This window comes from Cyprinodon variegatus, unplaced genomic scaffold, assembly GCF_000732505.1.
Source record: "Cyprinodon variegatus isolate N-32 unplaced genomic scaffold, C_variegatus-1.0 Scaffold1045, whole genome shotgun sequence".
In the NCBI taxonomy this organism is placed as follows: Eukaryota; Metazoa; Chordata; class Actinopteri; order Cyprinodontiformes; family Cyprinodontidae; genus Cyprinodon; species Cyprinodon variegatus.
In genome coordinates, this window is record NW_015151498.1 from 204,171 (window position 1) to 274,346 (window position 70,176).

The window sequence follows — 70,176 nt, forward strand, 5'->3', positions numbered from 1 at the left end:
GTTCATGTTGCTACGGTCTGCAGTCTGGACGTTAGATTTCGCTGAAAATTACACACTGTAGCTTTAAGTAATAAGTAAAATATATAACCACAATAAAATAAAACCAAAAACGCAAAAGAAACGAAAGAAGCTATCCCCACATAATAGGTGACCCGCAATCATCTTCCAAGACAAAATGTGTCGCTGTGATAAAATGTAATACTTTAAAAATAACCCAAACAGTGCTGCACCACCATGGTTGTTTCAAGAAACAAAAGTTAACTTGAAAATAAATGAAATGAAAAGAGAATGGAAACATAATGAAGTTGGGGTTAAAACTAGCATATGTATTAAACAATTGTATTATAGTTATTTAAAAATTTACACAGATAGTTCAAAATATTCAAAGTGAAATGTGGGAATAGGGATATTCATTCAAGAGTTTAATATATGTATATGTAAAAGATTAACAGACCTTTTTTCTATATACACAACAGAAATGTTAGCAATTATTATTAGTTGACAGTGGGTGGAGGAGGTTAGACCGGACAGGGTGGTGATTTGCACATTCTAAAGCTGCAATAGAAAGCATTCATTCAGGAGGAAATAATAGGAAAGACCTTGTACTAGAAATTCATCAGAGTTTTTAGATTATTTAGGTATGAAATAGATGTTCAGTTCTGTTGAGTTCCAGCACACAAAGGGGTGAGAGGAAATTAAATAGCAGACAAGTTAGCTAAAAGGCTTTAGGAAAGCAGAATATACATCAGATTCCATTTGGGAAAGGGGAAGGTAAATCAGTAATCAAAAAGAAAGAAAGAGAATTATGGCAAAAAACATGGGATGAAGATTATATAGGGTTCAACAATCTGCAATTGTTAAAAATTATGGAGAAAGAAGCAATAATTTATACTAGATTAAGAACTGGACTTACTTACTTGAATGAGTTTTTGTTTGGACTAGGGAAGAGAAATAATAATATATGTGAGGGTTGTGAAAGAAAAGAAAATTTGGATCATGTTTTGATGGATTGCATTAAATATGCAACTGAAAGAGAGAGGATGAGGAAAATAATTATGGAAAAAGGGAGAGAATGGAGTATTAAAGGAATTTCAGGGACAGGTGGAGACAGGGAGGAAAATTTGGTTATTTATAAAGCATTGTTTTTATTTTTACATAACACAAAAATAAAAAATATAATATATAGTAGGTGGAACTATGTATTTTGTTTTCAAAACGAAAGAGAAGGAGGAAGTAAAAAGAAAGATTTTTTTTTAGTTTCATGGTTGAAGTGATCAATTGTAGTGCAGAGACGACAAGAAAAGCCAAAATCAAAGTAATAGTGAAAGCTGCAGAAAAGTATCTTGAAGTTAAAGATTTAAATTAGGAAATGGTTGAAAGCATGATAGGAAAACCAATAAGACCATCAGAAACTGGCAGAGTGACGATAACTTAAAGATAAATGAGAAATTATGAGGGCAAATGTGACTGCTGGAGATAGGCACCAGCACCCCTCGCGACCCCAATTGGGACAAGCGTGTAAGATAATGGATGGATGGATGGATGGATGGAGGGCAAATGTGATTAAGTATTTATTATGTTTGGTTAGTGAGTCGTTTCCTGTTTCCTAGCTTAACTCCTTATCAGTTATTTTTTAACAAAAAAAATATTTACATTTTCAAGTAGGAATCACCGCATTTGTTTCTTACATAAAAAAAGAAGACAAGATATATTATAAACTTAAATATTGCCAAGCAACTCCTTATCAGTTGGTGGCGGAAAAGCGCTTTTCAACAGTTTGCCAACCGCCATAAAAGCTCACAAGAAGAAGAAGAAGAAGGAGGAGCGTGGCTACTTTACTGTGAGCAGGAGGAGGGATCGTTTATTGCAACCCGATTAAGTGAGGGAGAACTCAGCAATAACCATGCCGATGTTCGTGGTGAACACCAATGTGGCCAAGAGCGACGTCCCTGCGGCGCTGCTGTCTGAGGCCACGGAGGAGCTGGCTAAAGCGATGGGGAAACCAGTGCAGGTAGGCCCGGCTGGGGGTCACCGGTGCTGCAGGGTCCCAGTGAGCCCGCATGATATGTAAACGCTTCCGTTTTCTACGTTGATTAAACTTACTTTTGATGCCATGTGATTTGCAGAAGTCATATTTCATACTAACATGTGCAGTTATTTTCCTGTGTGAAACTATGCAAACATGGCCGGAACCGATGAATGATTAACCAAAGAGGGCACTTTATTTAAAGCAATGCTGATATGATTAAATCAAAATCTTTGTTTTTAAGGTCTCAATTGCTGAGATTTAAGTACAAAAGAAAAAAAAAAAAAAAAAAGAAATTATTACATTATTGGCTCATGCTACAACTGCAAGTCAGCAGCCAACACCAATATCCCGAGTTATTTGTTCCCATTTACTTATTAAAATGTTGAATAATGGAATATTTTAGACTTTATTTTGGAAAAACTATTTTCATCGCTTTAAATGTCCTTTATTTTTCTTTAGTTTCTATATCCATTGTTTTTCTACATCATTTTCTATGTATTTTGTATATTTTGAACGATCTACACCTGGGTGAAGTCTAAACAATTGGCAACAATATTCACCCATATTAATTATATCTGTAGGTATAAGAGGTTAGTATGTTTATATATTTATTTGTTTGTTTTTTGTTCACTTTCATATTCTTTTGAACAATTTCTGTGAGTTTTAGCATAGAAATCATAAAGTTTTATTGGCTCATAGACTGTCACAGCACTTAACTTGAATTGCATGAATTTTAGGCCCTTCAGTTTCACAATTATTTATATTGTGAAGATTGTTGCATTTTGTGATCATTGTGCAGCCTTATCTGAAATGTCTAGAAGACATAAAAAAATAAATAAATAAATAAAAAGTCGTAAGAAACCATTAACCAATGTCAACAGAAATTTGAATAAAACCTGCAATGCGACTTCTCTATCTAACACTAATCAATTTGATCTGACTGTTATTTTTTTGCCAATGTATTGTTTACACCAGTATATTGCTGTGCACATCAACCCAGACCAAATGATGATGTTTGGAGGAAAGGGAGACCCCTGTGCACTCTGCTCCCTCCACAGCATCGGCAAGATCAGTGGCGCTCACAACAAGCAGTACTCTAAACTCCTGTGTGGACTGCTCAACAAACACCTGGGTGTCTCTCCTGACAGGTAACAAAAGCATTGAGTTATTTGACATTAAACATTAAAGTCAGTTCCCTTTGACCCGTTTTCCCATTTTTGTCATTTCAGGATTTACATAAATTTTGTGGACATGGATGCAGCCAATGTGGCCTGGAACAGCACCACGTTTGGCTGAGTTTGAAATCAACGCTCTCAAACAAACTACCATTCCAACATTCTCCTTCGTTACAAACCTAGTCAAGTGATGAAATAAAGAACAGAGACCCTCAGAAACACATTAGTACTTTCAGAATATAATAGGCTTGCCTAAAAATTACTTAACTGGACCCCTTTCCTTTGCACTAAGTCTTTACCATTCGGTTAAATAAATAAAATCCTGTAAATCATAAATGAGATTGTGTTTGCTTTGATTGTCTCTACATTTCAGAAGAAAAACACGAGAGATAACTGCAGAAAGAAGGCTCCATGTTCGATTACCAGCCCGGAGTCTTTCTGCATGGAGTTTGCATGTTCTCCCTGAGCATGCATGGGTTCTCTCTGGGTACTCCGGCTTCCTCCCACAGTCCAAAATATAACTTAGTTTAATTAGCTTCTTTAAATTCTCCTTGGAGTGAGTGCGTGCATGACTGGTTGTTTGTCTATGTTGCCCTGCAATGGACTGGCGACCTGTCCAGGGTGTACCCCACCTCTCGCCTGTAGTCAGCTGGAGATAGGCACCAGCAGCCTTCGCGACCCTCCAAGTAAGCATTGACAATGTGTCAAACACAACTACGCATTGATTTTGTGTGAATATAAGCCATTCAGCCACTTGTCCAATTTGAGCTGGTGCTCATCGCTTATTTCCCATTTGCTGAGAAGCAGTCAAGTATGGCAGGCTGTATTGACATTTATTAGCTAGACTGAATATGTAATCCAGATGTTTCAAATGATTTTCTTCCTTGTCAAAATTAACATTTTAGATATCTGAAATGTAATTCTTACTAGTAAAAATTACACATGAATACACAGATAAGCCCAATTAACATTATTCCTATCTAAAACCTTCTTCCTATCTAAAAATGAATTCTTGTGAGGCTGAAATCTAATTTCAAATCTCCATATTAGAGCATTCAAATTGATTCAAAAGATTTCTATCTTAGGAAAACCAGTGGATGACTTATTGACTCAAAAGCAATTCCTCACACCAAACTTGCTTATAGCGACAGTGGAGAGGAAAAACACCCTTTTAACAGGAAGAAACCTCCAGCAGAACCAGGCAAGGTGTAAGCGGCCATCTGCCGAGACCGACTGGGGTTCAAGTAGACAGACGCAGACATACAGAAAAAAGCAGAGATACAAAGTGCTGATGAAGATTCTCAGTCATCCAGGTCATAGTCATTCCGTAAAAATTAAAAAAATATCCACTGGACTTGGTTTCCAAGATTTGAAGACGCTTCACCACCTCTCCTGGGAGCTTTCTCAATTCAAATGTCTTGCGAGCATGTTTCCAAGTGATACAAGGCTGTGTCTATATAAGACTCAAACTCACTGCAGATCCAGACATTGGAATTGAGAAAGCTCCCTGGATAGGTGGCGAAACGTCTTCAAATCTTGGAAACCAGTGGATATTTTTAGAATTTTTATGGAACAGAGATACAAACCGACATCTCCCATGTCAGAGGACGGACAGAGCACATCCAGCCGAGCATATCCAGCCAGACACAGTCAGGGAGACGGGAGTTCACTTAACAATGGGCAGAGGTCAAACATCTATAAACAAAGGTGTTGATGGGAGCAGCACAGCTGATATTTCTCTCCAGGATGGAGTCACAGCCAAACTGGACCAGACGAGATGAAGCTACTATGAGAAAAAGCAGAGAGAATTATTTTCAGATATTGAACTAACAGGTTCTGCCGAGTGGGAGAATAGAGATAGAATGATGAAAAGGGGTCCCTATGTCCTAAAGGAGTCTAAGCCTATTGCAGCATAACTATAGAGATAGCTCAGGATAACCTGAGCTACTCTAACTTTACACCTTATCAAAAAGGAAAGTTTTAAGCCTAACCTTAAAAATAGACAGAAAAAAGACAAAAACTATAACTAAAAGATCTGCAATCACCTCCCACTCTACTTTTAGAAATTCTAGGAACCACTAGTAAACCTGCAGATTGAGAACGAAGTGCTCTGTTAGGAAAATAAGAAACAATTAGATATCTGATGTAAGACGTACCTCGGCCTTTTGAAGGATTTATATGTGAGAAGGAGGATTTAAAATTCTATTCTGGCTTTAACAGAGAGCCAATGAAGAAAAGCTAGGATAGGGGAGATGTAATCTCTTTTTAATTTTCATCAGAACACTGGCTGCAGGCTTTTAACTACAGTTTCTTAACATAAAAAATCTGAATCATTGCAAGAGGAGCTGAAAAGTTTTTGGGACTCGTAGAAGTTAGTTGGGAAAGCCATGCTACATGGTTGGAGATGGAGGAAAGAACAGGAGCATCTGGATCTTAAAAGTTTAGGATATTAAGAATCAAGAATCAAGTTTAGTTTATTGCCAAGTAGGTTTGCATTTACAAGGAATTTGACTTGGTGTTGTTAGTGCAGACAAAAAACAAAAAAACAAATAAAAAAAACAAACCAACAACAACAAAACAAAATAAGATAGAAGATAAAGATACAAATGATAAATAGTGATTATATTAGATAAAGATGTAGGATATTGATTTCTTATATTATAGATGTAAAGTATATACATTTATTGGTTAATATGCTGTCATTTTCCCCCCCACAATCTATACCAGTAGATGGCGTTAATACATACTCAAATTGTTTGAACGAAGAAGAAGAAGAAGAAGCTCCAGAGACGTCATTGCGATAGTCGGCGGGAAAAAGTCAGTTTGGGCCATCGTTCCATCTACTTCGACTTGTTTACCTTACTTTCACTGACACAAAAAAAAACCCTCCCATCCCGTAGGTGAGCCAAGGCTAGCTTCAAACGCATCCTGTCTCCCGGTGAATTCTTGAACGACTATTACCGGTTGCTTTGGTAACCACGGTGCTGCCCACTGATCTCTATGATGGCTGGATTATGCTAATGCTAGTTTATCCGAATGCTAGGCCGTAGCTATCACATTGATAGTATATTTAACTTGCATCTTAGATTCTGAATAATATTGATATGAGGCTTCAATGTGTTGGAGTGGATTACGAAACGCGGTATGTTGTGTATATCTTCGTCGGTTTTAGACAGAAATATGGCGGACGATGATCATGTTTCCTCGTTTAGGTTATCAAAGTAACTAGAGGCTGATGTTGTGAAAGTTGCCTATGAGGCAAAGTTTAGTAAATCATATTTTTGGTCAAAACTAACAGCATCTGTCCCCCCTTCTTTGTAACGTTTGCTTCTTTTGATGCTTCTAGTTAAGTATCTTTATTTTAAAAAGGAAGTCATGTCTGTTTCCAGTTACAACAAACCCAGCCTACTTTAGAGACGGATAAAAAATAATCAAATCTCTGGGTATAGTTCTTTACCTAATTAGGTAAAAAAGTATTTTCTAACTTTAACATGTGGTATCAGTATTGCTTGTACAGTTGGAAGTTGCTTTATGATAAATAATGCAGAATCATAATAAAACAAAGAAAATATAATTTGCTGTGTTTTCTGTTACTCTTCAAGTCCAGCTCTACAGGTTCTGTAGGATTAAACAAACTAACTGATGGCATTAACTTACATACAATATATTATTATTATATGTACTGGCATTACTTAACACACTTGGGGATATTATAAAGGGATTATTAAGACAAATTGGTTTCTGTTTATCGAAGGCTAATCTTCCACAATCATTTGCAGAAATCCTTGGTAGTATAGTGGAATGATTGTTTATTTTAAATCTGTCAGATTTTTTTAGCATTAAAATTCCAACACCTGAGTTGCACAAGTTCACGTTATTGTGCATGGAAGGAAAACTGTTACTTATTCTTGAATTTTGGTTAAATAGAGGTGTTTGGACTCACCAAATTTGAAAGGATGCAATCAAGAGCTATCTAAATAATTTTGCATAAGCTGTTTATTTTGTTGTTCCCATGATAGCGAGTTTCTTATTCTGTTTTATTGCACTGTTGTGTGCTCTGAACAGGTTGTTTCAACATGCTGGTGAAATAACAGCATTGTGCATCATTTACTGTACATGGCATGATTGATATTACAAAATTAAACCATAGAAAATCCATTTTTGTTTTGAAGACAACCTTAACCTGATTATGTGTTCTTGTGTTTAACCAATCAGGACTCCCACAACCTCTCACTGTAATTAAAGGTTGATCATCTCCAATCATGTCCGACCATCTGATGCGAGGTGTCCAGGTCCAGCTGACCACAGCGATGGACAATGTCTTGAGGACGACCGTGTTTGAAGTCATGAGGATTTTTGAAAGCGCGTTCCATGACCATAAAATGGAGTTGGTGCAGAAGGGAGAAGAGATTGCTCAGCTCAAAGTAAAGCTACAAACTGCAGAGCTTAGGATAAAAGACTTTGAGGTGCACAATAAAAGAGGAGCAGAGAAAAGTAAAACTCAGACGGAGCCAGAAGTTGTTTCAGATTTCCCAGAGCAGTTTACAGTTGTCCCTGAGGTTGATGCTGAAGGTATATAAAGTTTTTTTTTTTTTTTTTTTTACCTCAAGTAATCTAAATATTTACTACAGTGGAGGTTGAACATGCTTTCTATGTTTGTTTTTGCACAGTGCCTGATGACTGGTGTGCTCCACTTTGCGATGATACAGCGACCAAGCCAGAGGAGGGTTTTTGTCCCAGCGTAAGGCTGCGACAGTTTTCCATTCCTCTGTACCCTGTCCCACTTCTTAAGTACGAGGTGTGTAGATGAATGGGGAAGTTTTTGTTCACTGAAGTCTGCTAGTTTCATCTTTACTCTTTTTGCATGTGAGGCTGGGTTGGTTGGTTCAAAGAAGTTACCAGTTGGAAAATTTTAAGATTTGTCTAAGAATTTGGAGAGTGTAACCTCTGGCAAAAATTGTGGAATCTCCAGCCTCAGAGGATGTTCATTCAGTTGTTTAATTTTGTAGAAAAAAAGCAGATCACAGACATGATGCAAATATAAAGACATTTCAAATAGCAACTGTCTAGCTTTAAGAAACACTAAAAGAAATCAGGAAAAAAAATATGGTCGTCAGTAACGGTTACTTTTTTAGACCAAGCAGAGGGAAAAAAATTATGGAATCGCTCAATTCAGGGGAGAAAAAAATGAAATCATAAAAAACAAAAGAACACGTCAAGACATCACTCGTATTTTTTTGTACCACCTCTGGCTTTTATAACATTGCAGTCTCTGAGGAATGGACTTAATGAGTCACAAACAGTACTCTTCATCAGTCTGTTTGATTGCTGTTCATAGATCAGCTTTGCAGTTTGGAGCCTTGTCATGGACCATTATCTTCATTCTATTCCTGTCATGTCTATGATCTGCTTTTTTTCTACAAAATTGAACAAATGAATGAACATCCTCTGAGGCTGCTGATTCCATCATTTTTGTGGAGGCTGATATACTGATGGACATGGTGCCTATAGTAGAGAAGCCTGGCTTCCTTCGCATCATAAAAGTGTGTGATCCAAAATGTGGCCCGCTGAGTCGTAAACACTTTGCGGATGTTGCGCTACCAAAACTTCACAATGAAACACGACAAGCGCTCTGTGAAAAATTGGAATCTGCTTTGTTATTTACAACTACTGCAAATCTTAAGTCCACTCGATCTCTTCAGCCGTCATGAGAATCAGACTTTTTTCTTGCACCTGTGTTGAATATATTGGTGTACATTTTTAACTGATAAAAAATCAGTACAATTATTGTTGGGTGAACATTTATGTTACTTGCACAAGATTTATGTTAAGAATATGGATGTTTAATTTTTTTTTAACCAATCATTTATTGTTGACTAAATATTTGTTACTTTGCCCAATATATTTCTGAATAATATTTTAAAATCGATTTTAAAATCGTAATTGTCCAAGATGACAAAAAAAAAATCGAGATTTTATTTTTTAGCAATATCGCCCAGCCCTAGGCAGACATTAGGTAAAAATATCCCAAGTTACTGTCAGATCTACTCTTTTATTTATTTTGTTCCTTTTAGCTCCAAATTAAATTGCTTTGAGTGAATAACACTGGATCCATTTAACGTAGCAAAAAGTGTTGTTATCTGAATGCTTGATTGTAATGCAAAACAATTGACTTTTAATTTTTTCTCCTTAGCATTTATACTCTGTCAGACATGGAGCCAGAGTCAACCTTGGCAAACAGGTAAAACATGACATTAACCCAGTTTCTAACCTGAACTATTTGTGCAGTGTGAACGCTGCTTCTAAATATGGGTGACAACACTGAGAAAACTAATGGAGAAAGTTGCCGAATTCCTCACATATTCACAAAGTGTATAAATCCATCCTTCTCAGACCTGCAACTGACATCAGTCCAAGTTTGGTCCAACAATAATTTACAGCTGACATTAAGTATACAGATCAGCCTCTTGCACTACATGCAAATTATTGTGGAGTCTCACATCGTTGACTAAACAACAAACCAGCTAAACAGCTGAACAACCTTAATGTTCAGGTAGCATTACTGAAATTTAACCAAGTGATTTGTGTATTTTCTTGCTAACACTTAATGAGCCTTATTGTGTCTTGACTAAGAAGTAAGGAAAAATAATCAGCGACTTTACATATTGCAGCAACAATGAAAACTGTTAAGTAAAGTACAACGCCTTTTGTTAATTCTAGTCAACGGCAAGAAACCAAGGGGAGGTGGTCTTACTTTGTAACCTGGTACAGATTCATTTTGAATAGAGGGGAAATATCTTAACCGTCCCGCTTTGGGGGGACATCAGAGTGGGACAGTGGCAAAACAAGTAAACAGAAGAAAGGGCACAGGTACATATAAGATTGAATAATAGAAAGTTCTAGAAGTTAGCAACAAACAAGCAAAACACTATGTGGTTATTAATGAAATCTCATACTTGAGTAAAAATACAAAATGTTCATAAAACAAAAAACAAAAAAAGCAGCCAGTTTATGGCATGATGAAAAAAAAAGAAGACTAATGACTATAAGCCTATCAGCTCCCACTGGCCCCGAGCACCTCTGAAGCCAATAGGAGGGTGTCTGTCCCCAAGGCCTTTTAAATGCTAAGCATCAATTTGAATTTAAACCCCATGATATACACAGATGTCAGTGCCAGGTCTGAACATGCAGAGAGTTGTGTTTAATCATGGTAAAACCCACAGTTCTCCCTATTTTCTATAGATAATGTGTTGCTCTTTAGGAATATAATGAGTCATTAAATTTTTTAGGTTGACATGGGAGCCATAACCCTGGGGAGAAATCTAGGAACCAGGAGATCCACAAGAAGTAAGTTGGTTTATGAACGGTTTTGTCCTTTGGGAAATCCTACCATTCCTTATGAATGAGCAGAGCTTTTCATTAATAAACACAGAAAATTCTGTTGGCTTTAGCATGAGCTGACAGGACCTGACCTCACACTCCTTATAGACTTTATCAATGAATGGTTGCTGGACAACCTTTAAACGATGATTATTATGATTATTAGCCATAATGAAGACTTATCAGTTCCAAACTCCATTTCCAAAAATCAGAAATAAATGCTTGGGAAAAAAATCAAGTGTAATAGCATGTGTTTTACATAAATTTCACTTTCTAAATTTAAGACATTTTACATTGAAATTGAAGAGATGAAAAAGCAAAGCAATAATTTTTAAGGTAGTCAAACCGCGTCTGTTTTTTTGGAATACTGCACAGAAAATGAACTCAATTATTTCACCAGCAGCTTTATTGCTATCTGTCATGCTCTCTATAGACTAAAGAGCCGTTCGGACAGTTTGTCCTTTTCCTGGATAGGTGTCAAGGTTTACATAATTGGCATGAACAGGATGACTGAGAATTAGCAAAGACAACATAAAAAAAAAATAAAAAAAACTTGATTCAGCCTTTTCCAGACAAAATCATGATTTTATTTTTTACAGATGCATTTCTGTAACATTTTTCACGAAATGATTGACATTGTCTCCATGATGTCATCTTTCGATTCATCAGCCTCATGAAATTTTGAGTAGGACACAGTCACTAGTGTGTTTGTGTTTGTATTTCATTTAAGCCGTACTTTAAAAACATGCTGCATGAAATAACAGTTTTCTCTTTATCGAGTCTGTCTATTCATAACCGCCTTGCTGTAACGGTTTAGGTGAGGGCGAAAAAGCTGAGGGTTTTTATGCAGGTTAGATTTTCAGGTTAACCGTACCTGATCTTATTTTTTGGAAGTTAATTTCTCCCTTTTATTTACCATATTGTTAAATATAGAAAAGATAAATCATTTAAGACAAGTCAGTTCACTAAATTCATGCCACAGCATTATATAATACTCTTCTTTGTTCTTCCCAGGTTCTACACGAAAAGAAAAGGAAAAGCCCTCCCAAGATAAAGACCTAGCCGTATGTCACCAAAGCAATCGCCCTCCAAAACTAAGTGGTGACCTCAAAAGATTATTCCAAGGTCTCAACACGAATTACTGCAACCTTAAAAGTTTGGGCCGTCTACGGAAAAGGAAGAGTGAGGGATCTTTTGGTGATGAAGAACAAAAAGAAAAGAAAGAGAAAGAGGACTTATCAGAGCAGAAAAATGAGGAGAAACCAAAAGAATCCGAACCAAGTGAATCCAAGGCAGCCATTCTGCAGTCAGTGAGAATGCAGAGCAAAGAAGCATTCTCCTGTGGAAGGTGCAAAAAGTCATATCCAACAAAACCTGGCCTGCTTGTACATTTGCATGCTCAGGTGAGTTGCGGGGGTTGCAACATGGTCTTTTGCTTCCAAGAGGCTCTTGACTACCATATACGATTTTGTGAAAAGCACCAGGCATTGATAAAAAGAAATCACAAAGAAGATGAAAAGATGGTTACTGGTGAAGGAAATGTACTTAATTCCAGCAAAGTGATCATAAAAGAAGAGAGGCCGAGTTCTTCTGCTGTTAAAAGCAACACATCCCGCGAAGAGTATTCCTGCAAACACTGCGTCTTCAAGACTAAAAATACCGGCAAATGGAGAAAGCACATGAAAATTCATGGTGGGAGGATGATAACTTGCAGACTGTGTCCAAGGAAGTTCTCTCGGAAGCCTTCTCTCAAAGCACACATAACAAGAATGCACAGCCAACGCACCGATCCAGATGACAAAAGAGGAGACCTTGGATGGACAAAACCCTTGGAGGATGTCGACGAAGACAAGAATTGAAGAGACCCAGTAAATAAATGGTGTCTTCTATAAAATCCCAAGGGGACATTGTATCCACACAGGAGAGACGCTCTCCAACTGTGACAAGTGACATGCAACATGTCGCTTCCTCACTCTTTTACCATCCATAGGAAGAAATATAGGTGGGCTGGAAAGAAGTGCAGCTCTGCTCTGGAGGAGATCTCAGAAAACAGAAGGACTGATGAGCAGCAGTCTCTTACATCCACCATGCTGTCTGTGTTTGTGCAAACCTGTAAAGATTCTTTTATTTCCTAAACCATTTCATTAAAACTGAAAGATGTCTTAAATTGCAGGACAAACTTAAAAAAAGAAAAAAAACTGCTTTAGTTAGCTTCTGTGTTTCCTTGTTTTTCGTTTTTATTACAGCTCTTAATTGTCACAAAAAGACCTAGATGTGAAAGCTGTAAATGAAGCCAAAAGATATTGTTTGGTAAGATATTAGCTTTTTTTTTGTATGTTTTCAATTTGTTGGTTTGACTTATTATTTGACACATCTTTGGTAATGTTTTATCCGTTTTGTATGATTGCATTACTTAATGTTCTTTATCTGTGGATCTTGTCACAGAACTGTTTATTACCTGTGACAGGTGAAAAAGTTAAATGTTATTTAAAATTGGGTAACTCGCTCAAGGATTTCATTTAATTTAGTTCTAGTTTGAAATTTATAAGGAAGGTCTTTTTTTTTTTTATTGGTTCAACTGATAATTTCAGTTTAGTTGTCAAAAATTGGCCTAAAAATTAATGGGTTCTATGGTTGTCTTAAACGTGAACATACAGTTTGGGATTTCTTTGAAATATTTGGAACAGTTGTAAAATGTCTTAAAAATTGAAGACTGGTTTTTACACAGACTCATTACCTGTTTGAGTATTTGCTGATGCCTATTAGAGCTTGGTTCCTCTAAGGAGTGCTGAGATAAGAACATATATTGCAGTTTTTTAAATAAATCGTTTGCATTTTTTTCAACCACCCGTTTGATTTATATTTGTATTTGAAATTGTTATCTCTTTAATATAAATCAAAAATATTTTTAACTGCGTTACTCTCATATATCCTGCCTACCTTTACCCGCTGCTGAACGGGATTTTACGTTATCGCGAGATTTGCTGCCATAGGTAAGTTGCTGACCTGCTATATGAAACGTGCGTTTTTCCCTCCTTTCTAAGCTCTAACATTCATTTTATCTTGCCAAAAAAATTATATTTGTCCAGTAATGTACAACCGTTGCATCGGTCGGACAGTTTATGTTGCTTATTTTGTGTCTATAAAATAAACGGAAGTGCTAGCTAGGTGCTAGCTAAAAGTGGCTAATGCGACCTTCGGATCTTTGTTTACATAATTATTCAATGAAAACCACCGCGTGAGACGAGACAGTTATCGTCTCTCCTTTAACGACTTTTTAACCCAATTAAACGGAGCACATGTATCCAACGTTACGTGCGGCTGTTGTCATTTAGCCTAAATGTTAGCCTGGCGGTTTCTCAGCATGTGATATTTTTTATAAGCTCAGCGGCGCGTAGATCTGTCTGAGGATATTGAGTTTGATTTACAAACAGAAGCATGGAGGCTGTGAGGGGTGTTTTCCACGCTCAGCTGGCCACCGTCATGGATTCCCTGCTCGCTGCCGCCGTTTGCGAGATCGCCAAGATCTTCGAGAGCAGCCTGTGCGAACAGCAGGCGGAGCTGGTGCAGAAAGCGGAGGAGATCTCCATGCTTCGCTGCAGGCTGGAGAAGATGGAGAGGAGGTACAAAGCCAAGGAAGGGGGCACCGAGGAGGGAGAGCTGTCATCAGGAGTCAGAGAGGGCAGTCTGAGGCAGCAAACCCAGACAGGATCAGGTATGGCACATTCTATTTTATTGATCTCTCAGAGGCGTAGCCAGACATTTTTTATATGGGTGGCCAGGCAATAAACAATGTAGACTGAGGGGTGGCCGGAAGTGAATAGGTGCCAGAACCTCAGGGTCAAGTCCAAAGATAAGACTAACTATACTTTCCTACAGCCGTTGCTAACAAATAGAAGCATATATTTGAACATCAGCACTTTCTAGATGAAAGGTAAAGTTGAATCCCAGTCGGCCTCGGCTCACACTGAGTCTGGTTCTGCTGGAAGTTTCTTCCTGTTTAAAGGGAGTTTTTCCTCTCCACTGTCACTACAAGCATACTTAGTGTGAGGATTGCATTCAAGTCAATGAGTCGATGCAATCAACTGGTTTTCCTTAGATAAAAAAAAACTTTGAATCAATTTGACTGTATGATCTTGTGAACTGTAAAGTGCCTTGTGATGGCATGTGTTGTGAATTGGCACTATAGAAATAACATGAATTGGATAAAATACTTTCAGGTTTGTGTTCTGGGGCAAACATCTTTTCCATTGTCATTTCTTACCTACTTTTATCAATCATTCTGCATAACGTTGATATTTGCAAGTATTAATATCTACATAAATTGATTATTTAATATGTTTTTATTAAAATAGTAATTAATCTATGATTTTGACTGAAGACTCCTAGATGACTTGCAGAGACACATCATTTTCTCTTTACCCCATAAAACACAAAATCTAGTTCTGAAAACAGTAGGAATTCTGTACTTATCATCTTTAATGTTAGTATATTGATGTGTATAATTAATCAGTGGTTTTGTTGTCAAGAAATTATGAATTCATGAAAAAAATAGTAAGTAATATCTGAAAAATTACTGCTGCTACCATCAGTATAGAGGGAAAAAAATGGTAGGGGTGGCCAATGATTGGCTAAGGGTGGCCATGGCCACCCCTGGGCCCCCATCTAGCTCCACCTCTGCTCTAGACCACACTGTGAGGATGTTGGCTGACAGTCTGAACAAATAGCCCAGTAAGCTACAATCTTAGTCCCTCATTAAATTTAAGAAACAAATTGGATCTATAAGGCATGTTGCAGTTTGGTTATATGATAGGTGTGGTTGGTGACCTGTGTCTGGGTTTAAAGAATTTCCGTGCACTGCCAGTCAGCTAGCAGAAAAAGGATCATGCCTCTAATTTATTATAAATAGAAGAAACAAATCATATAGCTTTTTTAAAAAATTTAAATGAACTGAATGAACTTAAAAGCCTATTTTTATAATCATCCAAAAAATTTAAGACAGCTATGTATAAAGTGTAGCTTATTCATGTAAATTAGCATCTATATCAGGGGTGGGCAATTCCAGTTCCTGAGGGCCTGTATCCTGTACCTTTTAGATGTGCTTTTGGATCAACACACCTGAATCAGATAATTAGGTGATTAAAACGACTCCGGAGGAACAGACTGCATACTGACGAGGTAACTCAACCGTTTGATTCAGGTGTGTTGGACAAAGGATGGATCTAAAAGTTGCAGGATACCGGCCCCCAGGAACTGGAATTGCCCACCCCTGATCTATATGATTGTTGTTTAAGTTGACCTTATTTCAAAATTAGCTTCTGGACAAACTGCAGCTTTAATGTCTGTTAATCAGCTGCCTGCATACTGGGTTACCCAGACTAACTAACCAGTTTAAACCTGCTAGTTGATTACTGCATCACCGTTCAACTCTACTGCTCAAGAACTGCATATTTTAGATGTTCCTCTGCTCCAGCACACCCACATCAAACCGATGCTATATTTCCAGGCCTGGGCTTAACATCAATGATAAGCTAATGGTGTCATTTAGCCAAAATTCCAGCTGTTTGACCTGCATCTGAAGCACAGTACTGAGGGCTGAGTTGGACACCCCTTCACTTATGCATAAAGTGAAATGACAATAAACAGTTAAATCCACTAGTAATTTGTTTGTTTTTGATGCTCCATTTTGAAAGTTTTTGCATCAAACAAAAAACAAAACCAAATACTTCATGTTAAGAAGGTTTTAGGTACTGAACTCTGGTCAATAAAGAAGCTATACTGCAGTAATTGTTAGCCTTTCTGCTGAATGTTATTCAGTGTGACCATTTTTGGTAAACATGTCAGAGTATGCACTGAACTTTTTTTCTCTCTGCATAGTGCTGAATGGGGATAAAAATTCACCTCACTCGGAGCCAGAGGAGGAACTCCGCATGCTGAAAGAAGAGGTCACAGGGCAGGAAGGAGCCTCCATAAAGAACGAGGTCAGCTGTCTGTCTACTTCCCCATTGAAACACACACTCTACAACATGATTTTAAGTTAATGTTTTTGCCACTATAAATACAATTTTTCAAATTGTTTTTTTTTGTTTTACAGCCGGTTAGATCACGGTCTGTTACAGGCCAACCCACAGATGGTGACATTTGCATCTCCCAAGCTGGCTATGGCTCTCCCAAGCCTGATTCTGGTCTACTTCAAGCAGGAGACTGGACTGGACTGAACTCGACCCGCGGTGGTGTTTCAGGTCTGGAGAACCCGCACGGGGATAGAAATGTCTGCTCTGCTACAGCTAGCAGCAGCATTGGCAACGACCCTTCATGTTTCCAACCTGGTTTCGGGTCGGAAGAGACCAGCAATGAAGGTGACGCCTCATTTGTTTTTCTGGACCAAGAGTCTGAGAACCAGAACTCAGAGGAGGGCTCAGAAGAAAAGGAGGCAGATCTTATACCAGCCACCTCTGCTGAAGCGCCATGGCGACCAAGAGATGAGAGAGTCGCAAGAGGTCACGTCAATCACGCTCGAAGGATCACTAATGTTGCTAGCAGAGACCCGCTGCGGCCACAGTTGAACGCTCAGCTGCTCGCGGCACGACAGACAAACACTCTTAATCACCCCACGACCCCCGCTGGAGGAAACGGTCGCCCTTACTCCTGCCCGTACTGCACAAAGTGTTTCACCTACCCTTCCCATCAGCGCAGGCACCTTCTGCGGCACACTGGCGTCAGACTGCATCCCTGTCAGTTCTGTGACAAGAGCTTCCTCACGCCGTCAGAGCTCACCGTGCACACTCGCACGCATACGGGGGAGCGGCCTTTTGGCTGCGCTCAGTGCGGCAAACGCTTCGCCCGCAGCGGCAACCTGAGAGCCCACCAGCGAGACGTCCATATGGGGAAGAGGCCCTTCGCTTGCATAGAGTGTGGAAAGAGATTCGCACACAGGGGAAACCTGAGGGTGCACAATCACAGAGTTCATCAAGGGGATCCGTACTATACTGAGGCTCAACCGGAGCCTGACGGCAACCAGAATGCTATATAAAAACAGCTGAAGATCAAGGTTATTACGCATCACCTTTGCAGCAATTTGGAACGATTTCTGTCGTTTGTCTACGTTTGACTCTGTCAACCAATTTAGGTCAAATAGATTTGTGAATGAACAGTTATATTTATCTGGAACAAAAAGGCTGCTGATGTTAAAGAAAAATAAAAACTATTGGGATTTGTTTTCCTTTTTAAACATACTATGCTATTCATTATTTAAAGCGATTCGTCTATAAGATCACATTTGTGGATAATCGATTGGTACTACAGCTTCATCAAAAAAGTGTTTCCAGGAAGTCTCCTTAAAAAGGGAAATTCAACATAGATTTTACATAGATTAATTACACCCAGGGTGAATATACAATTCTCCTATTTTATTCTGTCTTGATGGTCGTGGCTTACAGCTAATAAACCCATATTCAGTTCCTCATATTATTAGACAATCAAAAGAGCTTAATAAACCCATTTATGTCCGGCCATGTTAATGGAAGGTAAAGGTGTGGTAGAAAAAGGTGCTTATGTTAATAGATTTGCACACCCGTAAGATAACTGACTGACTTGTGCTTGAAATGTTTGCACAGACTTGGAGGGCCATGTCACCTGGCAGCATTGGTCTTTGGTTTCACAAACACAACATCTGATATTAACAAGTCAGAGCAGCTGTTTAGTGAAAGATTTTAGAGCAATATATTTTTTAAGAAGCTTCATGTAGGTTGTTATTTTAGATCTGTTAACACTGCAAGGTCTATCACAGGACTTGGTTGATCAGAAAACTGACCTGACTGAAAATTTAGATGGAATTAAAAAGTTAGAAAATGCTTCGATGTTTAAATTCCCTCAGATCGATCTGTGCTCATCTGTCTTTTCTTTGAATATAAAGAAACGCATAGCTAAAAAGAACAAAGCTCTTCTTCAGCTGAACATTCAGTGTTAGACTAGTCAGAAAAATGGTTCAAATGATTTCCTTATTTTATTTTAAGAAGTGTAAATGTAAAGCAATCACTCAGTGTGGCACAAATGCAGAGTTTGCACTCCTTTGGACTCCCTTGTTTGATCAATTCTATTAGAGCTCATGATAAAAAAAAAAGAAATAAAAAATGATTTCTCTTATCCTACATTTTCTTTATTTTTGGTTAACAGGGCACGTAATTAATAAGCAGCTGTGTAAATGTTATCACAGTTTTGTCACTCCATACCTTACATGGAGTGCACTCATTTTATTTTGATAATACTTTTCTTTCTTTTTCCAAAATCTAATAGTTAAAATTTGAATGCTACTGTTTTTTGTATGTAATAGAGCTAGAAATTATTTTCTAGATCTATTTAGGATTTATTTCTTTTCTACTTGCACCTATATTTAGAATATTTTTCATTCGCTTCATTTATCTCTCCATCTACAGGCTTGTTATATAGTCGGTATTGTTTAAAGTTAAAAATTACAAAGTAATTTTGTTTTTCATTCATCACTAAGTGATTTTATAAATGTCATTTTTTGAGCCAATTTATTTTCTTTAAAGCAGATTATTTAACTGCTCGATGAGAGTGCTTCTTTTTTAAATGATTTTAATACCAAGACATTTGCACTATCCCTTTGCAGAAAACTACACGTCAGGTTTATTTATAAACGCTCTTGTGAAATGCTTTGATGTAGCAGACCAAATGTCTGAGACTGTCTCCCTGTTTTCAAGTAAATTTTGCATCCTGGGATTTTCATCTACAATAAATAAAAATGGGCAGCGAAGTAAGTTTGTTGCAGTGTTTTTGGGAGACACTAGGGGGCAGTGCAAATACAAGCTAAGGTCTGCAGAAATGTCTCCAGGCAAATATTGTGATGAAAGTGTTGCTCTCAGCAGGTTTTTACCTTGTGTCCTACATCTGTCACTTCCTTCCCTCATACATGCACTCATGTGTCATGGAAGGTCAATAATGGATTTGTTTAAATTCACATGTTTGTTCAAATTAAAATGTGAAATGTTACTTTCTTTACCCTCACAAATGCTAACTTTTATTCACAAGTATGCAAAATGTGTAAGTTTCATTCTCATTATTGTATTTTGAAAATATGTTTTTATTTTGATTTTCTGCATACTAGAGATGCCCAATAAACATTTTGTTTTTTTCAGACTTTTAAATGTCTCATTGGGTTTTCATGGAGAACCTCGTCTTGGTTTTTGAAGAAATAATTTTGCACAAAAACAAAACAAACAGCAGAAACTATAAAGGAATTTAATTGAATGCAAGATGTTTTAATCTACCTTATGAATACCTTCTGCTCTTTGGTTGCTGTCAAGTCTTACATTTTATTTTAACAAAGGCAGAAAACTTCTGTTTTTGTAAAACTGAAACCTAAACCTTTAATATAATAATTATTTAATCTAATGTATTTTTTTCCTTATAGGCTCCCGCTCAGCTGCTGAGTCCATAGATTGCTCACAGAATGACAACATGCAGTGACCTCCCCTTCCCCCCTAAGGTCACCTGTGTTTGTGTGAAGGTCACTTCCTGCTTAGGTTATAAAAGCTGGACATTTATTGAAAATATACAGGCCAGAAGCTGTGCAATAAAGACTAACAAGACGTCTGCATGCTTCACTTTTTGCTTCAACATTTATAAATCTGACTCAGATAAGGTTTACTGTCTGCTGTTAATGTGGGCGGATTGCATTGGGAAAGCTGGAGGTTCTTGCAGACCTTTAAAGTGCACACAATTTCAGTACTGTATTTATGGCCTATTGAAAGCATAAGGTCTGATCATCATTAATTTGTGCAGGGCATGGTATCAGAATGCAGTTTGTTGCAGATTTTCCACATTTTTTAATTGTGCTTTTGAAAGGCAGATCATACCTTAATGATTTTTTTTACATTGCATGGGTTTATCTAGCTCTGCAGGCTGAAAAAATGTGAATAAGTTATTTTTATACCTCTGCATTCACCCAAAGCAGTCAGTCCATCACCCTGACATAAATAATCTGCAGGAAAAAACCCCTCCGAACTTGTCCTCTAGATGTAACATAGATTTTCTCTCAGACTTCTTTTTGTATTGTTTCAGAGACACTATACTCTATTTTAAACATATAGTGGTTGCAGGCAGATGTCGCTTGAGTAAACGTGTACAGGAGTCGAGGCTGTTTGGGATTTCGAGCTGCCCAAAGGTTGTTCATTATCCACCCAAACCAACACCTCTCCAGAGGCAGTGGTTTCATGCAAGTTGCTATTACAGTACTGAACGCCCCCCCCCCACCCAGCCCCTTAGGGGAATTATGGAGCTGTCTCCTGCTCAGGGCACTGGTTGATCCATCGTCTGCTGACTGTATTTAAGCTCTCCTTCAATGTGCTAATGGTGTAAAACTGGATGGAGGCTGCAGAGCTTTTAACTTTCGTCTTATAATGCCCTCAGCCTTTGGGAAAATGCAGATTTTATGGCTGCTGGGCTCTAAATATTGGTAATCGGTGGAAAACAGAATAATCAAGTAGGGAAAGGTTATATGTACTGCTTTAGCTTTGTGTACATGGATTCTTTGTAAAGGTTGTTAGATTCAGTTGTGTCTCCTGGTCTCATAATTTGTTGGCTGACAGGTTGAGGCAGAGGGCAGGGTGGAAACATGTTATCCTCCTCCCTCACATTTCCGAATGTGTGCGTGCATGAGAAGCAGCATGTTTGAGTTGGTGTTCTCCATAGGCTGCTTGTGGGTTGCTAAGAAACCATGCGTCTGCACGGTGGAGAGGGGGGGTGGGAGGCAGCAGGTCAACAGAGGCAGACGCAAGCGATGCAGGGTCTGATTGGACGCAGCTTATTGTCTGTGATAAATGATGGAGATCATTATCATGTTGACGAGGTGTAGGCCTGAATCGTGATGGGATCTGCCATTTGGCCCTTTATGGAGCATGAAGTCTATTTATCTGGTTCAGGGTCTGCCTGCTCTGCTCTCCTTGTTCTACAAGGTGAAGAAGCAGTAAAAGAAACTAATAAAACATGGCTAAATCAATAGGATATATATACTATAAGTAATGTATCTCATTGTTCACTAGTAAGACTGATCGCATCTCATTTTTATAAAGAAAAATAAAAGGCATTAGAAATTATTAACAGAATAGAAAAGAACATCCATTTATTGTCCCACATTGGGGAAATTTTGGTGTTTACAGCAGTAAAAAGATTATAGAAAAAATGGTCACACAAATATGGAAAAATGTATAAGTTTAACATAACATAACAGTGAAGAGTTAAAAGATAAACAAAAGTTGTTAATTCACTGTTCAAAGCAAATGCGTTTGAAATCAAAACACTATCATTTTGAGTTTGTGTTGTTTCCTGGTCTTCCTCATAACCTCATAGACCTATTATTTAACAATAAAAGGCTATTTCTGTTAATTTGTCAAATTTTACTGTGCTTCTGTAGTTTTTTTTCTTTGTAATAAAAGAGTAAAGAATAATCAGACATTGAAAGTTTTTTTTTCCAGTTTTTTTTAACATAAATAATCCAGTTTTGGTTCAATAAAGGCACATTTAATTTTATCTTAGACATTTTGTTTCTGAAGGCTTTAATCCGATGTTATAATTAGAAGAATGTGTGATATTAAGAAATATAATAAGTTATTAACAATTGATAAACAAAGCTTCATGACATTTAACAGTATGAATTCTACAGCCATTATTTGTTGCTGTAGCAGATACGCAAAAACTGGTGGTGTCTGGTCAGTCGAGGTTTTTCAGCAGCTCTATCGAACTCTGATCAGTCATTTTTCTATGACAGGATTAATAATATCTGTCTCTACGAAGGCAGATTTTTGCTAAACATTCTATCTAAAAGTCACCACGGTGTTCCACCATCTGCATGAGGAAGCCGGGGTGGGGGAACAAAAGCAGGTCAGAGGCAATGTGGTGCGAAGGGTCCAAGTCAGGGATACTGTTGGTCATGCTGACAGTCACCATGGTAACTGGAAGGTCCTTGGCCAAGTCTTCACACCCGAACGGCTTGGTCCCTGCATGTGACAGACCGTAACCACACAGGACAGTCCTGTCAGGGTCATGACGGGTTAACAAGGGCAAGCTGAGGATTTAATGTACAGCAAAGCGGCTGCATGAAAGGGGGGTGATAGAAATGCTTACAGGAGTTATTATTAAGTTGTTTTTTGTATGGCTTATTTGTTTTATATAATTTTTTTTACTTATTTTTTATTGCTGTTTTTAAACAATTTCATTTGCTCTATAAATAAAGTGGAGCTGATAAAGAAGTCAACAAGGTCGGGAAGTTTGTTTGGAATAATTGTGAAAAGCCGAAAGCGGTATTTGCTCTTCAACATTAGGTCCAAGAAATAAACAAGATAACCTAATTTTCAAGTCAATGGCTCAGAATGACTTTTTCTGTCCCTTTATTGGCTGTTATTTATCAAGGCACCTTCTCTTGTCACATATTTATTGTTTTTGGTGAAAATAAAAGCACAGTGACTCCATTTAACCTAATGGATTAATTTCTCACAAGAGGAAAAAAATGATTATGATCGTTCAGGATACATTTTACAGCAGCACTTTCCCAATGACAAAATAAAGATAAACAGTATATTACCTGAAAGTTAATACTACCTTTATATAGATAAAAGTAACTAATGTGTAAGCCTAAAAGATTCATGATATTTGAATCATTTTTAGAAAGTTCATTTGTAATAGCTTCTCTATCATGATGAGAAACCGATATCAACTGGATTTTATTGGTGATTGTGAAAAAGGCTTCAATACATGGGTGGGCTTTGCGGTTCAAGCAGAGCATTGACTTTAGTGTCAAACTATTGGGTAATTCAGCTGTACCAACTGCAAAGTGAAATGTCAATGGAAGTATGCAGATACACAAAAAGGTTAAAAAAAATGTGCTACTGTATATTAAGGAAAATTTTGCAAAAAAGGAAAGAACATGTTTGTATTCATGCATAAAAACAAAAGAAAACAAAGAATAGTGGAAAAGTTGTATAAAAATAAGGAAAGATATAAACTGATAATACACCGGCTTGGAAGAAGAATCTGTGATGATGCTCCTTTGTGCACCTAGGATGCAGCAGTCTGTCATTGAGGAAACTCTCCAGCTCACCAACAGCTTTGTTCACAGGGTGGAGGACATTTCTGACCGGGATGTTCTGTTTTCAGAACTGGGTTGAGGAGGCTTCCTAGAGCAGAGCTGCTCTTCCTGAGGAGTGTAACTGTCTGTGTCCTCTTAGCTCGAGAAAAGCTGTTGAATCCAGCAAATTTCCAGTTTCATATCTTCCTTTTGTTTGAAAGTGATCACTGCTGATTACTGATTGCAAATTTAGCTGTTATATTTAGCCTTAGATCTCTAGACCCTTTCTGTGTGTTTGTGACATTACTATTACATAAAAAAATCTATGCAGCGCTTCCGTTAGATATTTTGCTCCAGTTCTGCAGATTAGAAATAAATCTATTTATGAATTTCATTTCTTTTCTTTTTTTGTTTTTTTGAGGTGGGGAGAAAAATGAGCAAAAATAAACAAAAACAAAAAACTGTAATAAATTGATTTATTTTCACCTTTTTTGCCTGACTATTTAGCTTTAGACTAATGTTTTGAAAGAAGTTTACAGAAGGATACAATTTTTGATTGTAAATAAACAACAAATGTGCAACCAAATACATAAAATAATGTTTTACAGGTTAGAAAAAGTACAGCAGAAGTATGATAGTTGATCACAAAACTGTTTTCATAAGAGAATACTTTATACTGTGCCTCATTACTTCAAATATACAATATGTACAACAATGTCTTAAAAGATATAGATATATTTTTATCCACTTTATTTTTATCCACTTTCATAAATTCAAAGATAAAAATATCTCTACATGAAAGACTATATTTTAGGGACCTTCTAGTGTAGATGTAGCATGTAGAGTGCTGCGTGAAAATAGTAAGCAGTCGGGGAGATTAAGTCTGGCAGTCTTAGAGTAAGTCTGATGATGAACAGCACTTCTTGTTCCCTAGGAAGGAGGGTTAAAGCCTGGCGGCAGACAGCCAGCCTCAGTAATGGCACCAACTGTCCCTGGCAGTCCACACACTTTGCTGCCACACCAAGTCTGTGTGTGTGTGCGTTTGTGTGTGTTAAGTGGTCATTAATGATCCCATAAAGTCGAAATGGAAAATATAAGAAATAATGTGACTCGATATTAACGGCAGTGCTTCTCCATTATGAAAAATGATTGGATTCATTGAACACAGAAATGTAAAACCAGAATTTTTATTTAAATAGGGCTGTTGCTGTTAACACATACAGTACAATAGAAAAAAAATATATAAAAAAAAAATCCACTCTACTTGACAGAAAATGTCCATGTGTGCAGCTATTTGCTATCACTCAAGCAAAAGAACGGTTCATGTAGATGCTGAAAGAACTGACATCTCTGCTTACTATTATTTATAGTTATGAATTTTAATTATGATAGTTTAAATCAGGCATCCCCAAAGTCGGTCCTCGAGGGCCGCTGTCCTGCAGGTTTTAGAGGTTTCCCTGCTCCAGCACACCTGATTTACATTGATAGTTGATTAACAGGCTTTTGCTGAACTGCAATCATCAGAATCAGCTGAGCTAAAGCAGAGAAACCTCTAAAACCTGCAGGACAGCGGCCCTCGAGGACCGACTTTGGGGACGCCTGCTTTAAACATTAAATTAATGTGTAATGGTAACTTTTGACATTGCACAATAGTGTTAGATAACATTTCAACCCTAATAATTGTTGAATTGCAACAATAAAGAGGTTTTTTCAAACCCTATCACAGTGTTAACACTTTCAGCTGTGTCATTTTAACCTGATCTAGTTTGGACTAATATAGATACTTGAAAGTGTTGGATTTAACTCCTGATGAGTTACCTCACCTGGACTGTAAACACCATCTCACTGGTCAAAAGGGAACAAAAGCGCATGTACTTCCTGTCACGGATGAGAAGAGCCCACCTGCCCTGACCCATCCTCACAACCTTCTATAGGGGCACAATAGAGAGGGTTCGGACCAGCTGTCTCACTTTGTGGTATTGAGGCTGCAACTCCACAGAATGGAAGAAGGTGAGGAGAGTGGTAAGAACTGCAGAGAGGATCATCGGGGCTCCTCTTCCTTCCATAAAAGACATTTCCTCCCAGCGTTGAGTGTCCTGAGCTCGTAACATCATCAATGACCCCTCACACTCCCACCATGGACTGTTCTCCCTGCTGCCCTCTGGGAAGAGGCTTCAAAGCACCTGATGCAGGTCCAGAAAAAAAATCTCAATCTTATGTTTACATCTGATCATCATGTTTATATTTTATCACTGCTCCACTATAAGAAATGGAAATGTCTTGAGAGCTGTTCTGAACAAAATTTCGTTTTGTATACACTCTGTGTCTACAAAATGACAATAAAGTTTGTCTAAGTATATGTCTAATATTAACATTTATAAATCTGATGTCAACACTGCAACCCCAAATATATGGCAGTAAATAAAAGACGATTTTACTTGTTAGCCAAAAACTGAAACCTCTTTTGTAATCCTGCTCCGCATGTATTAAAATATTGTACTAGTGAATGAGAGGGTGATTAAAGCGGTTTTAATCACCTTGTTTTAATAATTTTTGTTTTATAAATCTACTTTAAACATCTTAATGACCATCTACGGTTAAAAAAGTTATGGCTTCTATATCTGTATGTTCTTATGTTCTTTATTTATTTATTTTTTTTTCCTACTTGCTTTGATTCTGTTTTATCTTCCTGTATTTTAATCATGTAAAGCACTTTGCATTGTCTTTGTACTGAATTGTGCTATAAAAATAAATTTGCCTTGCCTTGCCTTGCCTATAGAGGATATAGCGTTTCTCCTTTTTCATCTTACCATCCATTACAAGAGTTCTGCAAGGAACAAAATGTTGAAAGGCAGCTCTACTTTATGATTTTCTCATCTTCAGCCATAATTGCTGTTATAATGTGTTTGAGATGTTGCATAATGTCAACCACACCCCAGACATGTTTTGGTTTTAACATCCAAAGAGCTCAAAGATCTTATCTGAGCAGATATCTCCAGGTATTGGTTTTGCTTGAATGAATCTTCTGTTGCAGATTTTGAGGAGATTTCAGTAGACTTGTCTTCAGGATAGGCGTAGTAGGCAGGAATGTAGAAAACTGAGCTAGATACACTAAGGGTCTTTCTAAAGCCCTCTACCCATGGTCATTGACCCTTAAACATCACTTAAGCTTCTTCTGTTAACCCTTTTGCTAAATATTTAACAAAGGCTACTTGGTATTGCTTTGTTTATGATAAAACCATGCTCCTTCACTTGGATTATGGCCCCAAAGGTACTTTATGGAAGATTACCTCTGTTGCTACTTTCATCTTTTATTTGGCAAAAATGAAACTGCAAGACTGAAGATAACCCTTTGATTTAGTTTTGCCCATCAGGATATGGTTCTCATTCCGCACATTGGTAATCATAAACAATTTAATGGGTCTTCATTTGGTACCAGACCAGCTGTTGTTATTTTGCAGTGATGGGGGAAGGATTGGCTTCTAAATATTCTACAGTAAAAAGTAAAGTATTTGCTCAGCTGCTTTCATTCACATATGAGCTTAAGTGATGTCCCATTCCTAATCCTTAGGAGTTCAATATGATGTTCGTCCACCCTTTGCAGCTAGAACAGCTTTAACTCTTCTGGATAGGCTTTCCACAAGGTTTAGGAGTGTTCATGGGATTTTTTTGGTACAATTTTTTCAGAGGCATATTTGTGAGGTCACACACAGTGTTTGGTGAAAAGTCCTGGATCTCAGCTTCCACTCTAATTTATCCCAAAGATCCTCTATTAGATTGAGGTCAGGACTCTGTGCAGGCCAATCAAGTCCATCCAAATCAGCTTCTGCCATCCATGTCTTTATGTGTGCTGGTGTACAGTCATGTTGGAAGAGGAAGAGGCCAGCTCCAAACCATTCCCATGAAGTTGGAAGCATGGAATCGTCCTAAATGTCTAGATACGTTGAAGCATTCAGAGTTCCTTTCACTGGAACTAAGGGGCCAAGCACCTGAAAAACATGAAAACCTGCTAATTGAAAACATGTAAAAACAAAAACAAGGTTTGGATGGGCTACAGTACAAAACCTCAATCTCAACACTATTCCATTTTGCTTTGCATTTTGAATTGAAAAAGCATCCTGGATGGGAAGCAAAACATCTTCAAACTTGGAAACAAAGTCCAGTGGACTGTTTTTTTTGGAATGACTATGGATGGCCGAGACCTGGATGACTGAGAATCTTCACCAGCATGTTGAACTTGGTGATGTACAGGTTGGATGCAGCTGCTCGACCATAAAAACCCATTCCATGAGGCTTTCTGTTCTTAAGCTAATCTGAAAGCCATATGGAGTTTGGATGTTTATAGTGATTGACTCTGCACAAAGTTGGTGATATCTTCGGACTATGAACTTCAGCACCACTGTCCTGTCCCCACTCCTTCAGTTTGTGTAGTTTTCCACTTTGTGGCTGAGATACAGTCATTGAAGCAGCTGACAGTTCACTGTGGAATATTTAGGAGCGAGGAAATTTCACTACTGGATTTGTTGCACAGGTGGCATCCTATTACAGTTCCTGAGAGCGAACCATTCCTTCACTAATGTTTGTAGCAACAGTCTGCATGCCTATGTGCTTGATTTTATACATCTGTGGCCACGGAACTGATTGGAACACCTAGCAAATACTTTTGGCAATATAAGTGTATGTCACATGTCAAACTGAGTCTACGAGCCAAATCCCCGCTTCTCTGCAATCTACCCAAGTGCCAAAGAAGGCATATGTTATTTCAAGTGTACACTCTACAAAAAACAAAAGGAATAATCTTATAATACCAGAGCATTTTCATCTTTGGAAATAAAATAAGAAATCAGAAGTGGAATTATTCAGTTGCAACAGGTCAATTTGAAGACTTGTTGATGCCTAAACTGGCCTGATCTAAAAATGAGTTTGGTCTATAGGTTTATTTATAGACCACTTTAGGCATCAGACCATTTATTACTGGTGCTGTAGAGTGACTTGGTGATGGGCTGCACTCACCAAATGATATTAAAGCTCAAACTTTTATTGCTCTAGTAAGAATGAGGATGAATCCAGAACTTAAATATCACAAACTGTTTTTCTTCCAATAACTTGAGCACTATGTTGTGAATAATAAGCCATAAACCTTTAACCAAAGTTTAGTTATTCATTTCATTTAAGGAATTTATGTTATGTTCCTAGCATGGTTATGGTTCTAACTCAGAAACTTTTTGTAGGCAATGCAGACTTTTAATGCAGTTGTCTCCTGATCTGTGTTGGCTTTATTATAAACATTTGTATGTGTAGAAAATGAGTCAGTTTTTCTATCTATATGATGCTTTAGTCAAATTTCTGTGCTCTGGTTTGTTTTTAGGACCTAATGAAAAAATTGGGTTCCCCTTTCCTGCCTTTTCATTCATTGATCACAGCCCTATAAGATCCTCTGTCACTCCTGACCTCCCTCCTCTCCATCCTCTCTGCTTCTTCATCATAGATAATCACCTACAGTCAGTGGTTGGGCAGATCCTCGTTTCCGTGATGATTGGTTCCTCTTGATGGAAGGTGGAGTCTCTACCAATGCATCATCCAAACGTAACAGCGCAGCAGGACTCATCCTCTCTGCCTCTCCCTCCCCCCCTCCTACCTCTCACTCTTGCACATACGCCAGAGCTCAGACTGCAGCAGAGCACAGAGCCAGCAAGGATTTTCTCTTTCTATTTGTGGGAAGGCTGAGACATCTACTTGGTGCGAAGGTCCTGCATGGAGGATTGACTGAAGAAGAGATTCTGAAAAAAGCTCCTGAGTGTGTCGGTAAGAGTGTCCTCATTTCATCATCTGAGTGTGTCTCCATGTGAGTGGGTTTACTGCAGGAGCAGCAGCACTGCAGATACTTTGATCAAGAGCTGTGCTCTGCTCATCCCTCCCCTCCCATCCCCCCCTCTATCTTCTTCTTTTTACTCATCCTCTCGTCTGTTTTTGGACAATCCCACAGTAACACTGACTTTACCAATTTCTGTCAGGACTGTGATGTATGGCTGTGTTTTCTGGTGAATATTTAGATCAGCCACACCTGGAGTCAGCCACTGCAGGGTGCACAGGTGCTGCTTTATCTCAAACCATGACTGATATGAATGCTTTCAAATATTTCCCTCTTCTGTAGGTTGACAACTGGCTGTCTGAAGGAATTTTTAAAGCCCCATCTCAATCTTTTCTAAGGGACCTGTCAGCTACCCATCATCTCCTCAGATTAGGATGCTCCGCTGTGCGCCCCTGTGCTGAGGAGGCGTTGGCGGGCAGCAGCATGGACGCTGTGCTGACTGGCATCCCCACCATCCCTTCCACCACCACCAATCTGCCACCACCACCACGCTGCCCATCCGAGCCGGGCGCTCCCCCCATCCCTGCTGATGGGCGAAGACACTGACGCCACTCCTACGCTCAACCACCACGGCTTCCTCCCCGACCACAACTATGTGACTGAAGGTAAGACGCAGACAGAGGAGACTGGGTGTGTTTACAGTGTTCCACCGTGGGACACAACAAGCTTAGAGCCCTAATCTTCTTAAAGCTCTGTGTTGATGTGTTTAGACAGAGCTGCATCCAAAAGCAGTGTCTTCCTTCACTTATCTGCTGTTTTCTTAGTTTGGAATCAGGGTTCCTACACATGCCAGGTTATGTGGAATGTGATGGAAGAGATTTCTGGGATGCGTGAAAAAAGTGTTTAAAATCTCTATTTCTATACCAGATATAAGTACCCATGATTTCACGGTAAACATTTGTAATTTAAACATTAAAATATGGACTGAGAACGATGGAAATGTGAGTCTGCAGAAATATGGGACTATGAGCAGAGGATGGTGTAGGAACCCTGTTTGCTTTCTGTGTGCTTTCGTTCCTGCTGTCCCTCTGTGTGAAGATCAGCTTTTTTGTTTCACCACAAGGTGATCTTAAAATATAAATGTGTTGATTTTTTTTTTTGTGTCTCAGAGAGACAATAAGGAGAGCGAAAGAGTGAAGAGAGGGGAAATCTTAATTTCCCAGAAACTTCTACAACATGCTTGAATATGCATTAAACCCCATGTCAGCTCTTACAGTCTGCTGCCGCCTCACTTGAATTTAAAACAGGTGCGTGAGTCAAACTGAATCCATATCCGACCTGTGTCGAGGGACTATTAAAAAATTCAGCAGCACTTACCACCCACTGAATTTCCTTACAAGCCTTTTTTTCCTGCCATCGCGCTGAATCCTCGGTCTGCTCATTGTTCACCAGCCTTCTCAGACCAGATTATCATTAAAGGGTCACAGCAGTGTTAGGAGCTTATTTGTCATCCTCTTATTGCTACAGAAAGTGTTTATGCTGAACGTATCCTAACCCTTGAAATATTCTTATTTTGTCCGATTTTAAACACAAAGTTCTGTGTATTTTATTGAGATTCTATGTAATACAGCACTGTAATGAGGTAAATGACAGTAAAGGAAAAAAATTACAGTTGAAAATCAGAAAACACAAAGCTGTGTATATCCAATTAGCCCCTTCTACTAACCCCTCTAAATAAAACCTAGTTAAACTAATTGTCCACAGATGTCAGCTCAAACCAACCAGTAAATGCCTCATTGGTTTGTTACAGAACATTAGTACTGGAAAGGCATCATGAAGGCCAAGAATATCAGTAGAGATCAGATATAAGGCTTTGGAACGGCGATTTAAACCAATATCTGAAGTTTTGAACATCTCATGAAACATGTGCCTTGTATGAAAAAGCAGAGTAGGACTTTCCTGCAGACCTACGGAGACTTGGCAGTCCAGCTGAGCTGACAGGCCAGGAAAAGGGAGTATTAATCAGGGAAGCAGCCAAGAGTCCCAACATCTATAAGCTCAGGATAAACTGCTGATAAGACACCTGTTAGTTTTGCCGCTGACGACTCTGGCCTTCATGGACGAGCGGATGTGAGGAAACCAGTGTTGCATGAAGGGGAATTAAAGTCCAGTTTAGGGTTGGCCACAAGCCGTATAGATCACACAGCAAACCAACGGAAGAAGGAACTCGGGTCATATCCAACCAAATTTAAGCTCTATAGTATGAAATATAATAGTACACATCACCCTCATTACCATTTGCTTTTATGGGTATGATTTTTAAGCAGAGAAATATTGAAACAAGTCAAAGTCTTTGAGAAGATGTATGGAAGTGAATGCAGAGCAATTTCAACTGGGATTTAAACAAAAGGTTGCTCTCCAGGGTACTGACCCCAGAGGCAACATCACTTCACAGATTCTTATTTATGAAAGCCATGCCGTTTTTTCCCCTATCATTATTCATTGTTCTATAGTGGTCCATCAGATAAAAAAAGAAAAAAGGTATGAATGTTTTTGGTTCTAACACTAGAACATGTGAAATCCAACATATCCCATTATATATAACAGGTGTAGTTTAGATAATGTTAATCTGCCTGTTGCTTGTGTAAATGATCATGTGGGTATCGTCGTTTGCTGCAGGTGCGAGTGAGCATCGTGTTTTCTTGAGTCGTGTGTCTGTACATCCGTGGTATTTTTAGGCTGGAGCCCTGTAGTAAAAATCAGTCCAACTTCCTACAAACACATCTATGATCGCCATAGAAACAGCCAGCGGTGATGAACACGCTGCTTTTCATGCTTGACCAATGTGACTGACAGGCTGTCTCCACCCACCTATAATGGCAGTATTAATTATTCCTCACATCTCAGGCACAGTCACAGACATTATTCAGGGTGAATGGCTGATGAGCTCGCTCCGAGGGTGGACTCACAACTCACCGCCGAGGGGTTGTTCTAGCAGATAATGTAGTACCAGGCACAGAATAAATACTAAAAATACATCAGATTCTGTCCTCTTATCGGTTAAATTATTACCTTTTGAGGAAAGAAAAAAATGGTTTCTTCTTAATGCTGCTCCTCCCCCTTCACTTTCATCCATGGTCACCTCTGTAACCCTCCCTCCCTTACCAACCACCACCATTGGTCCTTCAACCAGCAGCATTGTCCAGCACTGAAGTGCTGTGTCTGCCAAATAATCAACCAGTAGTGTTCTCTCTGAGGGCTGCTCCTACACAATGTGCTTCTGGCTGTGAGTGAGAAAAAAAATGAGGGTGGTAAACTTACAAAGAGAGATGGGATTTTATGGTAGACGTGGAATTATAAGTCATTCCTTCATCAAATGTATTCATTCATGCATTATTTGAGCAGATAATGCACACCTTTTGTTTGCTAAGGTTTGTGTATATGGATGTTTGTGTGCGTGCAAGTGTTTTATGTGTGTGCGTATTGTACACACACCTAGGGATTCCCACGAAAGCTTTAACTCCCACTTTGAGGGGTGTTTAGCATCCCTCGTCTTTACTTTCCCTCTATTCCCCGCTTCCAACCATCTCCTACTTCTACTCCCCTTGCATTTTTATTTTGGCTTCCAAAATAAATCTTTCTCTGCATCCTTCTCCTCCAGATGGAGAAGAATTGTGTCCAAAAAAGAGGAGGAAACAACCATGAAGATGCTTTTTTTTAAAGGCATGTGACTACATGAAGTAAAACATAATGGAGAAATTTGAAGTAAATTACTGTTATTTTTTTTTATTAGGATAAATACATCAATACTCTAGAGTAAAGGAGCATATTGTTTTACTTAAAGAGGTAGTACCTGTAGGAAGAGATTTTTAAAAACAAAAACGTTCAGACATTCTTCATTCTTAATGCATTATTGCGATATGTTTGGAGTATATTAATAAATAAATGCCAGAACATTGCAATTTAAAATAACTGCACAGCTTTCCCAGTTGGCAACAATCAGTGAATTCAGTCCAGAACAGCTTAAAGGGGTTTAGTCACATACTATGACTTGAAGTATTTCTATGCCAGTAGCTCACTCTTGTTGTATACAAAGGTTTTCTGATTAATTGTGGTACCCTGTTGACATATTTGGTATATTTCTGTGTTTTCCAGTTTATTTTTGTTCCATTTGTTCAGAAACTTTACCATAAAACGTTTCTGGAGGTATAATTATTTTGTGTGAAGGTAATGAGTTTACAAAGAAGTAAGTCAGCAGGGCAAGTCTCCATCAGAGGTGCAAAAAGAAAGAGAATAATTCCAGCATGTAGCCTGTAAAAGGGCAAGAAAATATATGGATGATAGAAGGGATAAGACGAGCACTTGAAATACGATATGAACGTTGGTGTTCAGTGAAGCAGTAGCTACAGCTGCTGAAACGTCCAAACTGACTGATGATGAGTAAGTTCGAGTTTTTCTAGTCTAGTTTAAAAAAGGGATGCAACGATTGCGGCAAATTTTGGGTCGATTCCAATTTCCCTTCAATGTGTTTCCTAATAGAGAGTTTAGGAAACGCATTAAAATCTTTATTCTCTTATCTTCCTGGAGTTGTTGGTTTGTACAGTAGGAGGGGAAGCAACATTACACTGTGTGAAAGAGCAGCTGATGTTAAACCGGAATCACAATTAAATAACAATGCAAGACAATTATAGAATTGACCATTTAAACTGGCTTAAGCATCTCACATTCACAGATAGCTTACATGTATTCCTCAGAGAGAAATAATACTGTTGTAAACACTGACTGCTCTCTATGTGCTCTGCACACACCGTCGCCCTTAAAGCAGCTGGAAACGCATATCCGAAGAGTAGGGCAGCGAGGGGCATGGTACTATTGATGCCAATAGCTTTACACTTGGCTAAAGTAAAGCTGTTTTTCTTACCGCAAGAATGAGAACTCAGAAAGCTGCAAGTATGATTTTCTTGTGTAGAGGCAGTAAAGCTGGGCGTACACTGTGCGATTTTTTTCAATCGTTGCTAACAGCTGCTGCTTAGACTGTACGACTAACTGCAGGGTTTAGTCATACAGTGTGAGCTCAAAGCTCACGATTTATGTTCGGCCCGACGCTCTCATGCAATCTACCCGCTTACACTGTACGACTGAAAACCACGTCGGACTCAGCTCCGCAGTGAGATGGAGCTGCTCTGTAGCTCTCTATCCTGAAGCCAAACAAATAGAAGGGGGACATTAAGGCCACTATAGTGAAACCCGCTGCTTTGGCAGTTTGTGCAATTTTGTGTTGAAAGTCCTTAAAAGAAAAGGTGACAATGTATTTGGAAAAAAGACATGGCTGAGCAGACGTGGCTACTACGGTCCGTCAGTTTTACAGACAAAACTGTATTTCACTCATTGCATCGCCCCTGTACACTACACGACTCACGACGCATGATCAGGCTGAAAGTCAGCCCGATCGAAAGATTCTCGCGCGACAGGAAAAATCGTGTGTACCAAAGACCAGAGTCCTGCATAGGACTGATTTTTCAAAACTGTATCCGCCGGCACCTGTAGTGTTCAGGGCCAAGACCCGACCCATTACCAATAATTATCCCCATTTAAAACAGGACCGCATGGACCCGTAAATAATAAAGTGTGACCCAACCCTTGGTCACACTCATATCACACAGCCATTTATAATAACAGAGGCAGTAAAGAACATTACCTCGCGCTCACATCCAAACAGATTACCAGCTGTAAATTGGCCGAAGTAAGAAGGTTTGCCTAATTGCTTATAGAAAATGCTGTTATCTGGATATTCTTGAATAATTTATTTTTTTAAGATGTAGAGTAAATAAATAAGAGTATAGTAAGTTTGAATTTATGCTGTAAATCTATGATCACCTGCATTTTATTCATTTATACCCATGTCCACACCCATGAAATAAAATAGGACTTTTTTCTACCTGTTGATGTACGTTTTATACGGGTACCTGCCCAACTCAGTGCTGGACTCTGCCTTAGACCCCTCAGTCATCTCATATATGGGCTTTTGTGCTTTTGTTTTTTTAAGTATACATTACCTATCTTTAACGACACCACTACTGATCTCATAGCAGCGTTAGCTCTAAAGTTTGGAATAATGTTAGAGGTGTAGTGGAGGATGTTCTTTTTCTGGGTGGATCATCTAATAATTAATCATTCTGGTGATATGTTTACGTAAGACCGTTCTATGTGCTTGTCCCTATTTTCACCTATCGGTGGTAACTCTGACGTAGTGGAAAAATGCAAATCTTCTTTTGGAAAGTAAGCTTGTATGAGCTATGAGAACAGTAACTTTTAAACAGAGCGTCCACGAGGAGGCTTGTGCATGCTCTCGCACACCCTTAATAGGCATTTCCTCTCGGGAGCGTGTACAGGGTTGTGCATGTGCATTTGTTTTTTAAAGTTGAAAGGGTGGGTCTTTTCAAAAATTTTCGAAAATCCTCTACTATACCTTTAAGATCCAAGAACACCAGAACCCAATGTTCTTTGCCACTCCCGCTTTATTGAGATGGTTCTGATCTGATCTGAAACCAATGACAAATCAATAAAGGAGGGAAAATCAGTGGAGGGTTTTAATCCTGGATGTGTCTCATCTTTGTTAGCAGAAAGGTGTGCTCTTGTATAATAATGTAAAAATTGTCCAAAAAGTAGTGGTTCCCTTCAGGAATGTAGTTTCACCAGAGAGATTATTAACCAGTAAGTTTCTCTTTTGGTTAGCCCCATTTAATAGTTCTTAATAGGTTCAATGCTAGAAGGGGAAAAGGTTGAAATGTTTCCCAGACATAATGAACATCCAAAAGAACACATTGTTAATGACCCTTAAACATGTTTTTATGAGTCTTAATGTACCACTTGCTACCTACTTTAGCCTTAAACAACACAGTATTTTAAAAGGACACACACTAATAAACACTAGCCTTGATACCCAAAATGGACATCATAATGTTAACATTGTTAAGCATGTATGTTGACATTATTGCTAAATAGAATTTTCCTGATTTAAGGAGCAAATGTTCATAAACAAACTCTTTGAACTACAGGCTAGAAGAAAAGGAAGGATCCTAGTTCTTCATGAACATGAGATATTGGATTTATCTATGCTTATCAATAACAAAAACAGAGGAAGGAATCTTTATTCTTGAAGAAATTCAAAGAAACTGAAGATCAGAGATATGTTTCAGTAGAGAATGTCTCCCTGTTGTCCCTCTGTCCATCTGTGTTTAATCTGAGAGAACATAGGCACTAGCGGCGCTTGAAGTCAGTTGCCAATACAATTATAAGACACCAAGTGGCAGTGCCATTAGTGTTCCCTTGCTGGTATGGTGACTCAAGGGCTGAATGCGGCGAATACTGAACTTTTTAAAAGACATTTCTAAAAGATATTTTACAAGAAGGTAATCTACTTCCTACAGCAGACTACTTCTTGACTTCTTTATTAGGTAAAAATCCGTATTTGATTGTCCTGAAGGCTGCAGAGAAGGACTAGCTAGAGCTTAACCTGGAAGGAAGCAATCTAATCCAGTATATATCATAGTTTATGCAAAATTCTTTGTTTTGAACCTTTAAATCCTTATCATGCTGGAATTAAATGTGTATATACAGAGAACCCAACTATGCAGGAAATGGGGTTGGGAGGCAGAGCACCATCAAGCATTTATGATCAAAAGAACAATCTGATATATCAGAATAGTGACTTAAAAATAACAACATTATAGATCTTTAAGTCAGCACTATTCTGTAAATACGTCTTTATCAACATTCATCGGACTTAGTCTAGCTGTTTTCAGCTGACTGGACTTCAGTTGTCATAGTTAGTGGTTTAGCCTGTATAATCTTGTTATAGTTCAAAGAAATATTTCATGGTGTGTTTCAACAATTTTAAATGGGAGATCTCTGACACATATTTAATCCCTAACGTGCGATATTGACCCAGTTATATTCCAGTCGACGTCTTCTTTAGTGCAGCGAAACCGGCTTAGATTATGATTAGCTGACATCTATCTATCAACAGATTGGGATAAGAAAATGAATGACATATGGATTAGCTGTGTGGATACGTTACCACGGTTGATCTTTTTTTTATTTTAAAGTAAACATAGCATTTTTATATCTGTGTCCTAAACATTAATGTGGGAAAAAGGACTAATGTGGCTCTCAGAATTTCTGAACCTTTTATTGAGTGCACCTCATTAAACATCTATTAAAGAAAAACAAAACCATATCATTAGCCGCAGAGGAAATTGGTTTGCTCTCCAACTTTAAGCACAGTTATCAGTAGCTAAATCTCATTAATAAAACCTAACAAGACAAAGGAAGGATTCTTTGTAGCAAATCTATCTCTGTTCATCTCCATGTGTTTGTAACCCTCCTGCTGATCCCCGTTATTATTTGCAAGTATTTCATGTTGCATAGGCATAATGTCATCATGAATATACTCCCTGCAGATTTATTTTTCTTTCAAGTGAGTACTCATGCCCAAATGTGGTGATGTAGTAACTCAGTCCCTACCCTTAACCTCGCCCGGCCCTTTTCCCTTCCTCACCCTCTGCCTCCCTCCCTTCCCTCCCCCTGCCGTCCACCATTGCTCCTCTTTCAGGGCTGCTCCTGGCTATAGCCTGAAGAGCTCCGCCCATCCCGTCCACCCCTCTCCACCCTGGAGTCCTCCCCCAGGATGTTGAGCCCCATCCAGGTGCTGTGCTCCGACATCACTACCCTTTCTCTGGAGCCTGAGCCGTTTGCCTCTTACACTGAAGGTGTGTTTTTATCCTCTTCTATCCCAAAGGTCCTATCTATGTCACACATTTGCGCCACATGACCCCAGAACTACATATGATAGATCAGGCATATGTGTGTTGGTGTGTGTGGACGTATTTTACCTACAATGTGGGTGCAGTATTTTTTAAAATATCTACATGTGGGGACTTACAGGTAAATATGGAGACATTCAACGGGTCCCCAAAAGGTTAAAGTTCTGCCCTGGGAGTTGGGGTTATAGGATTAGGTATATGTTGGCAATAGTTAGGATAAGGGTCTGGTTTAGGCCATATAAAATGAATGCAATTCAATTAGATGTCCCCATATGTCATGAAAACACAGCTGTGGGTGGGTGTGTGCGTTTGTGAGTGTGTGTCAGAGATAGGTGGATTCTGGTGTGAGTCTGATTGTTATAAATATCTCAAACATCCCTTCATCTCACTCTGTCTGCCTCATCGTTTCTAGGTGGGTTTATTTTTGTAGCAGCAGCTTTATTTTTGTCTCAGCTCAATCCGTGTCTTTCTGAATTAAGTGAAATTCTGCGTTCTTCACAACTGAACTGTCTTACATCAACTTCTTTTTAATGTAGACTTAGAACAAAAACAAACATTTTGATAACTGTAATTGCTAATAAGACAGGGTGCTCAGCTTCTTAGATACAGTTCTACCTTTTCTGCTGTGCGTTTGCGTATCTTTTTACACATGAACATTCTTCATAACTTAAACATTGTTGTGTTTTAAAAAATGCTATTTCTGCAGCTAAGCAAAGACGGATTAGAAGTGTATACCACACACCCTGAAGCAAAAGCAGGCGTGGTTTTATGATTCTAATTGTTTGAGTCTATAACCATTAGGCTCGCAGCAGCCCAGCTCCACTTTACTGATGCGTGTTTAGAGAAACAGTAGATTCCCCGCTGCGCTAGGCTCAAACCACTTATCTGCACACATGTGCACCTCCAACACAAACACGAGCAAAATTTTGATTTCTTTTTTTAAGATAACTGCAAAACTGCAGGACAGGGATCAATTTAACATCTCCCTCCGGCACTTCTTTCTCCTCCTCCTCTCCCTCCATCCTGTTTATTTCTCTGCTGGGTAATTGTGCACAGGGCACAGAGGAAATGTGTGGCGCTTGAGCTGCGGCATGCACACACACACCTTTTCCAACACACATGCATGTATTCTTCCTGCTGCGCAGTGGCTTTTTACTGCTTTTAAGAAGTGTGTGTTTCTGGCAGGGCTTTAATGGTCCGTGTTTACCCTGAACTGAAATTTCTATAATTGGAACATCTGCACCCCCACCTCTCTCTTTCCTCTATAGAAACCTTAGAGAAAAGGATTTCCCCTCATTGGGCTTTCACCATCATAATCTCTCACAGACCTCTTCCCCTCTTCTTCCCCAACACCATGACTCCAAAAAGGGTTTAAACAGAATATTTAAAGCTCCTTCTTACCTACATTTTTATGCTTTGAAGAAAAATTTATTTATAGGTAAAAACTGATCATATTTCAAATTGTGGTTTTGAAGATCGGGGTTTATTTAATGTGATGCTTTTATAGGTATCTTAATGAAAATGTTACAATCGAAAAATATCTACTAAATATCTCCTGATTATTACCCAAGTTAGAGCTTTTTAAAAGTCTGAGTTTAAAGTCAAATTTAAAAGTCCTAAACTAGAAATTCCTCATTGCACAATTAACTGCAATGAAAACAAAGGTTGTTTAAAGAGCTTTTCTACCATATGGCTTTAAAACAGTTTAAACTGTGTGCCAAAAGAAAAAATCTTGGTCTCATCTGATAATCTAATTTATCAAGAAGTAGTAGAATAAAGGAAGCGTATTGTTCTTCACAATAATGCATATGTTAGTCTTTGATTATCACAAAATATACGGATACATTTGCAAGTTATCTTGGAATTAATGGCTTGGCTATATTTGTTTATCTGTTTAAAGGTTTAGATCCAGGCAGCATATGTCTGGGCAACAAATATTTAGGTCAAACTTTATTAGCTGTTTACTAAGCTTTGTTTTAGGTAAATGTAAAAAAGCAACAAAAATGCCATCAATAAACAATAGCAGATATTTTTAGGTAATCTATAGACAATCAAATATTTAAAATGTAAAGTAGACAATTGTTTTTATTTTTACATATTCTATGTTCTTCTGCTCGTGTATTTAGATGGGTCATAAATCTTTTAGTTTTACCTGAGCTGCTTTCCCTCCAACATGTTCTATGTGGTTTACTGTGTGACTGGGTCATGAGTAGTGATGCTGCGGGCTGTCAGAAATGTTTATAGTTAGTGTTCCTTCAGCTTCTGCAGAATAACAGTTATTTTTGGAATATTATATAGAATACAAACATGGTTAACTTCCTATACCATTCAGCCTAAAAAAGGATCCCTGCTTTCAAGTCTCTTGCAGTTTTAAACATGTTACTGTGGAAAACGTTACCTTGTACTTGTGTGGTGGTTTGTGTTCTTAATTAAACTGTAGATCTCTTTAAAAGGGAGGCTAAAAAGAGAAAGGTTGGTATGAGAATTGTGTCTGTGCAGAAGCAAACAGAGTACCTCAAAGGCGAATAGGGTGGAGTTTTAGAGCAGACAGTGTCTGCTCCATATTTTATTCAGTTACATTGTGCACTCCTCCTGCGGTTTAGCTGACCTCTTAGCTCTCTGTGCACAAAAAGCACTGGAAAGAAAATGTTCTAGTCACCTGTTTGGCATTGTGGACTCAGATGACCAGGCATGTGCTTGTTAGTGAGTCTGAGTGTATGCTTGTGTTCTGCTGTACGTGTTCTCCATCCCTTTGGTGGTAATTTAGGAGCATTTTGGACAGTAGACAAACAGGAGTGGAATGATTTCACTCCGCTGCGTCTTCCTGCACGGTTTAGACTGATGAATCCCACTTCCTCCTTCATCACACGGCAAGCCGCCATGAGTACTGCCGCCCCTGGTTGGCTCGGATTGTTACCGTGGCAACCCATACTCATCAGTGAAGGAACCCCTCTTTGCTATTTTTTCTTTCCCATTTTTTTTCCAATCACCTCCATCCTGATGCCTTATCTCCCTCTACCTTCCTCTCTCATGCATCCCATTCTTCCACCAGCAGCATCACCAGTATGTACACTTTTGGGTTCATTCGGGAAGCCCAGTACCAGTGGGAGGGATGAGGGAAGACAGTAAGAGGAGATATTTTAGAGTATGAAATTGGAGATTACTGAAGAATATGTGGAAGAAGAAAGCTCAAATGATATCCAGTAATACTGTAACAAAATAATGTGAGATACAGTGAAAAAAGGGAACCAGTTCTGGTCAGTGTGTTAAGAGGAGGGTGAGTAATACAATGGAGGTGGAGAGAACAGAGATAAGTCCCTGCCTCCACTCATTATAAAAGCTCTCTCCGTGTTTCAAGGCCGTGACAAAACAGGCGTTCGCTCTGGCTCTCAATGAATATGCTTTCTGAGCTATATTTTTTTTTACAGACTGAGCCGAGTAAGGAAAAGCAGGCCCTGCGATTTCCACAGCAAACATGCAACATTTTTCTGTACATATACATAGAAAGAAATGGTAAGAAGAAGTATATTTAGTAAAAATACATTGCCTTACAAAGTGGGGAATATTTAAAAGAGATCTTTAACAGAGCAAATTTTTAAATTTTTTTTATTGTTAAAAGAAAAAAATAACATAAAACTAATCTCTTATGTTTTCACTCTTTGTGCCAAATTAAGATCAAAGATAAGTATTCAGGCTCTTTTTGATACTGTTAAAAGGAAAGCTCTGTGTTTACGCCTTAAAGCTTTCTCTCTCCGTTTTTTTTCTGTAAAAAGGGATCAGTTGGGACAAACTCTTTAAATAACACTTCATAATGTATATGTATTTAATAACCATGAAACATGAGAACAGATTTTCATAGAAGTTATAATCTTACTCAGATCAGAGAAGTTGCTTTAAGCTTTACAGAAGGCAGCTGCTTACCAACCGGGCTCACTTCTCGTGAAGCGGCCCCGATAAACAGTTAGAGAAGCATTTTATACATCTCTAGTCTGCCACATCCTCACTTCATCACATCATACATGTTTGCAGATGAGGAGACATCCATTGCTCAAGCCTTATCAAAATATTACACTTTGTTCTTAGCGGAAGGACAACGCTCTCATTCCATTCCCAAATCTTTACCATGTACAAAGTGAAGATTATAACTGTTTATCTGGACAGAGGAACTGTCCTAATGAGATAAACTACTGGGGAAAACATCAGTTCTGACATGCAACAGGCAGGTAATATTAGGGTGTAATAAATTAACACATTATCAATGATAATGATCCCAGCAATACGAAATGCGAAGTAAATGCATCAAACTCTTTATTTTAAACATTTGTGACTGAAACCTTTAAAATGATGCAATTCAACCGACAAAAAATCTACAATAGTTGCAAAGAGGAATAAGAAGCTGTGGCAAACTATGAAAGAAGGTTGAAATGGCTTGGATTTGAGAGAATGCTGTGCCATAGAGATTGTAAAATTTCAGTGACCTTTTTTGAACATACTGAATATTTATAAATTAACCTAAAAGTTTTTGATAAGAACAATATATATATATATATATATACATAGTTAAATGTATTACTAGGAGCAAAGGGACTGAAAATAGGGAGAAACTGCCTAATAAAAACACATATTAAATCAGGTCATGGTATTCAGAATAATAACATAAAACAATATAGTAGACATGATTCAAATAATTTGTCATTTGCAACACAGCTTGAGATATTTCCAACATGTACTGTTACTGTTCTGCAGATCAGTGTGTAAAAATGTCACTTTGAATATGTCACGGTATTTTGGTGAGAATGATTCGACATAAGGAATGATTACGCAGCCATCACACTGGTGATGTGCAGATGACAGATTTGACACTGAACAGCTCAGCCGCTATTATAAAAAAGGAGTGATCATCTGTTCATCTGTGAATTTTAAAAGAAATGAAATACAATGATTGTGGGAAGACAGAACAAGTTAAACTACAGGATTTAAATGAAAGCAGTGATTGTTTTTTCTAAGTTGATGTTCTGTTACAGAAGCTATGATCATCTTTGTCTGTTAGATAAGCTCGGACTGCTGATCTTCTTTTTTTGGAGTGGATTTGAGTAAAATTAAATTTGAGGGCAAAGTTCAAATTTTTCTATTTCTCTCTTATATAATAGATAGATGGTATACCCCCTAGATAACACTGAGCCATACATTGGTTGCTATTATGTTAATGAGAATAAACATGGTTACTATTGTTATTAAAAAGATTGCACTTAATAAAAAATAACACATTACCTATGTTTTATATTTCTATAATGGTACTATGGTCATTAAAATCACATCAGATATGAACTGGATCCCAAGTAATTCAAATGTGCAAAGCAAATTAGTTCACAACACATTTATGGGCAATAATTTAGAACAACATATGAAAAAATATTGTATACAAACATTAATTAGATCATTTGTATTGATTACAACTGCAAGTCTTCAAGTTAAAAGCCTGGTTCAGGTGTGACTTTTTGATCCAGTCCACAAATACACTGTCTTCACCTCTTAATCTTTAGATTTAGTTTTCTTTTTAATGGTATAAAAGTTATGCTTCTAAAGGGCCGTTCTAAATAATTTAGTTTCTCTCAATGAAATCAATCCAGATTTTTGGGACCATGTTTACACTCATTTCATCCTGTGGTGCTTTTAAAAGATGGCCTTGTCTGTTTTTCCTTTCATCCTAACGTTACGGTTACCTTACATGCAACAGTGGAGTCTTGCACAGTGATCATTGCAGTTGAGTGCTTTACTTTTTTTCCCAATGGAAATATTTAACGCTCACTGTGAGTGCACCATAGTTTACTAAATAACTCTATGATCATTATTTGAAATCGTATCTGGGCTTGAATAATATAACTTCTGAACTTCTGAAACACCTTTTCTGGTTTTCTGAGGGATGCTTTCTTCTTGATTGTATTATTTATTTAGAAGAAAATTTTATAGCTCATTTTTTCTTAGTTAATTTCGCATCATTTAGATCTAGATAATCCTTACATAGATAAATGACGGTGCGTCACTTTATCTTCTATATTCCTCTTAAATTAAATCTCTTTTTCTGTTCTCCATCTTTGTTTGCTTGTCTTTTTTGTTGCAGCGGATATTATCTCTACTGTAGAGTTCAACCACACAGGAGAGCTCCTGGCCACAGGGGACAAAGGAGGCCGTGTGGTCATCTTTCAGAGGGAACCCGAGGTAGGATCACTCTCTATTGGTTTAAACAAATACAAAAGATTGTTCTCAGCAGTAAATAATGAACTGTCTTTAATTCCAAATGCAGATACTCAGGATCTGGACTCTAATCTTGCGTATTTTTTTTTTTTAATTTTCCTTTTATTTTCCTTAGAGCAAGAATGAGCCATTTTCCCAGGGAGAGTACAACGTCTACAGCACCTTTCAGAGCCATGAGCCTGAATTCGACTACCTTAAGAGTCTGGAGATTGAGGAGAAGATCAATAAGATCCGATGGCTGCCCCAGCAGAATGCTGCACACTTCCTTCTCTCCACCAATGGTGAGTATAGAGAAAAACCTACTTCACATCCTACCCTGGAAACAGCAGACACTTCTTAAAGACACCATAGCCCATTTCTAAGTAGAGGTGGGCTTTATTAAAATGTTACATTATAATGAATCAGAACTTTCTGGCAGAACAGAGAAATCCTGGTAAGAACTACAAGTGAAGCATTATTATTTTTGATACTGCCGAAAATCCTTTTAAATAAGCAAGTGACCCCAAATCAACAGTGTTATGCGTAATATTGTGAAATCAGTGGGTTTTTTTTTTTTTAAATTGGACTGAAAAAATCTGGACTTTCACCATTTATGCTGATGCTTAAAATGGAGTAGCAGTAAAGGATGGACTGTGGCTGCCTTTGCAGCTCAATTATTTGTTGCAGGAGTGTCCAAGTCCAGTCCTCAAGGGTTGGTATCCTGCAAGTTTTAGATATGTCACAGGTCCAACGCAGCTGATTCAAAGATCATTCAGGTTAGCTGAACTCAGGGGATCTAAAAAGCAGGCCACAGGACTGACTTTGGACACCAATGCTAAGTGTTTTATAAATAAATGATAAAGCTGTGCGTTTTTCGTTAAAGCTTTTTGAGACACTTTCATTTTAGGATAATATCTGAGAAAGTTATGTTCTTGTTTTCAAAAAAACAAAAATGCAGAGTTTTTTCTGTAAAAAAAGTTAGTTTATAAAATAATTTGGTAAAATCGGGGTATTTGTACAACATCTGTACATTAATCGTTGGATTTTAATGGCATTTAGTTCAGAATCAATTGACTTTTTAAACATTAAATTGAGCAAAATAAGAATTACTTGGAATTAAGTTTATTTGGATTTTTTGTTTCTTCTGTCTGAAGTAGATTTTGCTTTAAAAAAGATGAGCCCTAATGTTTCACAGATCCAAAATTGCATATATTCCAAACTTGTTATTTGGGAAAGGAGCTTGGATTTATACATGGCATTTTATGGCTATACACTGAAATCTATAGGTTTACCCTGAGAGCCACATTATTGATTTCTTCAAGCGTTGTATTATTTATGATGTAGGTTATGAAAAATGTAGGAGCTGCCTCAGCATATTAGTGCTGAACCTGTAGAGAAGCTGTCACTATTTCCAGTGTGCTAATATGAAGTATGTTTTTACAACATCTATTTTGGCTATTTCTGTTGAGCATTTTTGTGTTTTTTCTTTGTGAACCCAAATAGGTTCAGAACAATTAATGCAATTGAATGACGCCTTTGAAACCATATTTATTTTTAGCTCAAATACTTCACACTTGCACTTAATCAAAACTAACGTATCCTATGAAGATAAAGTTGCTTTACTCTAGCTATATGTGGCTGCTATGGTATAAACTGTAGAGTATGTATTATCAGATAATTCTAACCTGAAATATTTCTTTAATTTTAGCAAATGCATTGTTTGATAATCCTGCAATATGCCTTTCAAGAAGAGAGAGAGAGATTTTTTTCTATGCAGGGTCTTTGGGATAGGTAAAAATACCTTTCCACGTAGCTATACTTTAGTTAAGAAAGATCAAAGAGATTTCAAAAAAAGAAAGTAAAAGAAATAAGAAAAACATTCAACAAAGGAGTCTGGCCTGCAGACATCATCCTGAGAACAATAAGTCAAGTACAATGAATATTACTTTTTAAGAAATTCACAGTAAGCTCTTCCTAATTCTGTTTACTGGTCTCTTTTCCAGATAAAACCATTAAGTTGTGGAAGGTGAGTGAAAGAGATAAACGGCCAGAAGGATATAACCTGAAGGATGAGGAAGGTCGCATCAAGGATGTATCCACAGTCACCTCTCTGCAGGTATCAATCTTATCTTATCATATCTTATCTTAAATCTGATCTTATCTTATCTGTTGGTTAGTTGAGCAATGAAACTAGGTCAGTGGATTCAGCTGTGCTTGCATGTACAAAAGTGGGTCAGTAGTACAAGCTACACATAAGTAATTATGAGTTTAATGGAGAGGTGGAATCCCTTTATATGAGCAGCTGCTTCATCCAAACATCTGCTGTTAATCTAAACTCTTTATAGAGGTAGTTTTTATATAAGGAGACTGATCTAGTTTTTCTAGTTAAGACTTAAAGCTTTTATTCTCTCTATTTTAATGGACTGAAACATTAAATATTAATATATGATAATATTTGTCCAATTAGCTCTATCCTGCCAGATTCTCTTCTTTTAACCTGAGGGAAGAGAGGTAACACGTTTCTGCTTCTTTTTCCCAGGTGCCGGTCTTGAAGCCCATGGATCTGATGGTGGAGGTGAGCCCTCGGCGAGTGTTTGCTAACGCCCACACGTACCACATCAATTCCATCTCGGTCAACTCGGACTATGAGACGTATATGTCAGCCGACGATCTGAGGATCAACCTCTGGCATCTGGACATCACTGACCGCAGCTTCAGTATCCTTCAGTGCGCTCACATACTGCAGCGGTTGAGGGAATATAGACTCCAGAAGGCACAAACACACTATAATAAAGCATACACTCACCCATGCATGCTTATAAATTACTGATAACGAACCCCACCCCCACACATAAAAAACTTCCACTCTGCAAATCCCACTTTGCTGTATGGATTAATGAATAAAGACCCACATAAACGGGGGGAGGGGATTATTGTTGTTGAGTAGTGAAACTATATCCTAATGAATAATTCAGAAGCTGCATAAATATTCCAGCCCCTATCTTGGTTCTAATCCAGGTTGGAGAAAAGAACAGTCACATCTCGGACCCAGACAGAATTTATTATTATGGTTTATCTGAATACGGATTTTTTTTCCCTCAACAACAACAATTCCCCTCTAGATATATTTTTATTGCTTGCTATTTAATATCCTGCTGTAAATCATCTGCATGGTGTGGCCTATGTTTACATTATGTTAATGTTTTGCATGGCTGGAATAAGGGTAACTTGAGCTAATCTATGAAAAGAATGATGGAGTTAATTTTGCTAAATAAAGTAGCTCCTGCAAATGAGTTGCAAATCCTGGAAGCTGATTTTTTTCTTTGCTGTTTTTCCTGAGCGACGCCTCTTTCTATCAGACATTGTGGACATTAAACCAGCAAACATGGAGGATCTGACGGAGGTGATCACAGCTGCAGAGTTTCACCCCCACCATTGCAACCTGTTTGTTTACAGCAGCAGCAAAGGCACCCTGCGCCTCTGTGACATGAGAGAAGCAGCACTGTGCGACAAGCACTCCAAATGTAAGTCCTGCTGAAACACAAAGAAATGTTATTTTAGACATCTCTTTTATTTATCATGAAACTTTCTGTTTTTATTTCTTTTAGTAAGTCTTTCTTCCCTTTTGCTATAGGTAACACAATTTTATGGCGGTCAATTGATATCTTAATACTGTATGGAAAGTTAGAAGTTTTTTATGGCCATTCAGGTAGCAGGACTTCAAGGATGGTTGTTTTTGTTGGATTGAATATCACTGGGTATGGATACTGGTAACTTTGGCCAATCTTGTCATTTTGTTCTGTTTTTTGTGGGGTTTTTTTGCAAGAGGTTGAGGTAAATTAATTGTTGAATTGACTTTTAATGCTTTTAATAGAGCTAAAGCCGAGACTGTCTCACTGATAAAGCTTTTGTTAATGTTTTCTAATCCAGTCTTGTCCTCTGACCAAGGTTGCTCATTTATACTGATAATCTCTCTTAAACACTTAAAGTGGGTTTTGCTGCCACATGGAAGGGAAGAGAGAGCTGCTGCTAGTGCTTATCCATGCATGCTAGTAAATGTAAGCATTTTTCCACACAACAGTAACAGTATAGTCCTGCAACAATGGACAAAGGTCCTGAAAACAATTCAACCCCGGAGTAAAAGATCTACGTGCTTTTGGTTAGAGCAAAGGAAAATAAAAGCACAGCAGCAATATTGTTAGAAAATAAATAATAATTTAGATTTGCGGCAAAATCTTTAACCCCCATTTTACATAATCTAGTTATGCTTTGCAGAAACCCCTTTGAAAGTGATAAAGACTCACCTCCGCATGTGGAATGCTTGTAATGGGTCCAAATAACAGCAGTCCTGCATACCTTGTGATTAATACAACTTATAATCGTTAACCACCTGCCACCAGTCATAGATTTAGTAAACAGAATTGAAATTCCATCCCTAAATGATAAAAAGATCATTCAATATGGAGAAAAAGGTGGTGACATAAGGTCAAATTGATGTGATGTATGTAAGGTAGAGGCAGAATCTACAGTATATTTTGCACCCTTACATCTCATTACACACCCAGATACAAAACGGGAGTGAATCTTAAGCCACAGACAAATATTAAAGGCCAACCAGGACTGGATGTTTCAGAGAATATGCCTAATTTCTTCATATTTAGATGCTGTGAAGTGTGTTTTGAAGATAACTGGTGAAATAAGAAACAGATTAACAGCTGCTACACAAAAGTCCAAGTACCACCAACAAATTGTATTATGCAGATCCATCTATTATCTCTTTAAGAAATCTAATCAACAACAAATATGGAATAAATGAAAACTTATAATTACTGAATACAGGATCTAATTCTGTCAACTTCCTACATATGTTTACTTGAAGCTAAAACGAAGAAAGATGGCAATAGTTTTAGGCCTGTTAAACATTAGTATGTTAGCTTTTAGCCTAACAATAGTCTCATGTACTTTAACCTAGCTGGAAATAAATACGGTAATACTAACTTAGTATTTATCTGTAGTTTTACATCTTAAAGTGGGACATGTTATATAGATCAGAGGCTGTTCAATGTATCCGCAGGATATGTACCAGTGAGTCCCTGACATTGAGGGAGCACTGTGTACTTCATCTGATATAACAGGTTGCATATTCGGAGCATTACTTCATAAATCTGCCTTCACTGAGGGACACAAATCAGTCGAGGGTAGATTCAGCCTTTAGGGCCCCAAGGTATCCAAGCTGCATTTTTTTATTGCCCCTTTTCTTCCTGCTGAAATGTTTACCATTTGATTTACCGCTCTGACCGTGAGCCATTAATGCAGAGTTGCCGCATGACCTGTGCTTGTTTTGAAACTAGAGCTTTTATATTGATGAGTAAAATCATGTTTAACAAAGAGCTTGAGTTATTTCTGTCAGATTTTCTGTGGTTAATATCTATCAGTATTTTCGAAGAGACCCTGCCTTACTATCATACTGTTTACTCCCGAGACATACCCTTTAATCTCTTGGCTTAAGATAAATACCAGTGTTATTCACCTATTGTCTCATTTATCTGTCTCACCTTCTGCAGTATTTGAGGAGCCAGAGGATCCGAGCGCTCGCTCCTTTTTCTCTGAGATTATCTCCTCCGTGTCAGATGTGAAGTTCAGCCACAGCGGCCGCTACCTGCTCACCAGGGACTACCTGACTGCCAAGGTGTGGGACCTCAACATGGAGAGCAAACCCCTGGAGACGTACCAGGTGTGTGACCAACGAAGCACGGTGGAAGATAGAATACAGTACATTGTCATGACTCAGAACAGAGGAACCCAGTATTCAGGCAAGACAGACAGTGGGATTACTTCAAAAGGGTTTATTAAGAACTGGATCAGAGTAGCAGCAGCTAGGACATCAAAAGCTGCACTCTCTGCAGGAGAGAAACACAGGTTGTTGACATGATAATCTGGCAGAGGATGATTATTCATGTGAGTCACTAACCTGGTTTACAAGTTCATTACATGCCCAGAGAACAAGGTAGGATCAAGTGGATCAGAAACAAAAAGCAACTCTAAAAACACTGTTAACATTGGCTAAAGAGAATAAGAATAATCTGGCCCTGATGACTGGATTCAAACACCTTAAATAGAGGCAAGAGCAGCTGGATCAGATGAGAGGTAATGAGCAACCGGGCAGAGTTAGACAGGTGAATGGAATGAGTACTGAAGCCAGGCATCAGTGCCAAGATCTTCACATATATAGAGAAGTACAATGACTTCTACATGTCAAAATGTTTTCTCAGAATGTTTAGTTTTATTTTTACAGTAACATACCGGTAATCATTATTTAGGTGACACCATGTGTCCATAAAAACCCATGTAATCCATACAAAGAAATGAACACAAGGTGATTCAGTGTTGAATCCTGGATACTCTAATTGAATACCGTAATGTATTAAATACTGATCTACTTGGTAATGACATCTCTCCTGTATGGAGGAACCAGCTGCATACATTTCTCAATTGCAGTTTTGGTCATTTGTTCCAAATAAACTCCTTTAATTAGCCACACAGTGTTGCAAAGGTTGCCACACTGTATGGGCCCTGGTTGGTGATGTGTGGAACCAGTTCTGCAGGTACTCTTCTGCGGCAAACTTGAAACAAGCTACATGGGAGTAATAGGACAATGGGTTTTCTTCAGCAGTGGAGTCTTACAGTATGCAGTGAACAGGACTTTATTATAAGCCAGGTGTCTCTAACCCCAGGACTAAAGTCCCACTGGTGTGGAGGTAGGGAAACACCTAAAACATACAGGATATTTGGTCCTGGGGAATTACTACTAATTATTGGCCAAAAATAGACTAGAAAGTTGATATTGATAACTCTCTATAGCAACCTATTTCATTATTTTTAGTAGCTTTCTGTGCCTCTTATATAAATCTTTTCCACCCCTAAAAGGGTTCTTAGGACGTGTTCTTAGGATGAGATCGTCTCTAATCAGTGGAAGCATTCCAAACGGACATAAGGTTTAAATTGAGTTGAGACAGTACATAATCAGCAATGTTGTGTTATCTTTACTGAATAGATTATTAATTCTGCAAGTATAGCTATTATGAAGTAGCAAATGTCACCAGCTGCACACGCAGAAACTTAAAACCCTGAAAGAAACCACAACCTGTGCTGATAGAGAGCCCCAAAAGGTCCCATCCACTCTCACTATCATATTAACTAAAGTCATTCAGAATTTTTTTTTTTTTGAAAGAGTCTTTAAAGTACTAGTAAAAGTCTTATCTCCAGGATAGACTTAGCTCCTAACATTAACAAACTCAACTTTCCATTGTGTTTTGCGTTTTCTCTGTTGCTCGCTGACTAATGTTGTTTAGTTGCCATCCAAGACGATATGCAAATTTTGAGACATTCATCCTGAGGCAGAACATCTGTTCACATGCCCTCAGTCCTCACTAATGATTACATCTTTCCATAAACTTTCTGGAAACATAGGCCAGAGGGAGCTTCCTGATGTTGGCTCCTAAACTTTTAAAAAAATGCAATGTGATGGATGAGGGACAAAGGTTATAACAATTTCCCAGGATTTTTAAAATACCTGGTTAGAAAATAATCCCTACTCCACTAGAGTTAAGCACAAATAAAAACATGTTTAATTTCTGATTGATTACTATAAAAGGTAAAAAAAAAAAAAGTTTATGTTTATTGATTTATGAGTAGCTGATTATTTTGTCCGTTCTTCCTGCAGCAGCTTTTTTTCATGGACGTGTCTGCATGCAGGCCTGAGTGTTGAGGACCCCCTGAGGCAGCCTTCAGTGGGAGGCAACAATGCACTGGAGCTATTTATAGGCTGCAGTCTCCACTCATAAAGTAAAGTGGGAAGGAGGGATACCTTACACAGTGGCTGACACCTAGATCTGCAATGCAGCACAGAGAGGGAGGAAGAGGGGGAGAACAGGAGCGCGGGGCTGGAGGCAGACTGGGAACAGTGTGATGGAGAAGGCAGGAATAAAACTGAAAAAAGGAAAGAGGAGAAGTTAGGGAAATTGTGTAGAAATAATTACTTCTATGCATTGCCTAAAAGCATAGTAATGGACTACTTAAAACCGTCTGGGTCAGAGTTCCTTTAAATTACAGGAAGGAATGGCTCTCTAGTGGCTACATATCAGGAATATATACGGACATTTTTTTCTTTTCTTCTGTGTTATTTAGAATATCTGGTTGCAAAAAGGAAATTATTTTTAAGCTTTCATGGTGAAAGTCATTAACTAAGGTAAAGAAATGTCTGTTTGTGCGAGAAAAGAGTTAACATAAACAGCTGTTGTTTTCACCTAGGTGAAGCACCTGTTATTGGTAATAAGCCAGTATGACATTTCTATAACAGGTTCTGTGTGTATTCTTAACAAATCTGGATCTTTACCTCAAGTTCTCCAAAAAGCTATCAACATTTCCACAGTGATTTTTTAGCGAATAAAGATTAAAAAGGGCTTCAGCTGCAATCAGCTGTCATGTTTCTAATCTGATCTACTATGGATTATACAAAAGCTCTGCTGAGTTCCTACAAAGTCTGAAAAAGGGTGGAGTTTATTTTACTTATTTTTTTAGATTTATGTAATATAAAGTGAAAGAATGTTTGTATCTTTGTGTCCCACTACCTAAAAGCTTTACCTTTTTTTCCATCTGTCCATCCACTCTCTTTATATTCAGTTATTGCTGCAGGTTCAACATTTAAAGCCCTACAACTGCAGAGACATCTGGAATAAATTCACCCTGATTTTTTTTATTTATTTGCACTTTAAGATTCAACTGAAACAGGAGCAGAAAACAATCTGAAAAAGAATGGGTCCATTTTGCAAGAAAACAAAAAATAAATAAAATGTTTGGAGCCCTGTTTGTTTAGGTCAGAGCTGAAATATTGGGTTGTGGATGGGAGGAAAACAGCAGCAAACACAGTTCTAAGACTATTCAGAAAGGAAACAGTGACATTCAGCATGAAAACCTTTACCATCAAGACCCCATTTTATTATTTCACAATAGTTAATAGTATATTTCCACTTACTGTTTTGAATAATTGACAATTATAACACAGAAATCTTTAATTTCTTGCATCGGGTAACAAAACTTTTCTCTGTGCATAAACAGACATATCATAGAAGTTGCTTTCCCTATAAATGGATAGATTCTAGTAAGACTTCAGCTTTTTCAGCCAAAAAAAAATAATAAAAGATTATCTGAGGCAAACAACTTATCATCCAGACCCTAACTTAAAACAATGTACAATAAATTTGATTAAAGCACCAGTGGAAACCTTCTCTTGTTTGATTTATTTTTTATTTTTTTATGAGAGGAGAAAACAGAAAAGGATTCTTAATTGCTTAGACACAGCAGTCTAAAGAGATGGAAAAAATTAAGAGCCCCCAAAAACTGTATAAATTAGATTTTTTTAAACAGGACGACAAAAACTGAAATAGTCTCAAGCGTCGGTTGACCTTGTCCCTTTTGACCCTGTGTAGAAAGGCCTGTTGGGGGAAACAAAAATGTCCCAGGAAGTGATGTACAAGCAGAAAGTGACCTCAGCTTGACCGTGTATTGATTGCAAGGCCACTGACTGCTGACTTTATGCAGAATGTGGGAGGTGAGTATGGGCTTTACAGACAAGGCAGCTGCAGATTTCAAATACTTTCATCACCAACAGACACAGCATAAAACCGGACAGGTCAAATCGCTGCACAAGGGGAAAAAAACGGCTCATATGAGCATGTGAGTGAAGGGGTGATGAAACAGAATTGGATATTAAGAGAGTTGTTTTGTGTTGGAAAAGACGTTTGGATCAAAAGCATTTTTGCTACAACTTGGCCAGAACAAACATTCCTGGTTATTCCTTCTCTGAATACGTACTTCTGAGGGATAAAGATGTATCCAAATTTTTCTTTTTCCAGGTACACGATTACCTCCGTAGCAAGTTGTGCTCCCTCTACGAGAACGACTGCATCTTTGACAAGTTTGAGTGTGCCTGGAACGGCTCGGACAGGTAACTCATGCAATTGGGGTTTTCTTTTGGAGGGCTCCAGCTCTGGTCTAAACTCACAGCTGAGTCTCTTGTTTTAAATAGGGGATGTGTATCTCAGTGCTGTTTGTGTTTATTTTTATTCAGCTCTGTATAGAAGTCTGGAGAGATCCCTTTTTATGCTTTTTTTCTAGCAGCCAGATCTTCTTTACTGAGAGTTAGATTTAGTATCACTTTACAAATACAGGGTTCAATAGATTTCATGGAAATTGTTGGAGGTAGACCAAGAGGACTTGTAGTTGCATGTCATCTTAAAGAAGGAAAGAGATAAAAGGATTGAAAACATTTTCCAAATAGTAAAAACTGAACAGTGTGGCATGCATATGAGCTCAACGTTCTCAGTCAATGCTTTCAACAACATCTTTGGCTTCGATTACAGCAGCAAGAAGGCTGCTGTGTTTGGAACATATAGGGATAGGTATTTGCTTTGACTAGGCCATTCTAACACATGGGTTTGCTTAGATCTAAGTCATTTCAGCTCTGGCTTTATGCCTCTCCCTCCTGAAAGGTAAGTCTCCAGACAGTTTTACAGTAGCAGCCATTCAAAATGGCCCTTTGCAGTCAAAAGCCAGCCGAATGGCAGCAAAATCCCCTCCATCTTCCAGCCACTGGCCTCCTCATGGGTGTGCATATTGTTTTACTCTGACCCCACGCTTTCACTGAATTACAGGGTCTGACCAGGAGATAACACTTCTCTTTAGATCTTAATGTCCACAAATCATGACAGAAAGAATATGTTAGTGCAAAGATTGTTGTTTAAAAGGGAATTGTCGGGCACCAGCCAAGGGCCCATCAAGGAAAGTTGGGAAATATTGAATGGCTACTGTACTACTGTAGGTGTTTTCCTGCATTTTTACATCTTTTTATACCCTTTATCAGTTCACCCTCCCTACAGAAGAAAAGCATCCCTAGAGCATGATGCTGTTGTTCCCCTTTTCCACAATTACCGTTTCCCTCCACATGGCTCATTGTAAACTTTAGGCAGGACTTGTTATGGCATCTTACAACAGGACTAGATTTATTGTTTTCTTATTCCATCAACTAGTTATAATTGGGCTGAGGGTTTCTCTTCTTGCTTGGCATGCCAGTTTTGCATAAAATCCAGCCTTTGAGGGTTGACTTCCTGCAACATTTGCATATGTTGGCTTTAATATAACCAAATGAAAGAAATAGGTCATCAGCAGGACTCTGCAGAACTTGAAAGCGTGCTGATGAGGTCATTTGACTCAGGTTTGTTTGAAGGGAGACACGTCTAAAAGTTGCAAGACACTGACACAGGAGGACTAGAGATTGTTGGGTTACTTAACGTAATCCCTGGTTCTTTGATAACAGAGTGAGATGTTTCACTATGGGAATCGCCTTGGCGTGACTGTGGTAGAAGTGAACTGTTATGTTTGGGGGGGCTATTCGAAGTCTATCTGCTGAATTAATTTGTCTTTGTCTCCTCCTTTTGTTTGATTTTGTCCAGTGTTATCATGACCGGAGCCTACAACAACTTTTTCCGAATGTTTGACCGTAACACCAAGCGTGACGTGACCCTGGAGGCCTCGAGGGAGAGCAGCAAACCCAGGGCGGTCTTGAAGCCTCGGAGGGTCTGCGCCGCCGGCGGGAAACGGCGGAAGGACGACATCAGCGTTGACAGCCTGGACTTTACCAAGAAGATCCTGCACACGGCCTGGCACCCCAATGAGAACATCATCGCCATCGCCGCCACAAACAACCTGTACATCTTCCAGGACAAACTCAACTCTGAGATGCACTGATGAAAGGATGTCGGCGGTGGGCCACAACAAGTTTACAAGCAAACATGCAACTATGCTAGAATGTACATTATCAGACTCAAACAACGGCCCAGAGAATCCAGGAAGATGCCTAACGCACACACTTAAAACGCATACACACATTTATCTCCTCCTCACCCTCCCACAACTGAAATGGAGACCAGTAAGGGATAAAAAAGGGAACAGGTTGGATTACACAATGCTTTATCTTTTGACAATTGTCCAAACTGTGTTTATTTTTAATCATTAACCTGTGGATTGTGGTTACTGGTGTTTATCACCACAGATTGACCTCTGAGAGGGGATCAGATCTTCTCTCAGACCCAGAGGATGTTTATATTTCTTTGTCTTTTTAAACTCTCACTTTTGCTTTCTCCGCCTCCTCCTCTCTGTATTCGTGTGCTCAAGCGAAGCCTATTCTTATCCCCTTTGCCCAGTGTTTTGTGTAAAAATGGGGCATTTATATAACTGTCGGTTTTTCATTCCAGATAAATCACTGTTTTTGTAACTTGTTGTTAAACGTCGATGACGAAGGCAAATCCGATGATCAAAAATGAAAAGTTGTGTGACAAGGATGACTCGGTTGACTCTCCCCTCAACCTGACTCCATCAGACCGTGCTCTGCAGTGAAACATTCATAGTCCTGGTCGAAGCAGATATTAAAATCGATTCCAAAACACGGCGTGTGTTCAAGCAATGACTGTTTTCACTTTTAGCCAAAACATGTCTAAACATACTCGTTTGTGTTTTCTTCTTCTGATCCAGGGCTGTTTTGTGCTGCTGCTGCTTCAACACTGAATACATTTAACTCAAATAAAGCAAAAAAAAAAAAAAAAAAAAAAAAAAAAAGTACAAAAAAAGTGAAGAAGTATTTGCAACAATCAAGCAAAAAGATGCTGCATGTCCAACAAATTTATTTTATAAACTGTCTGTCTGACTGACTTGGCTGCCTTCTTTAAACATTTAGACCTAGCTATAGAAAGGCTTCGGGGGCCCTGACGGGGGGCCCCTCGCAGCAGCACGAGCCACCGTAGATGACCGATGACCTCTTAGTGTCCACAGATGCTGAAGCATGTTCGGTTTGTACACGTCCATTCTGAATAAAGTTGTCGACAAATCCGTCAAAAACTGAGAACGAAGAATAATGGGGAATGTTTCAGATTTAATGATAAACCTTAATAAAAAAAAAAACAATAAATGTGAAAGCGGCCTCAGTGGTGTCTGTATATAAAAGCTCTGTTTCTGACATGAGGTTTTGTTTTGTCTGTAAACCAACTGCAGACTTGCCTCCAGTGTTACAGCGGAGTGATGGTACTTAAATCGCCTCAGCCTTCCTCACTGATTACTTTTTGGATGTGCAGTTTTTATTTTTTAAAAGACGGATGCTTCTTTATTTGGAACATGTCTAGGTTGTCCTCCTTGTCTTTAACAAAGACATTTGATTCACATATTTTTGTCTAAATATATGTCAACAAAATGATTGTCAAATGGACAGTTATAAATAATGTTAATATGTTTCTTTCTCTTTTTTCAATAAAGGATTCAAGAAAATTGCACCCAATGAGGACATGGCTATGACTTCTGTTTCTGACTCAAGCGCCACCTAGTGGCTAAATATCAATACTACATGTCATTTTAAAATCACATGGTTAAACTTTTAAAATCTCAATCGACTTGTAACATTAATGGCTCATTTATTCGTTTCACCGAAACATAGATATAAACTAAGTGATTTTTGACAAACTGCTGAATTCTGTGGTTTGTCCGACAGTGAAATGTCTTAAAAACATTTTCCCCATTTATTTACATATTTCAACTATATCAACAAAACAACTGTTAGTAAAAAAAAGTGTTCACACCATGAAATTACTTACATTTATGACTCAATTTCAACATTCTTGTGTTCAGGCCTGCCATAAGTTATTAAACCCTATCAACCCAAGAGGAATATGAGCATTTTTTCCTGACGTTTGTGCTCTTTCAGCATTTAACCAAAGTGTGCAGAGATCTTACAGAATATATAAATACCGTTGCTAAGGTATCAGTGAGCACTAAGATACAAAGAAAAACTATTTGTTAAGATGTTAATCAAAAAGATGGAAAAAAAAAATAACAGTATTATAAAAACTGGATGTTTGTGCAAAAAAGGAACCAACAAGATGGATAGTTGTTAGGGAGGTTTCCAAGAGGCCAACTAAAGGATCATAAGGGGTGAGTAGTGTCACTCTCTTTGCATGTGACACCAATGTCCTGCAATCACTAAATATTTGGACAAAGACCAGATGCTTCTTGCCAACCTAAAATCTCCCAAAACCCTGTGGGAGGATGTGATAAAATATCATCTATCCCCTTCAGTTCAATACAGTATGTTCATCATTTTTAAAACACAACCAGAACTACAGAAAAACACGGAAGTGGAAGCATCATGCTTTGGGCTTACTTTTTTTCCCACTGAGAACCAAATTTTCAAACCACAAAAACTTTCCTACCTACACCAATCAGTTTAGCCATCATCTAACCAGCTGATGGCTAAAAAGGTCAAGTTGATTATTTTATTCTATACAGCTAAATTAGGAAAACAATGGCCTCATCAGAGGAAATGTGAGAAGCACAGAAAGGGGCATCTAACACCCACCAGATCTAACAGAATATGAAGGAAGGGTAAATATTGTAAAGTCAAAATGTAAGAACCGTAAATATACAGTATATTACTCTTATATTACTAGTTTTTATGTATTTATTACCGTTTTCAAGGCTGCAATAGAAAAAAATGAAATTGTCTACAGCTGTTTTAAACTAAATTTATTTTTGTTTACACTCGCGTATACAAAATAAATCTGTTTAAGTCCAAAATGTGATTTAAAGGAATCCCACCAAAGTAAATCAACATCTGCAATGACAGTGTTTCTTGTTGAATGTATCTCTTTGTAGGAAATGTCAGATTTTTACATTTTACCCCAAAGCTGATCTAATTGAATTTTGGGGCTTATATGTCACATATTGTTTCCTTTTAAAAAGTTATGAAAACCAGTTTTTTTAACGTGTGTGTGTGTTTGTATGCTGACGAGATTCACCACGTCTCTAAAATATTATTCCCTTGTTTACCTGAGGAAAATCAAAAGAGCATATGAGGCACATTTTGTCTTTATTTTACAACATAAATACAATTCAAACCTGCTAAATAAAAAGAAAAAAAAACAGATATTAAGTGGTAGAGTTTGAAATATTGTGTGGCTTTGAGCTTTTATAGATAAAAAGAGAAAAAAGATAAGCCTTTTACTCTAGGTTCATCTACACAAAATCAAATGGAAAGTTTGTCAAAACTGGCTCGACTAAACAGTTTTTAATAAACACATCCAAAAACTAGAGTTTCCACATATTCAAGGGTCACAGTACAGAAAACAGCAGTGACATCCAAGACACACCCTCAGTCAGGGGCTAAATATTCAGTTTATTAAATCTCTGCACAGCAGAGACACAAACAAACAGAGGAGGAAGCAACAAGGCCACTTTTCTTATTTTTGCTTTTATGCCACACTAAAATGTTTCAGATCATCAAACCATTTTTAATATTAGAAAAATATCTAACATGAGTAAATTTAACTTTTTTTTTTTCCAAATGAAGATTTATTACATTCATTGGGGGTGAAAAAAGCTATCCAAGCTGATCTTCTATATGAAAAAGTAGCTGCTCCCCTGTTTAAAAATCACAAACTGCCATTAAACCAAAGCTTAGAAAGCAGAGCTTCTATGATCTGTTGATATAATTAAAGTTAAACCTCCCAAGTAGATTAAATATTTAAGACAAAACAAAAAAAAACAACACATCCAAAACAATTTCAAAAGCATTAACTAGTAATTGATGATTATCCGTTTGAAGAGGCTTATGGAGCCATTTTGAAAACTTTGGGATGCAAAAAGGACCAAAAGTGAATTTCATAATCAAATACTGAAGAAAATATATAATATAGGTTAGGTTCCCAGGATAGGCAGGTCGACCTAAATCACTCCAGTAGCAGATTGCTGATTTGGCTAAAGCTGTGCAGGCCTCACATGACTTAGCTAAGATCATGATTTGACAAAAGGAAAAAAAAAGAAGATAGTGGGAGGAAAGAAGAAACCAAAACCACTGCTGATCTGTAATGACCCGTATTCAGAAACAGACCAGCAAGTACTGGTCGCACATACTGGAGGAACATGGTGCTTTGGGGAGACCTGGAAAGCCTGCAATTGATGGAAGAATGTATTTTTTTTCTCTACTGGAAAATTCTGCAGAAACATGTAGCCATTTGTCCCACTCTGGTTCTGTAGCAATCAGCAAAATTTCAGAATAAATACCACCTTTGAATGACTGAACGACAGCAGAACTGTTTTTAAAGGCTTAGCTGAAATCTGGACTTTATTCCCCTTTCAGATACTGTAGCAGGACTTTATAATGTTAATGATACCAGAAAACCCTTCAATAAAGTGCCTGTCTGTCTGTGTACAGGGTAAACTGAAAAGTTATGGTGTCCCTTGTGGCAAGGAAAAATCCATTAAATGTTGGTGATGATCCAGATCATAATCTGGATACAGGATTTAAAAAAAAGATTCCATAACATTGTGAGACAGGGGTATTTGCAGTTCACCACTAAACCAGAGGGTGGCAGCAGTGACTATTGACAGCATCAGCATCGGACTCAAAAAGTCTGGAGGTATTTTACTGAAGACAAAAACATGAGAAAAAAAAAAAAAAAGAACGTTGTTGGTTTGTTAGTAGACTTATGAACAGATCTTATGGACTTTTTTTTTTAACCAGATGTGTGCCCCATGCCAAGGAACTAAGGAACCTAGCTATAGGGGTAAGTCACAATATGGGGCAAATTGGCTGCATGGCGCAAGTCTGCGCTCGCCAAGTTCTTTTCTAGTTTGAAAGCTGTTTTTGTATCTAATTAGGCTAGCTAAATAAAAAGAGAGAACATTAAAAATTGTTTGTTTGAAACATATATTCATTGAAAAGAGGAAATCTGTAAAGAAGCCTTTTCCCACCACTGTATTTAGACACATTTCAAGTGAAGAATCAGAGATTTAATCCCCCCAAAAAGGTACTGTATTTACCCTATAGTCAGCAAAGTTAAATCATTTAGTGTTGATTGGAAATCCTTCAAACGGTAAATCCTTCATTGGATAAACAATAACAGAGTCTTTCAAAGTGAAAGCCAGAGAAACTTAAAACTGAAGAGTTTAGCCCAGATTTTAGACGGGTTTGATGGGAAACTGTATGAATGGAAAAAAAAAAAAAACATTTTTACTAAATGGACCCCAAAGGTCAGCACACATACAGCTTAAACTCGATGAAATGTTTCTACATAACTCAGGAGAGTAGTAGCAGCAGGCAGTAAATCCTAATTACTTGGTGTTTATTCTCTCTCTCTGTCGTCACCTTTATGTTTTGGCTCAAAAGCTTTAAGAACTCAAACATGTATTTCCAGATAAAGTGTGCCTTATAAAAGTATTCACACCCCAGTGATCCTTCTACAGCCCGTCACATTACAACCAGCAACATTTGCACCAGATTTTATGTGATAAACCTACAGAAATGGGGCATAGTTAGAAAGCGAGTTACAAACATTTTGTTCCTCAACTTTTACTCTGATGCAGAGTAAACTATTTCTTCCAGAAATTCGTAATTAAAGCTAATGCTGCTCATAACCCTGAAAACACTGTCATGATGCTGTGGGGATTAATTGGTGGAAGATGAAAATATTTTCTTTAAAAGACTTAAGGCTGTGGCAGAGTTTCACCCATAAACACCAAAAAAAGCGACCTTTTTCTGCCAGAACAACCCAAACCTAAAATAGCTCAGATACTGAGTTTCAATCGATGTTAACGGATATTCCTAATCAGGCAGTGTAAATCCCCAATAGGTCTGCAGCTGCTGATACGCTGAGTATTGTGGTTGTAATGTAAGCAGCGTGAAAAGGTCTGAGGAGTACGAGTGCTTTTAGAAGAAACAGTGAACGCCTGAGGATCTGTTTAGTCTCCTGTAGTCAGTCACCACTATTAAGAACATTGTTGTATAACCATTAGTGTTCTTAGCTATCTCTATCCATCCTGCTCCACGCTTTCTGTTTCAGTCTCTGTCTGCTCTTCCAGCCGAGCGGTCAGGAAGGGGTTGAAGAAGAAGTCGAACCCAAACTGGAGGGCGTTCTGAGCCGTGCGCCTCCAGTCGTGCTCGATCTTGTACTGCTTGCGGCCGAGAGTGCGGGCGTCCCCGCAGGACATGCAGTGGATAGCCTTCATTTCAAACACGGGCCATTTGGAGCCTAAACGTCCCTCCAGGATGGTGCTGAACTCCACTAGGCTGCCGGCGTTCAGGTGTAAAAGCACAGACTTGAACTCGTTGCTCGCCCGCAAAACGATGTCCTTGGTGGCATCTTCGTCCTCTATGATTGTCCCGTCTTTAGTCTTCCTCTCTAGCGGCATGCCCAGGGTGACCTCAAACTTGTAGCGGTCAAAGCGTTTGACGTGGCACTCGTGTTTTGCCAGAGTCTTTAGCTTGCAGAGCGGATCTACGGAGGGAGGAGCCGGAGCCGGCCGCGGTTGGGGTTCATTGCCGCCACTTTTGTTCTTATCTTCACACAACGGATAAGGTTCTCCGTACAGACAGCGCATCCAGTTTCCTAGAAAAACAGGCAGCAGGTTGATTACTGACTGGGGCCCATTCTCAATATCCGTCACACGGACGTATTTGAAGCGTCCCGTCCAGGTGACCCTGTGTCCTTCCAGGTGAGAGCAGAGAATCTGAGTTTGGGCCATGTTGGACTCCTTCCAGGCCAGCGGCCCGCAGAGGTTGCTATATTCAGGCCACGTCAGGGTGGAGTTATACACCTTCATTCCTTCAGATCTGTAGACGTACATCCAGCAGAAAAGCACCACTGCACTCAGCCACACCAGGATGAGCTTTACGATGCTGCTCCGTGACAAAGACCTAAAGACAACAATGGGGTTGAGGCTGAAGCGAGTCCAAAGCCTCAACACCACTGGCACAAAGCAGACGATCAGTGTGACCACCATCTTTGTTACCTCCAGGGTGAGAAACCACTGCACTAACTGGATCATAATCATGGCAGCCAGACCCAGTGAGAGGACAGGAAGGGCAAAAAGGAAGAGGAGATAGCCCACGCAGGTCCGAATGAGTCCTATAGCTGTGGCGTTATTGAGAAACACCAAGCAGAGCTCACACCAGGTAAAGCAAACCAAGTAGGGCACAAGGCACAGGTAGGTACCCTTAAAGCCTCTCAGCTGGGCCATACGGAAGAGAAGATAGACGAGGTGTCCGTATAAAAGGCACGGCACGCCCAGGTTTAACGCCACAGCGTCCCCGAGAGGCACGGTGATGAAGGTGGTCCCAAAGATCCGGAGGGACCAGAGGGAGGCAGGCAGGTGCTGAGTGAGGGAGCACGCTCCGGAGAGGACCTCTGTGAGAAGGGCTTTACGAGCAAACAGCTGAGCTGAGGCGTGGAGGCTGAGGAAGGCAGTGATGGTGAAGAAGAGAGCCACGGCAGCTAGTTCTGAGCACGGGATCCAGGATTTATCGGCCACCGGGAAGGAGAACACGACAAAGACCACAGAGAGGAGGAAGTACCTAAGAGGAAACAGGAACCACATTTTTAAATCTGGGTGTACTCTTAAAATGGGAATGCATGCATGTAGATCCTTTAAAGACAAATCTAAACTAGGCTGATAGATAATGATTTGTCACAGAATCTAATGGATTTCTGCAAACATGCGTGCACTACACAGGTTTAAACTAATTAGTTGATTTGACCTCATCTCAAATGACAAATACTCGCCTAGCACTAAATAATATTGGGTTATATTCGTCTCAGCATGTTGCACCTGGACCACAAACATCCTGCAGCCATCCAAGAGCTTCTGTCCCAGGCACAGATTTAACATGTTGAAAAAAACTGGAAGGCAATTAAGTCTGAGCAGAAGACACCAGCAAGATCTGCAGCTGAAATCAATTAAGCCAACATTTTTTTAAAGCCAGATGAGACAAAGTCAGTTGCAATGACGACAAAGAATATAAAGAGGTCATGAGAAAACTTGCAGACCCAAAAGCATGATAGTGGCGGTATCATGATGTGGGAGTATTAAGCTCAAATTGTTGATTGCATTCCACAACAGAAGGGCTCAACAGTAAGAGGGCTGAAGCGTAGACACAGAGAGGAATATGAGTTTGGAATATTCCCATCTAAACAACCAATAATGTTTCGATAGCACTTAAAAGCTGACTATCAACAAACTGAAACTGGTTTTACCAAAACAAATAATAGTTCTCTAAAAGAAACAAAAAAAAAAAAATTTAAAGACCCAACATAACATGGCATCCAAGCACATGATGACAGAATAAATAAAAAAAGGAACTAGTAAACAGAGGTAATCTTACAGGTAAGGTTCTAAATGTGTCCATCCAAAGTTGGTCTCTGCCTGCTCCAGATCCAGACCAGGCTCAAACTGAGCCAGCAGGTCTGTGAGAGCTCGGAAATTTTCCCACGCCTTTGAATTCTAGAAAAAAACAAAAATAATAATTCATAATTTCTCCATCCTTTCCTCCGAGCCCGTGGAGTGACTGTGACCAAAGCAACGATTTGAGACAGCAATCTCTAACCAACCTGAAACACCCGCAGAGTGCAGATCACCATGGAGAAGAAGGACAGGTAGAAAACCAGCAGAGGGATGAGGAAGATGAAAAACTCGATGGTGAGGTTAGAGATGATGAAGAAGAAGACCAGTGCGTTAACGTGGTGAGTGGGGATGAGGGCGCTAAGCCACTGCATGCCGGCCCGCGACGCCCAGTCGATGAGATGCTCCTTTATTTCCAGAAGAGCGTGAAGCGGGAACTTTAGCATCTGAGAGAAGCACAAGAAAATCAGAGGAAGTCAGCTTGGAATTACCTTTCCATTTATAGCTAATATTATTTATATTTAAAGTGTATCTAAACTGTTAAATCTATAGCAAAATGTTAAAGCTTAATAGATAGATAAATAACTAAACAAACAATTGTCTTACCTTCTGATGCAGTGGCAGTTCATCTGGGTTTTTTACCACCACATCGTCGTAATCATCATCATCATCGTCCGCTGAGGCCATGAACGGTGACGGTGCAACACCCTGAGCATATTTCTTAGTCATCTCAACAAAATCATCAAGACCAACATGAGAATTGCCTGCAAAGAAAAGCCAAAAACAATCAAGCTACTTATCTCAAGATAAAATAAAATGTGATTACCCTTTGTGCGAAATGTTAAAAAGTAATCATGCGTCATATCAAATATTCTAACTCCCAGATTCCACATCTTCTGTCCCCGCTCCGCTCACGTACGTCATGGGCTACACTTAAGCAGTAATGGTAATCAATGAGACCTGTTCCACCCAACACTACTCCTCTGCACGTCAGCGTCCACGTACCTCTTCTCTGTCCTTCACCGTCAAAATACGGAGCCAAGCTATTTTTTGCTCCAATACGGTCGGTTGGAATCCAACCAGTTCAGGATCCGCAATTGCAATCGCACCAAACAGGAAAAATAAAGTCGAAAAGATCTAATTTGTCAAATTAATATATGGTGAATATATTATATTATTATATATTATATTGGTAAATACAAGTTAAGAGCATAATTCTTATATATTCCCAAAAACTAAGACCGTTTCATAAAATTTTTGGACGCAAACCATTCATACTTCAACATACCAGCAAGCCGATTTCTCATCTCAATGAAAAATATTTATATTATACTCAGAGGCTTAAAAGTTTCATCAAATCCAGTCACAACAACTTCTAAGAACGTATCTGACAACTAAAAAAACTAACTTTTTATTCCAGGCATGAATGAAGAGATGCTGAGTTTTGAAGTAGAGAACAAACCAATTTTGTATGATCCTAGTTATCCGTATTAAAAAGACCCAAAATGAAAAGATAATGTTTGGGCAGAAATGTGTGTTATTGATGCTGATGATGAGTTTTAATTATGTCATATTAAATTTAGCATTCATTATCGCATGTTTTGTTCCTATGAATTAAATAATAATATCACGTATGCTCTCCTCGAGCTCCAAGGAAGTTGGAGAGGAGCAAGACGGGAGGAACCGCGGAGGCTGTAGGCTTTGTTTTGGAGCGGAGCGGGGCGTTTACGGAGGATGTGGGATTACTGTGTAAGAAAAAACATGCGTACCTTCTCTGGAGACCATAGTCTCCAGGACTCTCCTTTGCTTCTTGGTGGAGCTGTTGAGTGGGCCTGAGCAGATTGGTTTGCCTGAAACAGAAGATACTAGTAAGTCATAGAAGAAATGAATCATGGTAAAGCAGAGAACATGGCTTTTCCTTTCAGCACCTGGTTCTATGTGAACATGCTCCACATTCTCCAGCAACTCAGACACCGCCACAGACTTCTTCTTCTCAGGGTTGAGCTTGTAGTACATGAGCAGAGCTGCTTTCCTGACTCCCCTCTCAAAACGTGTCTCTGTGCACAACTTCTTAACCTCCTCAAAGTTCTCCAAGGTAATCCCTGCAGAACAGAGAACATTACCAGCATTTAAAAAAAGAAAAAAAAGAAAAGAAGCTATACTTGATCAAACGTCTGCAGTCGCAGGTTGAGGGAAGCTTAGATTTTTCGGTCACCTTTCCTGGATTTCAAGCACTGCTGCAGCAGTTTGACGGCATCTTTGCGGCCCTGCTTAGCAGCCTGGACCAGCCAGGTGACTGCTGTGCAGTTGTTCAGCTCCTCGTTGCTTTCTTCTGCCAAGGCCAAAAAGTAACGTCCCATCTGGACACACACATTTATGTTCGAAGTTTTAAATTTGCAAAACAAGCACCACTGTGGCTTATTGACACACCGACCCTGAATAACCATCATTTATATTGACTCAGCTGGTCTGCTGTTTCCAACATATGGTCAACCATTTCTGCTGGATGTTCACTGACCTTTGTTTGTGCTTTAGCATCACCTGACTTTGCCCTCTCCTCCAAAACCTCCAAACGGACTTCCTCCTCCGTTTCATCTGAAAAAAAAAAAACAACAACAACAAAAATCAGTTTAAAGAGCTTTTATGGGTCTTAACAATATGATACTTTTGAAGAGTAATAAAAAGTTGTTTCTGTTGCTTTTGAAAGGTCTTAACTACAAACTTTTGTGTATTTTGTTGTGGTAACTTTCCATTCAAGCCCCTTTACTCTAAACCCACAAAATAAAAATCCGCTGCAGATATTTAACTTCAGAGGTTACCTAATTGTTGTCATTAAAATGTAATATAAGCTGTTCTATGAAGTTTGTTAGAGAATATCATGAGGAACAAGGAACACAGCAGACAGGTTCAGGGGTTAAGTTGTTTAAAACAATATCCCAATATCCCTTTAATCAGCTCACAGTTCCTGTACTATATAAAAACAAACCAATCAAGATGAGGCTGACCACCTACAACAACAAGAACAGAAGCTGCCTGAGGGCCCACTTACTGCCCAGTCCCAGTTCCGAGTCAAAGCAAAGAGAAGATGGGATTAAAATGTCACAAAAACACAGAAAGTATGAGGAAGAAGGCTGGGCTGGGTAAAAAAAAACAAAGCAAAAAAAACATCCCAGGTCATGGGGGGCCACCATGATTAGTTAAATTTAATGGGGACACCATAAGATGCATGCATACATCTAGTAGATTCCAAAAAGAAATATATCGGGAAAGCAATGAATTGAGTATAAGAATACTATTTGTCAGAGGTAAGGGAAAATTTATTAGAATTTTCTTAATTGATAATATATGTAATATTGATCCACATATTAAGTAATTAATAATAAATCAATTTTTGATTACATTATAAGAGCCATGTTTTGGCCCAAACATAGACGTCGGAACACTGGGTATATATGACCTGTACACCAAACGGCCAGCCCAGGTCTGCAAGCAGCTGCTCCGGTGTGAGGAAACCAAAATGGATTTTTTAGGTCGTCATGCTAGTTTATTTTATGCAACATTAACACTGAATATCCCTAAAAAAGCATCATGCTGTTGCTAAGCTTTTTTTCCCCCCAAGAAACAACAGAGCTGATCAGTATTTTTTTTTTTTTAATTGAAGGAAATTAGAAGAATGTGGACCCAAGTTACAAACACTATCCTGTCAGAATCAGCTTTGACCTTTATTAACCTTATTTTGTTCTCACTATCCTCCTCAGTCAATCACTGACCTAATCGCTACCATCCCCTGTTCTCAGTAGGAGCTACAGCTCAACCGTACACTATATCTGATCAAATAAAATGTTACTCTCAATCTTTCCATGAACTGACCTTTCCAGAGGGGTTGAAGGGGATGCTGGTGAGAGGAACAGTGGTCTCAGAAAATACTGAGGATATCTAGTAACAAGTGTCTGGTGTCCACTGCTGTTATCCTGGTACTCTGCTCAGACTTTCACACTCAATCTGAACCCAAAAATAACCGGTAGTTTTCATACAGTAAAGGGCTGCTGCCTTTACCAAACATCCAAGGCTAATGTCATAGGTTTATATTGGAAATTGATATTTTCACAAATAAAAGCTCCTGTTTTACATTTTCATGTAAAGTTACTCATCTTTATATCATTGCAAAGACTAGCAACACTGCACGCATTTAATGTCTACTTGACAACCAGACAGCAGAGAACAAAACAAAGCAGAAAAAACCTGAAGAGAGTAGAAAGGGTGGAGCTACTTTGCATTTCTGTTGGTTATGGAGACGCTACAGTACCTGGGAGAGTTGGCTGCACTGATTGTAGAACAAGTGCAAAGTGAAACTAAGCTATGGAGCCTGTGTTTGGGCTCAAAGGTCAATATTACCTGGTTCAGGTGAGGTAGCTGATGGAGGCGCAGCAGCAGCTGTTGATCCATTTAGAAGACTCCCTGTTGTTGAGGCTGCGTTCAACTGCGATCGGCCCGGCTGCGAAAAGCTTCTGGTGGGCTGGCGGGGAAATGAGGATGGGGTTGAAGAGAGAGAGGAAGAACGAGAATGAAGCCTTTGAGGTATCACAGGTGAGGCGGTGGATGGAGGAGATGATGGAGTGGTGGGAGGCGTTGGTAGTGTGACTTTATGTCTCTGTGGCTCATGGGTAGAGGAGCTCACAGATGAACCAAGAGAGGAAGTTCTAGACCTCGAGGAAGATGGAGAGGAGGGGTTAAGCTCCGGTGCAGGCGGGTTCCCAGTGGATGAAGGATCCATGCCTGAGTAAAAGAAGAAGAAAAAGCAAAGCTATGCGATTAAATCACTTAATTTGCCTTTGAGTGAAACAGAGGTCTGTCTGATCAGTCTGTAAAACTCTTAAAAACTCTAGAACTTCACACCTTAAAGCCTCAAATTGGATAATTTTATAAGGATTTTAAATGGTTGATCAACACAGAATAGTAGTACTCTTTCTATAAATCTCTTTCTATAAAAAAAACTTGGCATTGAATTTTATTTACCACATTCCACCACGAAAGCCCTGAATAAATTCAATCAAACCAAATATATTAAGAGCATCCCTGAAAAATGTTATTTAATTTTATTAGAAATACATTTGTTCTGTTCTACTGGACAAATAAATCCTCACACAAAGAAGCATTCCAATCTGGAGGTGCAGCAGGGATTCAAAACTCAGATGGGGGCGAAAAGGTTTTGGCACACCTGCACAAAAACTATGAAAAAACGTATTACTGTGCGGAACCCTGAACACATCATTATGATTGTAGCGCCATGATGCGCTGGGGATGCAGTTGGGTTAAAAACAGAAACTTTCTTAGAGAAAACTCGAGACCATAGAAGAGGTTCA

At 38.7% G+C, this 70,176-nt stretch overlaps 4 protein-coding genes across 8 annotated transcripts; 3 read left to right on the forward strand and 1 right to left on the reverse strand.

The window, feature by feature from the left end:
• The first annotated feature begins 1,807 nt into the window (after window positions 1–1,807).
• mif (macrophage migration inhibitory factor (glycosylation-inhibiting factor)) lies at window positions 1,808–3,534 on the forward strand. The gene is made up of 3 exons (XM_015399756.1): window positions 1,808–2,011; window positions 3,005–3,177; window positions 3,259–3,534. The coding sequence occupies exons 1-3, from the start codon at window positions 1,904–1,906 to the stop codon at window positions 3,323–3,325; spliced, it is 348 nt and encodes a 115-aa protein (XP_015255242.1). The 5' UTR covers window positions 1,808–1,903; the 3' UTR covers window positions 3,326–3,534.
• Window positions 3,535–5,967: 2,433 nt separating this feature from the next.
• LOC107101024 (zinc finger protein 648-like) lies at window positions 5,968–18,706 on the forward strand. Of its 3 annotated transcripts, XM_015399767.1 has the most exons (8): window positions 5,968–6,104; window positions 7,420–7,776; window positions 7,875–8,002; window positions 9,398–9,445; window positions 10,494–10,551; window positions 11,599–14,299; window positions 16,462–16,565; window positions 16,679–18,706. In XM_015399767.1, exons 6-8 carry the CDS (start codon window positions 14,023–14,025, stop codon window positions 17,615–17,617), a joined length of 1,320 nt encoding a protein of 439 aa, XP_015255253.1. In that variant the 5' UTR covers window positions 5,968–6,104; window positions 7,420–7,776; window positions 7,875–8,002; window positions 9,398–9,445; window positions 10,494–10,551; window positions 11,599–14,022; the 3' UTR covers window positions 17,618–18,706. The 3 variants fall into 3 exon arrangements, with proteins under 3 accessions (XP_015255253.1, XP_015255251.1, XP_015255252.1); XM_015399765.1 differs by lacking the exons at window positions 16,462–16,565; window positions 16,679–18,706 and having other exon boundaries at window positions 11,599–14,026; XM_015399766.1 differs by lacking the exons at window positions 16,462–16,565; window positions 16,679–18,706 and having other exon boundaries at window positions 6,008–6,346; window positions 11,599–14,026.
• A 10,550-nt stretch (window positions 18,707–29,256) lies between these two features.
• ppp2r2c (protein phosphatase 2 regulatory subunit B, gamma) lies at window positions 29,257–57,928 on the forward strand. Of its 3 annotated transcripts, none has more exons than XM_015399768.1 (11): window positions 29,257–29,473; window positions 29,823–30,145; window positions 38,095–38,251; window positions 44,427–44,524; window positions 44,676–44,841; window positions 46,543–46,655; window positions 47,079–47,256; window positions 47,899–48,063; window positions 50,104–50,273; window positions 54,454–54,545; window positions 56,050–57,928. In XM_015399768.1, exons 3-11 carry the CDS (start codon window positions 38,170–38,172, stop codon window positions 56,342–56,344), a joined length of 1,359 nt encoding a protein of 452 aa, XP_015255254.1. In that variant the 5' UTR covers window positions 29,257–29,473; window positions 29,823–30,145; window positions 38,095–38,169; the 3' UTR covers window positions 56,345–57,928. The 3 variants fall into 3 exon arrangements, with proteins under 3 accessions (XP_015255254.1, XP_015255255.1, XP_015255256.1); XM_015399769.1 differs by having other exon boundaries at window positions 29,879–30,145; XM_015399770.1 differs by lacking the exon at window positions 38,095–38,251 and having other exon boundaries at window positions 29,262–29,473.
• A 4,146-nt stretch (window positions 57,929–62,074) lies between these two features.
• On the reverse strand, window positions 62,075–69,587 carry LOC107101009 (wolframin-like). The gene is made up of 9 exons (XM_015399744.1): window positions 69,209–69,587; window positions 67,332–67,408; window positions 67,029–67,173; window positions 66,742–66,915; window positions 66,583–66,663; window positions 65,420–65,577; window positions 65,023–65,259; window positions 64,797–64,915; window positions 62,075–63,989 (listed from the first exon to the last, which is right to left on the reverse strand). The coding sequence occupies exons 1-9, from the start codon at window positions 69,585–69,587 to the stop codon at window positions 62,447–62,449; spliced, it is 2,913 nt and encodes a 970-aa protein (XP_015255230.1). The 3' UTR covers window positions 62,075–62,446.
• Between the last annotated feature and the right edge of the window lie 589 nt (window positions 69,588–70,176).

Excerpts from the sequence above, each read along its gene's own strand:
- mif (XM_015399756.1), top strand. The coding sequence starts at position 1,904 with ATGCCGATGTTCGTGGTGAACACCAATGTGGCCAAGAGCGACGTCCCT. Across the intron at positions 2,012-3,004 it reads CGATGGGGAAACCAGTGCAG|TATATTGCTGTGCACATCAA; the intron begins GTAGGCCCGGCT and ends TGTTTACACCAG. Across the intron at positions 3,178-3,258 it reads CTGGGTGTCTCTCCTGACAG|GATTTACATAAATTTTGTGG; the intron begins GTAACAAAAGCA and ends TTGTCATTTCAG.
- LOC107101024 (XM_015399765.1), top strand. The coding sequence starts at position 7,467 with ATGTCCGACCATCTGATGCGAGGTGTCCAGGTCCAGCTGACCACAGCG. Across the intron at positions 8,003-9,397 it reads TCCCACTTCTTAAGTACGAG|CATTTATACTCTGTCAGACA; the intron begins GTGTGTAGATGA and ends TTTTCTCCTTAG. Across the intron at positions 9,446-10,493 it reads GAGTCAACCTTGGCAAACAG|GTTGACATGGGAGCCATAAC; the intron begins GTAAAACATGAC and ends TAAATTTTTTAG.
- ppp2r2c (XM_015399768.1), top strand. The coding sequence starts at position 38,170 with ATGTTGAGCCCCATCCAGGTGCTGTGCTCCGACATCACTACCCTTTCT. Across the intron at positions 44,842-46,542 it reads CTTCCTTCTCTCCACCAATG|ATAAAACCATTAAGTTGTGG; the intron begins GTGAGTATAGAG and ends TCTCTTTTCCAG. Across the intron at positions 47,257-47,898 it reads CATCACTGACCGCAGCTTCA|ACATTGTGGACATTAAACCA; the intron begins GTATCCTTCAGT and ends TCTTTCTATCAG.
- LOC107101009 (XM_015399744.1), bottom strand. The coding sequence starts at position 69,587 with ATGGATCCTTCATCCACTGGGAACCCGCCTGCACCGGAGCTTAACCCC. Across the intron at positions 67,174-67,331 it reads ATGCTAAAGCACAAACAAAG|ATGGGACGTTACTTTTTGGC; the intron begins GTCAGTGAACAT and ends GTGTGTGTCCAG. Across the intron at positions 65,260-65,419 it reads AACTGCCACTGCATCAGAAG|ATGCTAAAGTTCCCGCTTCA; the intron begins GTAAGACAATTG and ends TGCTTCTCTCAG.